This window comes from Motacilla alba, chromosome 4 (genome assembly GCF_015832195.1).
Source record: "Motacilla alba alba isolate MOTALB_02 chromosome 4, Motacilla_alba_V1.0_pri, whole genome shotgun sequence".
Lineage (NCBI taxonomy): Eukaryota > Metazoa > Chordata > Aves > Passeriformes > Motacillidae > Motacilla > Motacilla alba.
The window spans coordinates 7,455,029-7,527,117 of NC_052019.1; the positions used below are offsets into that span (position 1 = coordinate 7,455,029).

At 42.9% G+C, this 72,089-nt stretch overlaps 1 long non-coding RNA gene across 1 annotated transcript; it reads left to right on the plus strand.

Annotated features, from left to right (window-relative positions):
• The first annotated feature begins 10,598 nt into the window (after positions 1-10,598).
• On the plus strand, positions 10,599-23,970 carry LOC119700578. Its single transcript, XR_005256813.1, has 3 exons — positions 10,599-10,736; positions 22,198-22,271; positions 23,594-23,970. It is a non-coding gene; the product is annotated as an uncharacterized LOC119700578 (long non-coding RNA).
• Positions 23,971-72,089: the final 48,119 nt, after the last annotated feature.

The window sequence follows — 72,089 nt, forward strand, 5'->3', positions numbered from 1 at the left end:
TCAGCAGATGACAGGACTATCCAGCATCATAATAATAACATTTTACAGACTACATAAACAATGTCTATGGGAAAGGCATAAACTCTTATGTTTCAGGGCATAATGCTTGTGTGTCAGGAAGTAATTCTCTTTTAGGCCATTTGTTCTGTAACTGGTGGCTGCAACTGGAGCTGGACACCCTCAGAATGAGTAACCAATGGCAGAGTCACCTCTGATTGTGTGTTACTTCCATGTTTTGCAATTAATTCATTAGGATAAACAAGCTTTTGTTTTCTTCTTGCAGATTTGACCACCTCCCCACTCCTTGTATTCCCATACTTTATATTCTTCTTGGCACTAATTGCATGCTTTCAGTCAGCATGTTTTGGCTTTCCAAGACCCTAAGCCATGACTTGGGGGCCCAGTCACATTTACATCCCTTTGCAGATGGCCTGTTTCTAGCACTGTCAGGCCTTGGTTTTTATTTTTTGCTGTCTTTATGCTGAGGGACAGACACTGTTCAGTGGGTCTTTGTGATTCTAATCTTTTTCATACAGTTTGAGGAGCAATGAACTTGAAAAACAAGATCCTTTTTTTCCTGGGAGAGAAGGCACCTGAATTTAGGCCTGTCTTTACCACCCACTAAGGATGTGCGTGACAGTTTAGAGGGGGCTGAGAGCAGAGTGTTAGTGGTTGCTGTAATGCCCTTTGTTGTCTCCATATAACTCCCATTTCTGTGGGCACCATCTGTTTGTTGGGAAGGTTTTTTTTTTTTTGCCTCGTCACTGCAGGCTTCAGGAAATGCCATCTTGCCAGGTGGCACCTCTATTTGCTGCTGATACAGCAGCTCCAGAAGCAGGTGCAGCTTGTGGGATAATGTAGCTTTGTGCCAGCCCATTACAAGGCATGGCCCATTCAGGGACTTGGATGGGGCTATTGCTTTAGCTCAGCTCCATTTGAGACGTGGGCATTGCTTCTGAAGTGCCCCTGGCAGCTGACTTCTCACTTTGATTTATGCTAACCTTAGAGCTGCTGGTAATTACATGCATGTTCTTGTATTCAGGGAGTTTTTGCAGTCACCAAGGAGCAGGGACTTCTTCATGCAACACCAGGAGAATGAATTGTTCATTTTAATGGGCATCTCAGACACTTTGGGACACATGAAAAGGCCTGTCTGTGTGCTCCTTCTCGTCATGGAGGAAGGGCTGGTGGAAGGAGAATTGATAATAACACTGCAGCTCTGGTGTCTCAGCGTTTCAGTACTAATTTGCTGGTATTTTGTCAGCCAAAATACTGTGTGCAGAACAATGGGTTTGCATAGTGTGATTCTGTGGCTCATTAGCCTAGTTGGATGACTGGCTGGGATTTGTTGTCTTCTTGACATCCCTTACAAATAGTGCAAGGGGAAGAGTGGCCAACACACATTTTCCATGACACTCTATTTACCTGAACTGAATCCAAAGGGTCACATCAGAGAAATGGTCAAAAAACCTTTTCATACCGGTGTGTCCTCTGTGAGTGCCCTAAAGATATAATTTAGCTGGTGTTTTACACAGGAAGACTTGTTCTGATCCGGGCAGTGACCACTAACATTTCTCTCCTAAGCTACCAAGCATTTAATATTTTAGATAACATTTCCTCAAGTAGACTCTCATTGACTTTTTTCATTCTCATGCACTGCTGAAAAAGATGAAATGCAGTCAGATGACTGAAAGAGAAGGAGAAGCAGGAGGAGGAGGGTTTTTCTAGCCTAAGCAGCACAGGGAAGCCTGGAAAGCTTTGAATTAGATGCTTTATGAATTTTCATTTCTCCACAGTGTTTAGGTATACATTATTACACAGAATATGTATTAATTGGGCTGTAAGCAGAGTTGGTAATTCCACTAATAAAGGTCCAATAAAGATATTAACCTATATGAAAAGAAGGTTAATTCCCTCTGCCTACCTGTGTTCATTTTTTTTTAATCACTTGGCTAATTGCAAACCAATTTTGAGAGAAGAAAGAGGGAAGAACTCCAATATAATAAAGGTCCTGCAAGTTCTTTGAAACTTCATGGCTGAGCAGAGAATTGAGATGCATGTGTGTATTCTGAAAAAGGTGAGAAGAGGCCAAATTTTATCATGGCCAGTCTGTCCACAGGCAGGTGGCTCAGGACAACCATGGTGAGTTTTGCTCATTGTCCAGGGGGGCAGATCAGAGGACAGGGGGGAAGGAGGGGAATTGCTGGGGGGGTGAGTTACCAGCCCAGCCTGCGTGTTGAAGTGAAACCACATTTCCTCAGTCTCACTCTTTGTGAAACAGCTTCCTGAACGTGGGCAAAGGAATGTATTTTTCCCTTGTCTTGTGCACGAAATCTCCTGAAATGTTTTGTCTCAAATTGGCTCGAAACTTTTAGAGTGCAGCAGATATTCAGAGCATAACATTTCAGCCCACACAGTTCAATCTGGCAAAATAGGAAGTGATTGAAAGTAAGGCCTGTCCAGGATCACTCAGGAGGGGACTGAGCTGAAAGGGACAAACCCTGCTGCTTGTTTCACCCATGTCTGGTTACTTCTGCAAAATGTCACTGAATTTCTGGCTATTATGGCCATCCTCCACTCTGGGCAGGTAGGTCTTAGTTTAAGTAATAGAAGTTGTTTACCAAAGCAGAAGCTGTATGGAGGCCCTTCAGAAACCCAGATGTACTGCCTGTGGTGTTCCACTGGCAGCAGAAGACAAACCTGGAGTCAGGGTTTTGTTTTGGTTGAATTCTGGGTGTGTAAAAGCAAATGTGCCAGAAACACCAGAAAAGGAGAGAGGAGATAGTAACAGAAAGCCCCAAGCTACCAGAATCAGCTGTTCACATGGCCCCAGCTGACCACAAAGAGGATGTTTTGGGTGTAGACATGACCAGAAGAAGAGACCCAGAAGTCAGGGAGAGGCTCTTTACTTTTTGGTTCCCATTATGCCCAGGGAAAAATAAGAACATGACCTTACTCTGCTGATAAACAGGACTGAGTAAAAACCAGTCAACTTAATTGCCATCTTTCATAATGGAAACATTTCCCATGATCAGAACTAACAGCTCTCTACTGTGGGCAAATATTGCAGTGCAAATTGCACTGTGTTTACATACATGAAATACATATGTATATCAAATAAAGCCACTTTGCACTAAGCATCACTTCACAGGTTTTTGAAGGAATTCTACTTCAATTTTAGTTTATTCCCATTTTTCATGTTGGGTGAGATACATGGGATCAAAAGTAGATGCATGGACATAGATATTTTCATCAATGCCAGACTCTGGGGCTGTGTTTTCTGGTTTGTTTTTTTTTTTTTTTAATATCCAGGTTATAACTCTACTTATCTTAAAATAGAGCTTTAGAGTAGGTCAGACAAGTGTCACCTAAAGATTATTTATTGAAGAACCTGAGGGTGGCCAGCTCTACCTTGTAGGCATCTGAATTAGGTGAAATTAATTCCTTCCCCAGCTGATCACCAGGTACATGGCACATAACTCATGTGCTGGACTGGGTGGTCTGATCTTTCAGGCCCTAAGCTGAATGGCAGGGCTGTTTTCAAGTGGTTTCCATGAGCTCTCTGTAGTTTTATTTGCAGCCAAAAGTTAGTTTTTTATGCCTTAGATGGTGGTGGGATGCTCCAGCCATGACCACGTGCTTGTCTTTCTGCAGGAGATGTGTATGATGTGTCTCACTTCTGCATTTTAGCGATCCAGACGCTGACCCTGGGCACTGTTTTTCTCTCTGTGGGATGGCTGGTGCCACTGGTTTTGAAGTGTTGTCCCTTAACCCAGCTCTAGTAGGCTTGCAAAGGAAGGAGGGTGGTGTGGTGGTGAAAGTACCCCCACTGCGTGGCAGGAGATCTGAGCTTGACTCTTCACTCTGCCACAAAAAAATACCATTGTTGATCTTGGGTGCATTTCTTACACTCTCTGCTCCACCACAGTTCCCCCATCTGTAAAAATGTGAAACATTTTTACCTACCTGGCTGAAAACTGAGGACTTCATAACTGGAACTCGAGGAACCTAGAGGGAAACTCTGGTCTGGATTTGCTCATGACAAAGCATCTACTAACATATTTTCAGCCAGTGCCTGGCAGAGCAGCAGTGTTCAGGTTTCTGTTTAAATAAGCTCTTTCATCAGATGAAAGAACATACCAGGAACTGGTCAGCAATATTCTCTGCAGAGTGGCCCCTGGAAGGGGAGCTCAGATCAGGGAGTTAATGGCTTCCAGGTAAGGAAGGTGCAGAGCTGCAGTGAGATGGAGGTGGTAACAGAGGGCTGAGCCAGGGAGCTCCTCACCCCTGAGCAATCCCAGTTACCAGCTGCTGGTCACCTCTGCAGGGGGAGGACAAGGTGAATGCAGCCATTGCTCTTCACTCTGCTGCTGAATATTGAACAATAACCAGTGACTTTTTTTGACTTTAACTGGCATGAATCAAAGGCTTTGGTCAGATTGGCCTTGGAATTGTTTAGGATGAAATTGATTCCTTTCAGCCTTTGAGAGGGTCCAATTTAAGCTGTTTAGCTGAGCAATGTGGAAAATACAGCAGTTTAGCTATTATGTGGTCACACTGGAGAGCAGACAGCATTTACGGATATTGCTGGATCCATAACCTCACATCCTCTTGGAAACACCGTTCTTATTACACTTTCTATAGCTGTTGTTGTGGCCACCAGCGATGAAAATCCAGCCTGTTTTAGCCATCATGTTTCTTGGCTTCCATATTTCTTGTGTGTCTTATTCACCCCTCAGAACTTTTGGTGCACATGTTCATTGCAGGGCTTCCACTGCAAGCAGAAATGTGTGAGTGTTGAGACAGCAGGGCAGGAAATGCTTTTGGAAGGCGTCAATGGCCTTATAGTTTGTGAAGATTAATGTGGCTACAAAAGCTGTCCTGACAAAAATCCAAATTTCTGAGGGACTGATTGCTTGTGCTTTTAACCCTAGAGCTTTTTAGCCTGCATACAGTGGCATCTTGTTTTACTGCCGATGTGTAAAGATTATATGAATATATACAATAACTTGTTTTCTGCGCTGGAAAGTCTCTTTGCCCATCCTACCTGAGGGATGATTTCTTCCAGCAATACTGGAAATGACTGCTTTGTGAAGCCAGGAGAGTCTGAAAAAGGAGGTTCATTTTTTTCCTCAGCTGCATTTTACATCAATTCTCAGCTGCCATAAAATCATAGGGAATATGAATTTGTGAGCTTTATACTGGCTGAGAATCTGACCAAAATTTTGGACAATGCATTATATAGACAAAGGGAAATGTTAATTTGGACTGATTCCTGGGAGGAAAACATTTCTCACTTCACAGCTTGTACCTCTTGTGGAGGTACATGGAGGAGCAATGAGATAAAACTGAGAAAGGAAAATTTGGGCCAACTGCTAGTAGAGTGAGGTGTTACTCTTTCCCCATGAGGACATGATGATGACTTCTCAGCAACATGCAGAGGGAAAAGAAAAGAGATGGAAATGGTGAGTAATAGAAAAGGCATCTTGGTTCAATTGGCACTGATTTCATTTGGGTATAAAATGAAGAAGAAGGGGAGAAAACAAGTAAAACATGAGTCCTTTTCCAGAAGAAAATAACCATGTGATGTGATTCTGAGGCTGGACTGCCAGCATTAATTGCTGCCTCAAAGGCATAAAACCCCTGCTTTGAGCAACTGCCCTCCTTGACAGGATGAGGACTTCTCCTGCCTTACCAAAATGAGCAGGTTGGCTTCTTGGCAAGAAATTTTATGCCAGGACTGGACAGAGTGGAGAAGAAGCATAACCCTATCCTGGCAGACAAATGAGCCTGGGTGATCTTAGAGGCCATTTCCATCCCAATTTTCCCCATTTTTCTCCAGAGTGGTTAAACCTCAAAGCAGTCAGTATTTATCCAAACACTTCCATTCCGAAAAACTGAGCTTCTGGCAAGATTTCCTGCCCTCCCTTGTGCTGATGGCTGGAAGTGCTCTGAGGGCACCATTGTGTGTAATGTCTCCTTACTCCCACTTCTGGCACAACTCTTAGGAAGTGCGCAACCGTGCAAAGAAATGGAAATAAAAGGCCTTGCGGCTAGATACATCAGGTAAAGTCAACCTGAGAGTCTGCAGGAGGACCTAGTTGAAGTTTTTTATCCTTGATATTGAAGTGAGACCCTGTCCCTGGTATGGATGGTGCTGGTACAGTGCCCATGACTCTTACTCCTGGGGCAGACCATGCCCCTGGCTAAATATGGGTGGCACAAGGGACTTTGCCTTCTCCATGCCTTCTGCCCCTGCTGATGGAGGTGGGCTTTCCTCCACAGCCCAATACACTGTCCCTAAAGTCACAAGAAATACAAATGGATGTAGAATTTTCAAAACAATCACCTTATTTCCTGAAAATGAGTGCGAGGTTTTCTATTTAGACTGCTGGAGAATCTGGAAACAAGACATGTTTGACTATTAATTAGTATGGATGGGGTTAAAATTAGCAGCCTCTCCTGCAATAAAAACTCGGTTAAAATCATGAACATGATCACGTCCTCCCAACACTCATGTCTGTCTTTATTTATTACAGGGTTGGGAGACATCAACTTAATCTCTGGCTCTGCCAAAGCAGGTCTCCACTAGAGATTGATACTGCTACACTTCAGTTTGAATGAGCTGGGTGTGCCCATACCAGAGTCATCTCCAACCTGGCAAAGGCAACTTGTCTGTCCCAATCACAAATAGCTCTTTCTTCCAAGAATGATGGTTTGGTGCCATGGGGTGTTGTCTCCTCCTGCCCAAAAATGATGACTTGTGTGAACAGCAGCTGCTCATCCACGGCCAAGGACATGCTGTACCTAAATCTGGTTATGTGTCAACTGTATTAGAAGAGTTTTCACTTTATGAAATGGTTTATTTTATCAAAATGTAATTTAGGTGATGTTTAAAACAGCCACGCCTCCATCTTGGCTGGGACCTTTGATGTCAGTGGAGCACCATGACAATGACATGGTGCTCTGAGGGATGAAGCTGCTGACAAACAATGGCCACATTGGTTGGGCAGGTGCCAAGGAATGGCTGACAGGGATGATGTGCCATGGAAAAAGAGCAGGGATAGCCTAAACATGTGTATTTGTTTGGACAAAAAAAAAATCTGTGGAAGGAAAAATGGGTGTTATTGATAAAACATTGGCCAGGGACAAAGAGCTGGGTTAAACACCATTGCTGGCACAGGCTTTGGGTGTGCGCCCAGGAATAAGTCATGGCACCTCCTGCCCTGGTTCTCAGCCCAAAAAATGGAGATGTGGAAAGGATAATAACAGCCCCTCTCCTTTATCCTGGCTTTATGTGTCAAACCAGCAGTCCTGGGGGAAGGGGCTGCATCAGGCACAATAGAGGCTTGTTCCCTTTTCATCGTGGCTGTGCAGCAGACACAGGTTGTGCTATCCCATGGCTTCTTTCAAGATTGTTTTGTTGAGACCAGTATTTAACTCTAGGCTTTAGAAACAGAAAATGAAAAGACACAACTGTTCAAAAGGTCAAATTGTCCACCTGTTCTGGGCAGGCTGGGTTTGGGGTGTGCACTGTATGACTGTGACAATTTTGTCTGAGGTCTGAGATGTGAGTTCAATGGCAATTTGCAGAGTAAAGCAGTGATTGCAGCAAAGCTTGATCAGCAAATCTCAAAAAGTTTCAGCTCAGCAAAACCTAACCTTCCCTCTGGAACAGCATTTACTTTTAAGATTAGGTCATTTTTGTCCAGGACTTACTTTCATGAGAAATTCTCTCCCAATTGGGAAGATAACCTATACCTTGTAACATAATTAAAATGGAGAGGATGAGTTCTGATTCTTGATTTTGTATTTAATTTTGGTTTTGTGCAATAGGACGACTTAGGTAGAGACAAATACTGAGTTCACTCTTTTCTCCACCATACTTTTTTCAACAGGAAAAATATCTATTTTCTTTAGTCCTCAAATGGAAGCAGCTGCCACAGTGAGAAAGAGCATTGTCTTTAAATTTTGAAAGGGAAAATTTGCCAAGGAGGGTTTTCTTCTTATTATTTTTTTTCCTTTTCCTTAAAGAATGTTACATTTTTGAAATAAAGAGATGTCAAAAAAAAAAAAATCAGCAGTTTGTTGCAATACCTTTTCTCCTGCATTTGTGGGTTAGTCTATTGCATAGGTTACAGAATCATAAAGAGCATGAGCTGTTCTAAAATACCTCTGTAGAGTGACTGTACTCGTGTTTGGAAGAAAATCCATGAAAATGTAAAATGGTTCACTAACCCTTATTTAGAAATATTGATAATAGGCAAGACAAATGTTACACTCTCTTCACAACCTGAAGTAACCTTTCTAACAGGATAAAAAGATCATACAGAAGAAGAAAAAAAGAGTAACACGAGTAGAAAAATTGGAGAAAACTCCAAAAAAACTTTTTTTCAGTTAACCATGATCAATGCACAAAGTCTAAAAAAGCACTGCATATGGCTGATAAATTTCAATGTTATTTTGTTTCCATTTTGAAATATTATGGAGTTGCGCTAAGCAGAATTCCTGAGGCTGAAAGAAAACTCAGGTACTCCAAACAAATACCATTTGAAATGAATGTTTTTTGGCAAGGTGTTTCACAGTATGCATTGAAATATTCCATCCAAGATATTTTGATACCTTGTTTTAGGAAAAGAAAATGCTGAGGATTCAAAGTAAAATAAGACTGCGGGGGAAAGAAAATTAATCTGTTTCCTTGGAACTCCTCTCAGAATGTTACAAATCCTGCAGAAATTTATGGGTAGCCAGAAGCATCAACTGAAGGCCTCACCATTCACCAGCCTGTTACCAAAAGTGAACATGAGAGAACATTTCCATGTTGTGGAATATGTATGATGATTTTATGATCAAGAGAGGTCAAGCTCAGACTAGCTCCTTAGGAATGCTGCTCTCCAAACTTCCCCAAAAATCCTCAGCATCCGGCGGCACGTCGTGTTTTGTAATATCTACTCATTAATCATTACCTTACACTATTAATTAATCCTGGCAACACCTTTGTCAGATGGGGAAAGTTAAGGCAAGATGAAGTTAAATTCCAAAACACAAGGGGATACCTAGCTGGCTCTCGAGAAAACAACACAGAACTCACAGGCATTTCTAAACAATAGGTGAAGCTGGAATTCTAGAATATTTAGACACATACCACTAAAACCAGGAGATGATGAGGAGATGTTTCTATTTCTGCTGCAGTCAGCATTTTGAGAATTTTCTCTCTTCTGTGCCACAGAAAAGATTTATGCATTTGTGGCATATATTACAGAGCTGTAGGAAGCACTGAAGCCCACTCAACACTTGGAATGAGCATACTGAAAGTTGTCACACATTATCTGGGATTAGAGCTGAGTACTTCTAGCCAGACCCTCCCCTACTGAAAGTTAATTGGTGAAACTTGATTTTATAGGCTGGCAAGACGCCGGCGTACCTCAGCTGGAGGCCAGGAGTCCCATCCTGCTCCCTGGCTAGGCAGAGGCAGGGTGGGAGAATTTCAAGGCTGCTTCCATCCTTCATTTTGGGTGACAAGCTGTGATGGGTCTTTAGAGTTGGAGGTGAAAAAATTGAAAATAAAAGCACATTAGTTCTTCCAATTCCCTGATGTAGAGGAGTTTGTGCAAAGAGCTGTGGAAGCCTTAGATGATCAAGAGGACTGGCATGGCCAGGAGAATCTCCTCCCCTCCTCCAGATTTGAGCTGCATGCAAGGCTTGGCTTGTAAGAGGTACACGGTCATATCTGCATGCTTGTAGGATGTTTTAAATTTAATTTAAAAAAGAAACTCAAGTTAGTGGAAAGAAACTCAAATTAATAATTCCCAAAGGTGCCTATTTTGCTCCACTGACTTGAGTTCAATGGGATGAAACCCAGCCCATGTTCTTCATCAGGTTCTGCTTCAGGGGCTTGTTCCTCTGTGTGTTATTGACCTTCAATCAGCTCTGATGGTCCAGCCTTAGGGTGACTTGGCCTGAACCAGCAGCAAAAGCAGAAATCCAAGGTTTATTTCCCAGCTGTAGACAGCTTTTTCCTCAGCTTGTCTGCAAATAGGAACTGACAGGTCATAAGGCTCCTCCTTGGGGTCTTGTGAGACCACCGGGTATAGGAGCTTCCCTCAGCATTGTGCCACCCTGTGCCTGCAGGGATGGCATCGAACATGATGGGAATGCAGCTGCAGAAGAGGCATTTCTTGCCCAGACACCAGGTCCATGCAAATCCTCCCATTTCTGTGTCACACCAGGACCAGGAGAAGGCCTTGAAAAATGAAGCTGCCAGCATGAGAGCAGCAGGGGAAGGCTCATGAGGACCTTTCTGGAAAGCTGAAAACAGGAAATGTTTAATCAAGCTCTGAGGGGAAAAAAAATACTTAAAAAAAAAAAAAGAAGAAGAAAAGTCAGCCTCTTTCTGAGCAGCCAGGATGTTTGTGAAATCCCTGCTCCGTTTATTATGATGCTGAGTTTCAGCTGGCTGTTTTATTAAAGGCAGCTGGGACACATTACTTGCACATTAGCACTGAGCCAGCTTTCATTTTAAAACTTACCCGTTGCTGGGAGCTTTCCTTAATGCCTTCCTGCTGCTGCCAGCTCCATAATCCACACCAGCAGCCGCAGGGGAAGATCGCCTCGCCTCACCGTGATTCTTATTTCCGGGGAAAGGCCTCATAAAAGTCAGCCTGGCTGCTCAGGAGTGGGACTGTCACTCTCCTCGCCACGTCTCCGAGGCGGAGCAGAGCTCGCCGGAGCGAGAGGTCGGTGGTGCCTCTGCCAAGAGGACATCTGCTTGTGGAGCAAACCCCTTAGCACTCATGTGCAGCTCTCCCTTAATTGCTTTCCAGGGACGTATTAGAGCTTTTTGCAATGTAAACTGCGTTTCAGGACATCACAAACCACTGAGTGATGGCTCCAGTGGATCGGGTGGAGGCTGGCACGCCTGGTTGGGAAGGTGGTGGGGAAGGAGCTTCAGGGGTTTGTCTGTGCAGCGTGGCGAGAGGGGTGCTGGGGTTTGGCAACCACAGTCTCTGTCCCCCAGTCACACAGGGCCAAAATGTTCTTCTCAGGGATCTGAGAAGTTACTGAAGTCCCTCAGCCTAAAATTGTTCTGTTTAAAGAAACACTTATTGGCAAAAGGAAAGAGGGAATGTGTCTCTCTTGTGCCCCTGTGTCTCTCTTGTGCCCCCAGTACTGTGCTTGGGACATCAGAAGCTGTCTGGGCCCTGCCTGCCATCCTGGTCCTGGTCCTGAGCACAGCTCTGAATGCCCTCTGGGAAGCCAAGTGTGAAATGCTGCTGTCAATTTGGGTCACAGTTTTGGGAAGGGGTCATAGGAGTGATCACACCTCTTCACTCCCCTTCTTAGCTTGGTGTCAGAGCAAGACTGGTGCCATCACACAGCATGTTGGGTGGTGCACATGTGTGGCTTTTAGCAGGTTTGTTCCCTAACTACTTTGGAACTCACAAGCTGACTTCAACTAAACATAACTGAAAGGCAGAAATTTCAAAAGTATTGAGCCCTTACAAGTGTGAATAAGCCGTGGGCTGGAGAAAAGCAGTTCTGTTAATGCTCTTGCTGATAGGCTGCACTGGGACCTCAGGCTTCATTAGGCACTTGAGAACACAAACATTCTCTATTAGGTGGTTTAAGTGCAGAGGACAGCTCCATTCCTCATGCCTTTCTTGTTCACCCTTCTCCCATGCCCAGGATTCTTTTTCTCTTACATGGGACTAGCCTATGGAACAATCTGCCCTGACAGTGTGTTTCTTCCTGACATATCTTAGCTGGTACTTAGTTGATACCATTTCATTTCTCAGAATGCTAGATGCCTCCTCATGCCATAAAATATCAGAATCCTTTTTCCCCACCTCAAATCTCTTTGTGCCTAATTTGTAAAATCACACAACAGGTTTCTCAGGTTAGTAACATCCATACAGAAAAAGAAGGAGTTTCTTCCTGTAAAAGCCTTTGTTTTGTCTTATTCTCATGCATTTGCACTTCTAGAGAGGATAGCTTTCTGAACCATTCATTATTTTCTACCATATTTCTTTATGCTTTTTCTCCACAGAAAAAGGGTTTTAAGTTCAGTGCAGCAACATTCTACAGAGAGGCTAGATGCCAGGAAAAGCCAGAGGTACTAATCAGAGCCCTCCACAAGTTCTTCTTGGAAGGGAAACCACTGAACTACTGCAAAATATTTATTAGATTCATTAAATATTAGGCTTAGTAGTGTAGAGCTGTAAGCCAAAATGTGGCTGATATGCATACAGAGACTCAGAAGGAGATGTTTGTGTGTGTGTAGCTGTCTAATATTTCTGAAAACTTTCCTCACCAGGTCAAAAATCATGGATTGAGAATCCTTACAATTTTGGTTTCACTAGATTAGCACTGTTCAAAGGAAAACTAGCTCTGAGGAAAATTTTTGAGGGTCCCCAAAGACTTTGAGCATGGAGCAAGATGGAAGAGGAAGGAGGTATGTTCCCAACCCTTCCCAGAGAGGCAGCTCAGGATGTATGTGTTCCCTCTCAGAGGCCACTGGGGAGCTGACCTGAGCTTTAATGAAATGTCTCACCAGCTCTGGGAAATGCAGAGAGGTGAAGGAGCTACCCTGCAGAGTCTCTTTTTGGATAAAATTTCCCTTTGCTTTGGGTGCTGCTCAAGCAAAGGAGTAGGCTGTGCTATGATCATCAGCTTTCATACAGAGGGCTCTCTTTTGCAATACTCCTTCAATTCCACTGCCTTGAAACACCTTGTCTTCCTCAGCTCCTCCGTGACAATGTCATAATACTCATCTGAATGAATGTGAACTTTCTGTTGTACACCATGTCCCCCGTGTTAGCAGGGAATTAATTACTGGAGTCCAATACAGGAAGGAGCTCTGCACTTCATTCATTGCAGTTTGCTGTAATGAATTCAAGAGCAATTGTGTCAGGCCCTGAGCTCGAGTAAATCTACAGAACTGCACTAGACCAGGTGATGATCTGCCCTATTATTTTTCTTACAGTGCTGCAATTTGCCTGGGACACTTGGTTTAACATTTACATCCTGAGTCTTGCAAAAAGTGCCAGGGGAAATTTATAACCACGAGTTAATTAACCATGAATCAGTTAATATTTGGGCATGTGAAGTGCTATATACATGCAAGGGATTAAGCTGTCAGAGGGAATGTTGGTTTTAAATCTCTTAGGAAAGTTGTCACTTCTGGCAGCCTGCTGGTCTCCATGTTAATGCTGTGCAGGGCAACTGCAGGAGCGTTGATTCAGGGACAAAGTTCCTCTTGCTATTTTTTATATTTTCTGGGATTACTCTATGGGACTCCCATCCAAATAATTCTCCCCCTCTGACCTTGGGAACCTACTAAAGGCTTTGGTTAGGGGATAAACTGGTGCGCAATGGCTGGGTGAGATTCATGCTCTTGTGCTGTTCAGATCACAGTGTTCTGTCAGCTCTGGAAGACAGACAGACACACACCTGTAAGGTCTGCGCAGCCCCTGGTGTCTGCAGGGGTCTTGGCAGCAACTAAGAGACGAGCTGTGCATAGCAGCCAGGATTCAGTGATGAATTTAAGGACCCATCTGCTGTTGCTCCCCTTTCTGAATTTAAGGACTCATCTGCTATTGCTCCCCTTACTGGCCAGTTTTGCTGGAAGATTTATACTCTAATCAATCCCATATTTCATTTTTATCCTGAGCAGTGCTGTAAGGAGTTAGTGCAGTGATCCTCTGACACTGCCTCTCTCCCTGCTGGCATGCTCTGCCCTGCCCCAGAGATGCTCCATAGATGCAGGCAGAGGAAAGCATCTCCACATTAAAGCCAGTTCCTTACACCCCCTTGCTGCTGGGATCTTTGTGCTTCCACATGGGCTTTAAAGCAGCTGCTGAAGCAATTGGGCAGCTGGGTGGATGGGGAGGGACAGAGAGATGTTAGTTTTGTGTCTGGCTGGCAAACCTCACCTATATTTGGGCAGCACTAGCTATTAGGATAATATTAGTATGCTTTGTCATCAGGGCAAAGAAGATAAAGACTAGGAATAAAGTAGAAATGTTTTTTATAATCTTGTCCCTGGTGATAAAGTCTGGCTTAATGGTGCTGTTTGCAGAGCTCTGACTGTGGTCAATAAGCAGGAGGAGGAGAGACACATCAGGAGGAGTTGGTAATCAATAACAGAATCACAGAATTATTTGGGTCGGAAAGAACCTTCAAGATATCTAATTCCACCCCCCTGCCATGGGCAGGAATATGTTCCACTAGACCAGTGGTTGCTCAAAGCCCCACTCAGCCTGTCCTTGGGTCTTTGCAGGGACAGAGCATCCACAGCACTTCTGGGTAAATGCACACAGCAAACCTCAGCTGCCCTGAGTCTCTCACCCTCTCCCTGTGAAACCCACTGAAGCAGCCACTGCTGCTGAGAGCCATTTCAGCTCCTTGCTGGGACAGGGTCAGCCCCGCTGGCCCAGAGGCTGCAGGTGACCTGCTGGGGCCAGGAAGGGATTAGGGGCTGAGCAGAGCAGCACTGGTGGCTGTGCTCTGGTGGGGTTGGAGGAGGTGACATTGCCTCACGGTGGCCAGGAGCACCACTGGCACTGCAGGACCTCAGCACAGTGCTCCCCGGGCTTTGGCAGGCTCGGCTGAGCTTTAGGCTGTTGATGTGGCTGCTCCAAGCTCCCCGAGGTGGCAACAACTGTGTTTCACACAGCTTCAAAGAGCCAGGTTTGATACAACAAACTCATTTTTTTGCTGCCTACTTGAACCTGATGAACGTCCTGTACGAGCAGCAGCTGCTGACAAATAGTGACAGCTTGCATGAAGAAAATGAGCATGAATGGAGCATTAATAAAGCTCTGCTAGACTCATTTAAAGCAGGCATTTTCCCAGGGCTGAGAGCTGACTTTAAGTCACTGGAGTTGTGTAACCACCAAAGGAAGGGATGGAGAACTTCCCTGAATTTCCCTGTTTATGATAACTCTCTCTAAATACTTGGAGAAATAAAGTCTGCATAATGATGTGCCATTATTCAAGGGCTCTTGCCACCAGTTTTCTCTGCTCTGCAGGTCAAATTCAAAAGCCTTATAACATTTTTTATGGGCAGAAAAGCAGAATAATGTTAAGAAGGGTATCTTTTGGCTGGGGATGGTTTTACAGTTAACTATGGGTAGGCAAATGCCTTGGGTAATGTCATGACACTCACAATGTCCATTCACCAGTACAACTATTAACCATATTTCCTGAGTAACTCAGTCTTTTGGGGCCCAGTCAGGCTGGTTTTGCCGCAGAGAATAGCAATTAATGTTTCCTCCCAGGCTAAAGAGTAGATTTATCCCTGTTCTCCTCCAAGTAACTACATGAAGCATTAACATCTCAGAGACTACTTAAGGATGATCAAGTGTTATTTATAATGCAGCCGTTTTAACAGAAACTGCAGAGTTTTGGCTGTAGGAGGTTGATTTCTCAGTACTTCTGTTGTCTGGAAGCTTGAGCAATCACAATTACAAGCACAACTTGTAAAACAAAAGGCCAAATGTTGCCCTGTTTCTCTGCATGACTACTGCCACTGACATCTTGGGACTGCTCCCAGGGCAAGAGGCTGCTCCAAGAGCAGGGGTGGAAAGGCCCAGCTCTTGACCTGGCAGTTGTGAAAGAAACACAGAGATGGCAACTTCCTGAATCTTCTCCTGTATCTGTCTGCAAATCCAGACACAAAGCCTTGTGAGAAGAACAGGCTGCCATTTACTTTATTTTTCAAAACACTTTCTTGACTCCAGCACCTACCAGCCCATCCTATCCTGCACTAGATGGGAACGGATGAGCTGAGCTCTTGACATAACCACAGCATGAATGTTTTCATGCAAGCATAAGAACAGCACAAAGCGAAGGAGATGGATAGATGTCCAACAGGTTTTCCCCAAAACAAAACAGTTATTAATGATTCTGCAAATTTCCCTCAACGCTAATTTCCTGTTTCATGCAGTAGATGAAGAATGTCAGTACTTTGTGGACTTCAGGGCTCATTTTTTTGTTTTTTATTCCAAGTTGCTGATGGACCAGATACCTGTGATATCTTTGTGATTGGATACAACCCAAGATGTTTATTTCTTGTTCCAACACATCATTTCTAACATTTTGCCTCCCTTGATTCTAAATCTCTCAGGTGCCAAGAACCTGGAATTTCACCCAACCCATAGGTTTCACTCAACCAGCAGGAGCTGGTTTGGCATTCCCTCACCCCACACTTGTCAGGAGCAGCCTTCCTGGAAGAAAGAAAATTATATCAATATGAGATTAGGATCAGATCAGCTTGAGGCAATTCCCCTGGAAAAAACCCAAACAAACAAGCAAACAACAAAAAGAAAACATTATGAAGTTAGCTCTAGGATGAGCATAACACTTGATTGGCAGAAGTCTCTGGCTACAGAAGGGTTTGGGATATGGTGCCTTCATTAGTGTGACTGATGGAACTGCAGAGAATTCCCATACAGAGCCACGAGGCCCAAGCAGGCCATTAACACAATTCCACTGCATTTTTCTTAAACCCATTAGGCTGTACTGTTGTGGAGGCCCATTTTTTTCTCCAGTTTGTAGATTCATTTCACAGGGAGGGATTTTGAAGGAGCACCTTGTGATTTAGTTCAGTGTAACCCAAAGTCAGACTGAGGTCTCCTGAAGGAACACTTTAATTTCTCTTACAGTCTATCCCCTCATGCTCAGTCTGTTGGCAGCTCAGAGCATGCACATGCACATTTCTTATGAGATCCCTGATGACCACAGGGAAAAGGTCCTGGGAGATGCTGGAAATACATGTGCTGTACAGAAACTATATCTTACCCAGGTGCACAGCTCTTGAGAAGCCTGGGCCTCTGAGGAGCTGAAAATCTCTCTTTCCTGTGTGGGAGGAAAAGGTTTTGCAAAGATTGTCAAATGGGAACAGAAAGGCTTAAAACATAGACAAGAAATAGGTATAATTTGCCTATGATTCCTTAAGCTGTTGGGTTTTACAGGCACATTCATATAAAAAACAATTAAAATTCATCTTCCACAATAAAATGAAAGGGACAATTAAAAACTGCCCAAATAAACCCCAACCATGAGAAGCTATCTACACAGGAAATTTGCTTCATTAATGCAGCAGAGGCAAACCATGCCAAATAAAGTTTAGCCCCTGCTGTGCTGGGCACTGCACAGAGATTGACAGCCAAAACTTAGTACAAGTGGCATGTAATCTTCATAGTCAGAGCACCACACCACATATTTTCCAACAGATTTTCTCCCGTGAAAATTCCAACTGATTTTCTCCCATGAAAATTGTAGCCTCAAAATATTAAGCAACTCAGTGACACAAAACCAAAAGGCCATGCTAAAATCAGAAATTAAATACTGCTGTGCTGAATTCTGATCCAATGAAGGTGTGCAGTGGCTCAGGCACTTCACTGTGATCAACAGCTCCTATAGATGTGTTTCCAAATAAAAACATGACCCTGCACAGAGACCTCCCCTCTTCCCTGTGATAACTCCTCCACATAACCATACCTTCATCACAGGGAGGGTGGATGGATTGTTTAGTTTGTGCAATCAGGAGCTGCTTCATCTTCTCCCATGCACACACCTGCCTTCAATTCCTTTCTGGATGCAGCTCAGCTGTGTCTTCACTCAGGTGCACTCTGCTTGTTAGCAACAGCAGCTCCTCTGTCTGCTGCTGGCATCATCTTGCTGGTTCCCTCCAGAGCAGCAGCAGCTGTTTCCTCTGCATGTGTGAAAGTCTTTACACTACCCAAGAACTGCTAAATACCTCTAATTGCTCGTGTAATAATCTCGGAGTGAAGGACATGAGCTGGATAATTCCCATCTGTAGATGCAGACTCCCACCCCCTCCCCCGAGGAAGCACAGAGGTGGAAAAGAGGTTGTAACTTGTTGGGGGAGATGATCCTCTCCGGCTGGGAGTCTGTGTCTTACTGATCTGGGGAAGAGGAGCATATGAAAATGGCAGATGCAGTGTTGCTTGTCAAAAACAATGCCCTTCCTATCACTGATTTGGAGCTTAACTACAAATTACCTTTTGTATTTCATATCTCTGTGCTGCTTCTTCTTCCATGAATTTGCCGAGTGGCTTCTTTGAGCCCAGGCAAACGTCTGATATCCTGAGCACCCAGTGTCAAGGAGCTCCAAAGTTTAACAGAGAAGCCTTTTCTTATGTTAGAACCTGATATTTTTGTGTGGTCATTAATTATTCTTCTATCAGGAGGGGATCCTCTTATTGTGGACTCTCCATATATCACTCTTGAGCTCAGAAGTTTCCAGCACCTTCTGATTTGTCTCTTGTAACTCAGTAGCTGTGGAAACCAGGAAATGCTGAACTCAGCTGCCCCGCTTCTCTGAACTCCAGGAGGTTAGAACTAATACTGTTTATTTTTCTTGGTTTTATTATCATAAAATTATTATTTTTTAAAATGATTAACATCCTAATACTCAATTAAATGCTTAAAAATTTAGATAAGCCACTGTGTTATAACTTTTATAATCCTTTTCTACACTTTGCCTTCCTCTTCCAGACTCCTGAGGGTTTAGACTTGCAGTTTGAGAAACTACTGCACAGCATCTGAGACAGTAGGCAGTATCCTTAAATTGCCTTTTATAGGACGGAAACTTTTATTTATGATCAGTTTGTGGTTTGAAAAGGAACTGTACATCTCTTCAGCAGCTCTTTCACAGCTCATAGAGCAGCATATCAACATCAGTCGGCTGAAGTTTACCGAGTCTTAGGAGATCAGTGAGCCTTAGATGTGCTTCAAGCCTTGCCATCTCACTGAGATGTTGATGTTTCTGCATTGGAAAGAGCCAGGAAAAGCTCAGTTTCATGTTTTCCTTGTCCTTGATCTAATACTTATCCAGGTTTCAGAGATTTGGAAGCAGGTACAGAGACTTGGGCTGCATCAGAGGGTAAATCTTGGGCAGAAACTGAGCCGAGTCCTGCTGAGTTCTCCTTTTCCTTATGCTTTAAACCCAAGCTTGGACCTTTCTGAAGGTTGAGAAACAATTTGCAAATTGTTAACTGAGGAGTGTTGATTAATGTTTCATTTCACAGAGGAACTGGAAGCAAGGTTGTTTCCGTGCACAATTTAACAAGGAGGTGAAGGTGAAAGGAAACTGTACACCATCCATCTTGGATCCTAAAAGTCTTAATTGCTGAGGAAAGCAGAGGAATTTTGCAGTATCACAGGCCACATAGGATTTCTATTTTATACCTCATAACCTGGCATTTCTTTTCAGGAATAATGACACACCTAATACATGGCAGAAGGAATCCTTGTCAGGTAATCCAGCTTTGAAGCAGAACAAACAGTGAGAACAGCATCAGAAGCTTTGAATAGCAAAACACTCATCCCAAGGAATGTCAGTGGAAACACGCTCCTCCTGCAGGTCTGCTCACTGCTTTTTATTCAGCATAGGCTGTGATTAAGCAGTAGAAAACTAAATGGCATTAAACTTTGGTAATGACAGACAGCACAGATAGGATGTACAGGCTTGGATTCCCCCATAGCCACATGAAGCAGGAGTAATTAGAGCTGGCTGGACAACAGCCAGCAGCATGTTCTCATTGAGAAATAAAATCCTATTACAATGCAAGTACTAAATTAAGTTGCACAGAAATTTTGAAAGTTGTGTGCTGGAGAAAGGACCAAATTCTCAGCTTTTCAAAATGAACCTCAGACAGAATAACATGTTTTGTTTTGTTTTTGTTCACAAATGATGTTTTAGTTTGGAATTTAAATCTATGTACTTGAAAATGAAAAAATCCCAACCAACTGACACTGTGTAATCAATCCTAAATGCTATTTCCCATCAAAGATTTCTTCATTTACTGAGCAGTAGAAAGGGAGGGATTGTTTTAATGTGGCATGAAGAGAGATGTCAGCCTCTCAAAAAAGATCAATCTCTACTGTCAGTGGTACCCAGGCCAGGGAGCAACCTCTGGCTCCAGAGAAATTCAGTGTAGAGAGTTTTGCATCTGTAACATTTAGGGCAGCTTCTAGGAGCAAAATGTCTGAGTCCATGATGTGTGTCCAGGCACAGAATTGTTTGTTTGTATTGTGGAGGGAGGTGTCTGGCTGTACAGGGTGCAGCATTGGATGTGACCAGTGCCCTGTGGCCATCCATGATCAGCTGCTGCAGTTCAACACTCACAGAAAACTCTAATTCTCTCTTTAGATGGCAGATCTTGTTGCACGGGGAATGTGCCCTACAAGCTTTCTGTCTGCATCATCTCTGCTCAGATCTGAGCCCATTGCTTCTGAGCTAATTACAGATACACTGCTCAGTGGGAAAGACCTTTGGTTGTTCAGAATATTGATGGCCTCTTGAACTTATTTTCCTGCTGATCAAAAATTTCTGGAAAATACAACCAGCTGTCAGGCTTGTCTGTTAAAGGAAATGGATTTCAATCTTGCCTTTTTACCTAGTACTCTATTGCATGGAAGCACACAGCCAATAGCCATGAAAAGAAAGAGGCTGCATGCTGAGATGATTCTTCTATTCTGCAGGCAAACCAAAATACCAATATTCATTTAACTGACTTGATTGAAATTTTCATTTTGTTTACAAAAGAGATTGTGACAAAGCACTTGCCCTGGTTTACATGTAGTGTTATGGTTTAGGCTTTAAAATGTCTTAAAAATTATCTAAATGTAGCTACAGAGTGAGGATGATTTAATTTCTGTTAAATCTGTTTAAAGTGAGAATAATTTAATTTAACTTAATTACTTTGAAGACAAGCTCTTTTCATACTACATCTAAAGTTAGGCAGCTCCAGAGGATAAATCACCCCATCTGTTGCAAAGCATTGAAAGCAAAACTGTATAAAGGTTTACTTTGAAAGCATAAAAATAAAGTTTACCCCAATTTTTTAATAGCTTTGTGAAAGCAGCACATTGAAAAAAAAATTAGTCCCAAATTAGCCGGTTGATTGGAATCAGCACTTTTAATTAAAAAATGTTCAGTGGAAACCCTCTCCTTGTCAGCCATCCAGAGCTGTTTCCAGCAGCTGAAAAGTCAGGCATTGTGGACACTGAAGCTGCAGGAGCAGTGTGGAAGGTGTGTTTGTGCACACAAATGCAGCCTTGAATGCTGCCCCAGCGGGGCATTTCCTGCGACGATGCAGGTTTGTGCAGCAGCACTGCCTGCCACACCGCCCTCTGCCATGGGGTGAGCCCAGAAAACATGCCACTCTGCAGAAAACTGAACTTTGTGCCTGTGTCCCCGTGTTTGAGCCCTCTGGAGTTCCCATCAGGTCATGCTTGCAAGCTTTGATCTGCGAGCCTGGAGGCCAGAGATGCGGCTTTGGTGGAAGCCGAGATCCTCCCCTCATCGGCCGAGTCAAAGAGCTGATGTTTGGGAAGGATGCCAGTTGTGACAAAACATAATGAAATGATGAGAACTGGCACCACTGCGGTGCAGTGTGCTGCTTGTCCCTGACAGCAATCCTGAAAGTCATTTATACATGGAAAGTACACACAAAAGCCATAATTAGACCATATGGCTGAGTGGTTCCGCTGGTGCTGCTCAGCTGAGCTGTAGAACTTTGCTTTCCAGCAGAGGAGTGACTGGGAGGGTTACATCCAACCTGGAGGATTTCCACTTTTAAATTTTTTTTAAAAAAATTTCTCTTACATCTCTATGGAAACCCGCCATTCTTGGCTTTCTGGGGGAAAAAAAAAAGTCTATATCTTTGATCTTAACCACATCCCACATGGTCTATATAACCTGGAAAGCTGCAGTAGTGGGATTCAGTATCCCAGAACAGAGCAGCCATTCTTAATATGTCTTTATTTTTAACATCCTTGTCTTGGGCAAGGTACAACGCTCCAATGACTCAAATACAACTTGGTGCAGAGGAAAATACGGTTTATCCATATATATTTGCTTAACTGACTGTGAATAAAAACATAAACAACTCAGGGAGCTAAATGGGGTGGAAAGCTCATGTGTAAAGGGAAGGCCTGGGAGTGACCCCCCCCATGACATTCACTGTGTTACTCTAGGAGAAGGGCAAGTGCTGAAAAGGGAAACAGTGACAGCTGTTTGTTTCAGGTAAAATGTAGGACATTTCCAGTTCTCTCTGCTCTGGATGCAACTCTGGGAAATATTTCTGCAATCAGTGGGATTATATCAGCAGAGACATGGTGGAGGTGAAAGGAACTGCCACTTTGAATTTCGTATCTGTTTTGCAGACCTCTGAAAACAAATAAAGCCAATGAGAGAGCACACCAGACTTTGCTACACCAGAGTCAGAAAAAAAGAAAAGGTATTCTGTTTGCCAAAAAATCTTGAATTTTGTGCATGTTCTGGTTTCATGGCCATCATGATTGTCTCAACAGCCTAGGAAATGTTTATGTCTAAATTTTTCAGGTCCTGAGCATTTTATAATCAATAAATTATTTTATTCACAGAGCAATTCGGTAAGGGAAGGAGTCACAAAATATAATTCTAAAGGCTGCAAAGGATGTTGGTGAATGGATTATGGTGTCCCTCAGCTACCCAGTAAATTTTTAGTACAGTTGGTATTGACTCACATCTATTGGTTTCATTTCAATACCTGAATCATGAGAATGAACTTTATTTGCCTGTCTTTTTTTTTTTCCTGACTCTTTTTTACTCTTCATTGACCCACCCTTCTCACCATTATGCACAACAAAAATGATTCCTTTTCAGGCAGAGAAAAATCTATGGGTGTGACAGCTGGTTCCAGTATTTCCAATTTCCAAATATCGGCAACATTTATCACAAATTTTTAATTTCCTTCCCAGAAGACCCAAGAATCTATGCATTTTTTCACTGAATTCCTCCTCATTTTTGACCAGCCTAGTACGGGATGCGGTCGGGGTACAAGACAGAGGAATGTCAGTACCATTTCAAGTGAAATCTTTGACATCAGTCCACAAAAGGCAGGCAGATGGGGCTTCATACTTCTGTAAGAGCAAAGCTTGAAATTAATTAATTAATTAATATTTCTATAGTGTAGATCAAATTGAGGTGGCCAATGAGGTGGCCCTTTTTCAAAAGGTCTGTGCTAAACATGGGCTACCTCATGCCTTCAGCCCTTTGGACTCAACAGAGACAGTACCAACTCAGAAAGTGTGGTGGAAATGTCTCATTGGCATATTTAATTTCTTTCAGAATTTTACAGAATAGGCCACTGATTTTCAACCAGTGAGCAAGCATGGTTTGTCTGCCTGAGCACCAGAAAAATGAACGTCAGAGACACCAGAAGGCCCCAGTGTTTCTTGGTGTGGCTGGCATCTTGATTTCTTTTGATACCTCACATGTTTTTTATGGTGGTGGGTGGGGAGAGCGCCTCTCCTGCCTGGTGGGAAGTCCATCCCAAGGGAGGGAGGATGAGGAAAGCTGGATCATTCTGTGCTGTGCAAGCCACAGCTCTTGCGAGGCGCCAAAGCAGCCGTTGCTGCTCGTGAGAGACAGAAGCAGTGCTGGGTTCATCAAATCATGGCTCGGTACAGCTCTTCAAAGGCATCATTGTGGCACGTCACAGCAACACCATGATCAGTCATGATTTATGAGTGTCTGGCAGCTTCTCTGCCAGATGTGCCTGTCCTTTGTTTTCCACAGGAGCTGGAAGCCGTCCATCCCGAAGCCGACCCACGCAGAGGGAGTGTGCAGAAGAGACAAGTTCTTGGAAAGGGAAACCAGGCAGTTTGGAAATGGCAGAGCCCCTGGGCACTGCTCAGATGTCTCATCTGCCTGCATCAAGCTGCATCTGCTCTTTACAAGCTGCAGGTTTCACTGATGCGGAGACGGATGTTGTGAAAGGCAGTTGTGGCTGGGATTTGCTGGGGCTTGCAGGTGGTAGTAAAATTTTGGAGAGCTGACAGCAAGTGATGTTGTAGTTCAAAATCTTAGAGAAATAACATAATAATGGGGATATAAAACACTTAAGATCTGGTGGAAAAGTTCCTGTTTGTATCTTGGGGACAGAAATAAAATGGGATTCCGTGATTCCTGGTAATATTTTCTGGCTGGAAGAAGACACACATGTAATTAATTCTGCAGTCATTTGAAGTGCTGGTGGAGGAATCCAGTCCACCTGCCTAAGGCATGTTGAGGAATGATCCTCCTACACTGGGTGAAAATGTCAGTGAAGCCAGCATAGTTAGTGAAGACAGTTCCCTCTCGGCTGGGCAGACCCTCCCGTCCTAGAATTCCTAAGTACCTTCCTCTCTCTCCCCATAGGAGATGCAAAATCTATTGCTTTAGGAAGACTGGTTCACCTGACCCCTAAAATGTACAGCTGCTAAGGGAAGCAGAATCCATTTCCCCTGGATTTCCCCCATTCCTCTGGTTTGGGGCTACTTGGGTTCCAATGACTTCAGCTAAGTTTTATCAGCCAGTCATGGGAGTGACTCTGCTGAAGGCCAGCCTAAAGCAGTGCTGTGGGAATTTGGAATCAGAGATAGTGAAATCAGAGTGAAGAAGTTGTTGGAAGCAATCTGATCCTGAAAGGAGGTTTGCTGATATGACTTTGTAGCCTTCTGGATTCTTGTTTCTTTGGTTTGCTGAAAAGATGATATGAACAGAAGAAAAATGTAAATGGGAGTGTACGCTGGAAAAAGCATAGCCTGGGGAGGGTGTAGAGCAGGAGGGACATGATTCCTTGATGGGTATTTAAAACTCTTCAGCAGAAATCAGCAGAGAGGTGAGGAGAACCTTCCCTTCATGTTCCCAGGTGGGGAAGTGATGAGAGGCTGTCATCACAGATTCCTCCCTTGTTAAGGCCAGTGCCATCTCCAGGCACAAAGCCCCAGAGATCTGGGGTGTCCAGGCTCTGTGGGAGAGGCAATGCAGGGCTGACAGCTCATGCTTCTGTGGTGCTCAAGAGGGCTCAGTCTAAAGACACAACATAAGTGATTTTAGACAACAGTGGACTCTACCACACAGCTTGAAGGACTAACTGGAAATAAACAAGGTTGGAGGCAGACCAAATCCTATCAGTGGTTGGCTGTAAACCCCTTTCTAAATGCAATTTCTTGGACAGGTAAGCCATATGTGGGTCTTACCTGGAACAGCTCACCATTGCATCTGACTTTTCTTTATATGGCGGCAAGAAATCTGTCTGGAGATGATATAGAAATGATACAAATATATATATAAATGATATACAAATGATAGCTGGAGATGTAAACTCCCAGGAATAGCAAGTTTCATCCATTTCACACTCAAATCACTTTAAATCCAGATGGTGGCTAAATGACCTTCCTCGAGAAATTTGTCATCAGCAAATATAAAGGTGACAAAATCCACAAGCCCATCAATATTTATCATTGCTGAAGTGTGAAGAATTTGCAGAATCTATAAGGAGCATGCTGCTTACATCCCTTTCATTGGCCAAAGAGAACTCACCTAGCAAGGATATATATATATTATCTATTATCTTTTAAATATTTTAGATGCAGTCTGATTGTGGGAAGGGCTTTTGCCCTGGTTAATTTTACTGTCCTCTGTCCTCATGACTGGATTTTTATTCTGTGCACTTGTAATACTACTTAAATATAGACTGTGGGTACATAGATTTGGTGACTCAGATTAGACCTCTGGCATAAAATGCAGATAATTCAGAAATGAGAAGTATTTGTGGAAAATCTGAGCTGTGAAATCTGTGCCTCTAACTGTGGTTCTTGTTCCCATGTGTGAGGCACACAGAGGCCAATTCCAGCCCTCCTTTCTTCCTGGGTCCAAGTCTTAGAGGGATGAAGGTCAAAAGACTCAAAAAGTATTATTTTAAGGTGGTTCCCTCTCTTGCTTTATGATAGGCTATTGCTGGATACACAGAGACCACAACTTAGGGTGGATCTGTCCCTATAAATCCAAACACCTGAGATCCTGACAAAGGTAATGTGGATGCAGAGAGATACGAGGAAAAAGAATTTCATCCATTGGTCCTGGAGCAGTGTTAAACACTGGTCTGGTGGTTGCCCTGGGCAAACCTTCCAGCAGCAGCATGCACAGTATAGAAGATGAATGATAATGATGATGATGATGATGATCCCAGAGGACCCATCTGCTTTTGGAGAGAAATTTAGAAGTTGCAAACCTGGGACTGCAAGACCTCCCTCAGTATCTGTGTACCCGTGGGCAACTTTTGTCCTCATGTGAAAACGTGCACAGCTCATACTAAAATATAAATGCACCCACACAGCCACAGGGGAAACCTGCTGATCTGAGCACTGCCTGCTGGTGTCAGGGACCACTTCAGTGTCTGAATTGCCATTAGCAACCTCGGGGGCTTGTAAAGGAGCCAGGAGCCTTCCTCTGCCTTGCTGGCCATGCTGTGGCAGTGGCAGAGGTCCTGGCCAGCCCCAGCAGCTGCCACCAGCCCCTGGCCATGGTGCCCCTGCTCTTGCCACTGTGCAGGGCAGGGAAATACCCCAGCAGAGTTAATGCCAAACCATTCTTTTCCCCGGTCCAAGGGCTGCCAGGAGGGACTTTGGGGCTGATGGGCTGTGTGAAAGGTGCTCCTGTCTGCTCCACACAAAGCCACTTATCAGAGCCAGGAGGTGGGAAGGGGGAGAGTTACTGTACAAACAGGCATTCAAGATTAATTGCTTTTCATCTCTGGAGCTGGCCTTTCAGCCCTGGGATACAATAAGGGCCTGTTCTGATTGTATCTGTTCAGGGGCCGTGTACAGCCAAGGGGTGTTTGGCAGGGGCAGGCTGAAGCTTTTTGGGAGAAATGAATCGAGCTACCAAGTGCTTTGTCCTCCTGGGACTGGAAACTGTTACAGTGCTAATGGAAGTGATTACCACGTGTTTACAACCTCAAACAGGGTGTTTGCATCATATAATTTCTCTTCTCCTTGGAATTTGTGTTGTGAGCTGCTTTCACACCAAACTCCTGCTTGTGATGGTTTGTCACTGCTTGTTGTGCCCTGATCTTGTTGATAAATCCCAGTATTTGATAGGATGATTAATGTGTCTGAAATCAGTTTGCCAGTTCTGGTGCCTTTCTTATGAATCATGCAACATTCAGTGTTTCCTTTAAAACTTGAGGAATGGCAGGTAAACAATTACATCTCAACCTTTACTGAAAAAATAACTAAAAATTGCCCAGAGGTATAAGCCATAAAAGCTGATATTAAAAAAAAAAAAAATCACAGAATCATAGAATCCTAGAATGCTTTGGGTAGGAAGAGACCTTTAATATCATCTAGCTCCAGCTCCCCTGCCATGGGCAGGGACATTTTTCATCAAACCAGGTTGCTCAGAGCCCCATCTAACCTGGCCATGGACACTTTCAGATATGGGGCATCCACAGGTTCTTTGGGCACCATGTGCCAGGGCCTCACCATTCTCACAGTAAAGAATTTTTTCCATATATCCAATCTAAATCTACTTTTCCTTGAGTCACTAATATGGAACACCTGATGGTAAACATCCTGAGAGCTCCTTGCGATCCAGATTATGCCATAGGATCCGTGAGACCCAAATCATGGATTGCACTGCAGTGATGATGACTCTGGACCACAGGAGGACTTAGGGGGTCCAATGGGCCACTGCAGGCAGCTGTGCCACAGCTTTTGGAGTCACCACACATCCACTTCACACCAGTGCTCTTCCCACCAGCCACAAAATGCAAGCTTTTTGTTCAAATGCCAGCTGCCTCACTCAGTGTAAACTGCTCTCCTCCTCCTGTGCTGGGCTGTCTTCTCCCAGTGCTGATTTCAAAATGCCAACCACAACGCAGTCAGGTCCCTACCTGCAGTTCTGCCCCACCTCTCTGCAGAGGAAAGGGGCACCTTTGAAATGACAGTGTCCTTACCCTGTCATTTTGTGCTATGCTAGTAACTGATGCTAAGAAATGGGGAATATCTTCCTTCACTGGGCTGAATTATGACCACACTCTCCTAAAATAGTATCTCTGTTTGCAAATATGTCAGCAGGTAGTGAAGGAATTTGAAGGTGCTCCTGACATGAAGAATTTTAATTTGTTTTTGAAGTGGTTCCAGACTCTAACTCCATTGTTCTGATTTAACCATACCTTCCCCCAAATTTGCATTGCAGGATATAAAATCAAACCTTCAGTTACTTAATTCAAAGCATGTTACTGGCAACTTAAGTGAGTTGCCAGCATAAACCTGTACTGACTTGTGGTTGAGTTCAGTGCTCACCCATATTGACCAAAGAGGTAAATATAGACCAAGTTAAAAACCAAAGAAAATAGCGTCCTTCTGGGACAATATATCTTTATATTGGCCAGAAATCTCACATCAATTTTTCTTATACCCTCAGAAGGGAAAAACTAGAAAACAATAAATAGAAACAAGCACATTTTTAAAGATGGGAAAGATATAATTTTTAAGGCAACATAGTAATTTTTCTGATTTCAAAACCACTTGCCTCATTGATTTTTGATCCAAACCACATAAACTCCACATAAAAAATATAGCCTGTCCCTATAGGGCGTTTAAAAATATACACTCTTTAGCTCTTTTCCTTTGTCAATAGAGCATGTGTCAGTGTGGAAGAAAAACATCAGAAATAATAAAAATTCTAAGAGGGGATTATCTGCATTAGTCCAGGAGGTGCTGTGGAATCCCATAGCTGGGGAAGAATTGTGGTTTGAGGCAGATGATGGGGAAGTCAATAGGGTCTTTGTCCCTGGTTTCAGTGAGGTTTGCATTTGCTCTGCTTCTGCCAGGGATCATCACATGAAGCATGTTGCTAAAATTATGCTAATATACAAATGTTGTTTAGCTTGTACTCACAGAGTGTTAGGGAGACCAGAACCACTGAAGCTCAGGATGGGAAAGATGTGACACACTGTAACCAACAATTTTTTACCATACTGATCTCAGTCTTGTGCAGCTGAATTTCCCCATTTTAATCTAAGATTGAGACACTTCACCCAAACCCAGCTGAGAGCAGCAGCAGAATTCCTTATCCACAGCACTGGGCTTTAATTTGGGCCCATCACAAATTTACTGTCTCCTCATTTCAACTGCTTTCCCCGTGTCACTGTGCATTCCTAAGTAATTCTACCACTACAATAACATCTCAGCATCTTTTAATTTTGGTCATATCTGCTAACCTCACTTGATCTTTCCCCCTGCCCTGGGGTCACTGCTGGGGTTCCCTTCTGTCTCCTGTGTTGGAGGCAGAACTGATTGCATTCCTGCTGCAGATGGGCTGGATGAGCAATGAGAGTGTGGCAGCATCCTCCCCTCACAAAGATTCATTTTTGCACATGCAGCCAGGAGTTTTGGGTAGGGAGCATTGTATTCCCTTGAAGCAAGCTTACTGAGGAAAAGGGAGATCTTTGTGACTGAGCAAAGACACTTGCAAAGTGCTTCAAGGGATTTCTTCTCTGCAGCCTTTGCAGGACAGTGCAGAGGATGGCAGATGGACCAGATGAGCCCTCTGGCTCCTTTGGAGTCCTGTTTCCTGTGGATGCTATATATAGAGAGAGAGATATATATATATATATATATATAAATATATATATATATATATATATATGGATGTCCATCAGCCTTGGGGTCATCTTTGATCTCCAGTGTGCTTTTGTTTTCAATTTGCTTTACATCATAAAACTTTGCAGCACCCAACTGGCTGCTGACCTTGATGTTTTGGGAGCACACCGAGTCATTTGTTTAGGCTGTACCGTTAAACCAGATGGCTGCATTTGAAAGTCATTTATCTCAATCAGTTTGGGTGGACTGAAATTGCAATTGCATGACAGCTTCTTGGGAATCAAGATGATTTTCAATTTCCCCACCCTTGATACTCCTGTGTTGAAATTTCTCTGAGTTAACTTCCAGAGAATTAAGTAATTGCCATTGATAAATCTGTGCTGTGTATTCTCATGCATATTATGGAAAAAAGGCTTTACATTCTCTTACATCCTTTTGACTCCATGTAGAGGTGCACAGGATATGCAAGCATTTCTCCTGCTCTGGATAAAGGAATTCATGTGCCCAGCTTCACTCCACCTTTGAAAGTCTGCCTCTGAATTGCCAGGAGCTCAATACATGCTGCATCACATAACTTTCCTGCACGTTCCTAAAATACAAATCCAAAACGGGTTTGGGATTAAATGTTTTCCCTCAGGCGCTCTTTAATCATGTTAAAAAATGAAGCTGGGGAGGAGAGTGTTTTATAATTACTTATTTTCTTTTCCTTGCGATAAAACCTTGATCCAAAACTCATTAGAAACAATAAGAAAACACTCCTCCTTGCTCGGTGGTGAGAGTCCAACAAATCGTGTCCAGAGGCCCTGTGTGCAGTTTTACCTTCTTGCTGACTCACTTGGGCGCTCTCCTGACACACTGATGGAACGCCTGGAGATCCTTTTCAGCTCCATCCAGGGCTGTGGCAGGGCTGTCAATCCAGCCGGTGCTGCGGAGGCGTTCCTGAGGGAGCGCACCTGGCTCTGGGTAGGTGTGTTTGTCCAGGCAGTGCTGGGAAGCCTCGTCTCCTGACTGGAAGCCAAACGCCTCCCAGCCCGACGTGCTGCAGCGCCGAGATGTTTGCTCTGGGCTCACCACCCGCCGCGGGCCAGCCCTGCCCTGCCAAGGGATGCAGGTTGCCTCCAGAGGCTGCCAGCACCAAGGGATGTGCTTGTTATTGCTCCTTCCTTTGAGGCTCTTGGCATCTGCAAACACAAGGTTGTCTCCTCAATACAAAGGGGAGGAGAAATGCAGGGATTAGGGAGGAAGTGGTGACAAAAAGGCGCTGGCTGGAATTTTCGTGCTGGCAACAACAGGTTTCCCCATTTTTCTCTGCTCGTCTACCATGGCCTTGATGAAGTGGGGAAATATCTCTGGATGAAAATGAGAGATGAAGGTGGTGAAAAGACCACCACCAAGGGCAATGAGGCTGGTGAAGGGCTTGGAACACAAGCCCTCTGAGGAATGACTGAGGGAGCTGGGATTGTTTAGCCTGGAGAGAAGGAGACTCAAGGGTCTTATCACTCTCTACAGCTTCCTGAAATGTGGTTGTAGTCAGGTTGGGGTTGGTCCCCTTCTCCAAGCAGCAACTGACAGAACCAGAGGACACAGTCTCAAGCTGTGTCAAGGGAAATATAGGTTGGATATTAGAAAGAAGTTTTTCACAGCAAGAGTGATAAAGTTCTGGAATGGCCTGCCTAGGGAGGTGGTGGAGTCACTATCCCTGGGTGTGTTCAAAAAAAAATCGATGTGATACTCAGTGCCATGATTTAGTTGAGGTGTTGGGGCATGGGTTGGACTCAATCATCTTGAAGGTGTCTTCCAACCTAGTGATTCTGTGAATTCTCAGAACCTGATGATCTGATTCAGAACACTCCCTTCAGGGGTTGGGTCCTGCTCTTCTCCACCCAAAAGTTTCCTCTGCAAAGGATGGAGTAAAGGAGTAGCTCTTCCATGAGGTACAGCCCTACAGGGTCATCAGTGGGGCAGTAGTGATACAAGAGGAGCACCTTATATGTTATTTGAAGGACTTTTACCCAGAATTTTAGAGGCCTCAGCTGGGGTGCAATGTAACCAGGCACATGGAAATGCAAACTTCCCTGGAGAGCAAGGATGGATCAGCAGCCTTCCAGGTGGCACAAGACTTCAAAACCTCTCTAGACTCACTTTCAGACATTTTGGTGGTGCCTTGTTTAGGCTGTGGGACTCCTGGTAACCCAGAAGAGCTGAACTGCTCAGGTCATCTGAGTTTATGCTTGAGCTTACAGATGACAGCTGCTGAAAGAGGGGCCTGACAGCACATTGCTCAACCAGAGTAGAAGCTGGCTTTAGGGACACACATCCCATTTTCAGGCTGAGATTGTATATGAACAATAGGAAATTATTGCCCAATGAGCTCTGGGTTCGTCTGCTTCTAAGCCATAAGGTCACTGCAAAGACCTCATTCAAGATTGCTTAAATTTTCATGGAACTGTTTACTTTGAGAGAGGAACCAAAAAAGAAACAATGGACAGAATTCAAAGGAGGGAAATATTTGGAGTTGTAAGCTATTCTCAGTCTGTCTCTGCAGGTTATAGGCACAGCTGGGAACAGAGTGTATTAAAGCTTCCTTAGGTATGGGTGAAAAACCAAACCTACAGGTTTTTAATTTTGTATAGAATTAGGGTTGGTGGTCCAGGGAAAAGTTTTTTACTTGGTGTAAACTGAATTATCAAGTTATGTGACATTGGTGAAATTGGCCTAATTTGTAGAATTAAGTGTTGGTAAGGAAGAAATTTTTGGACCAGCTCCATTCAAACTGCCTCCAAAAATTAAATAAGGAGCTTAAATGAAAGATACAACATTATAATCCCCAACTGGAGAAGACCAAGTGTCAAATCCCAGGACTGACGCTGCAAATGACTTAGAAAACAACAGTCAGTCAGGTCAAGGATAACAAATAACCACGTCTGGAAATTGTCTTGGTGCCACTCATCTCAGTAGGAAATGACACAAAAGTGATGATGAAACAGAGCAGATTTCAAGTTCTCCCTGGGAGGTGGGAAGCCCATGGGAACAGGCTTAGACAACTTCACTAAAAACAACCAGATGACTTGTTTTTATTATACAGAATAATATATTACCTTGAAATTACCGTGCGTATTCACACTGGCCAGGTGGCTTACTGTAAGACCGAGAAGGCATGGAATTACCACAGGAAAAGAAATCCATCTATAAATAAAGGCATTCACCTTGGGTAATTGACAGATTGTGTCACAAAACATCCTGCAGCTTTCTTGACAGCTTGTGGGTTTTCCTCAGCAGTCAGCGTCGTGGTTTCGTGGTTGCCTGTCTGATCACTCTTCAGTGTTATCACATCGAGTCCTCGCCAAGTCGTGCAGCATTTCCTGTTTACAAAAACAGGAAATCGCTGGAGCAGAAAGGGCAGGTTGCAACAACTCATTTATTGCTGTTGATTTTCCCCCTACCCTTCACTAACTACCTTGAAACAAAAAGGAATGCTGGTGAGAGTGCCCTCGATATTCATACAGCACAGGAAAGGATGTGCTTCACTGCTTTTTGTGCTGGCATTAGGCTGGGCTGTCATTTTTCCTCGTGGAGCCACGTTTTTCTTTATTCACTGCCTTTACTTCTTGTAAAGGCAAACATATCTCCTGGATTATTTCTAATCAATGTGGAACTTAAAGCAATCCACGTATTGCTTACTTCACCATCTGAATGGTGTTTGCAGCTTTCCCAAAGTTCTGGCACATTCATTAATTTGACTATAAACCATTTTATGATTCTGTGCTAAGTGTATGCTCTTCATAAGACATCTCAGAGGCCTGAATACATTTTCTTGCCACCTGAGCCTTTTGAGGTGCTACCTTGGTTGGGCGGAGGGAAGCTGTTTGGTCTCTAATGTCCAAGGCTATGGATGGTTTAAATTCAAGCTCAGAGGTTATAGATGGAGCTGGGATGGTTTAAGGAGCTCAGCCTTAGCATCCTGCAACATTTGATCTCAGGTTTGGGAGAGTCTGGTCCCAGCAGGTGTTGCAATCTGGAACCTGAAGCAGGGAGACATCGTAGCACTTTCAGCTACCATTACTAAACTTGTCATTTAAATGCTGGTTGGGCCTAAGAAATAAAAAGTTAGGTTTTAACATTTAGAAGAAAGGTAGCAGAAGAGGCAAACCTTGAACCCCAGATCATTTTGCAGGTGGGGAGGGTGAGTTGTCCTTCTCCTCATTCAATTGCTCTGTTAACCAGGGTGCCAAGCATTGGGCTTCCATGGGTATCAGTGTAAACCACCTACTGTAATGAGGCAGGGAAGGTGTTAAATACAGGGGACATTTTCTGTGGGTCCTAACCTAGCAAGTCCTGCTGCTAATTTTGAGGGTGACAAGGGGACATCCTCTTGGTCTGGGGCAGGAGGAAGAATAAATTCTTTGTGTAAGGGCTGAGACATCACCCACCCCTGCCCACGCTCTGCTCATGGCTGGTCCTTGCCCCTGGGCCTTCTATGGGCAGTGGTGGCCCCCTCCAGCAGCCTGCTGGCACCCATGGGCTGAGCTCCCAGTTCTCCCAGGCTGTCTGCAGAAACTGTCTTGAGAAAGGGCCTTTTTCTCGGCGCCTTAAGGATTTTCAACAAAAGAGCTTGAAAGGGAAAACCGACAAGGGCTCTTTCCAAAGGAGGCTTGGCAGCACTGTTCCCAGCCTTGCAGCCCGTGTCACCCCACTGGCTTGAGAGGTGGCCTCAGGCAAGGCTGCCACAGCTCTGAGGCGGTGGTGAGCTGGGAATATTTTCCATGTGATTAAAAAAAAAAAAAAAAAAGAACAGAAAAAGGCCCTAATTCCAGAGAGAGTTATCTTCTCGGGGAGGATTTCATGCAGCCCCTCAGTCTGGGAGCAGCTGGGCTGCAGAGCTGGGGTGTGCAGGGCTGGGAAGCCAGCATGCTGCAAACACTGATGGTTTGTCACTGGGATCTTCTCCGAGGGGTTTTGGGTCTTGTGGACCTGGAGCTACTTGGTCTTGGGTGCTCTTTCATAATCAAAAAGCTCTTTGTGACTGAGTCATCTCCATCCCAGGGTGCCCCAGCCTCTGTCCATACTCTAGGGCTCCCATTATTTCAATGACTTTTTGTCCACAGTCCAGGAAATCCCATCATTTCCACAACTTGCCGGTGAATGCAATGGAGCTTAAACTGGTACTTGAAGAACACTAGGTTATGAGAGACCCCTCTCATCCCTTCCCTTCCTCAGACACTGTGGGACATTACAATGCCTGGATTTTTTTCTGGGAAGAGCATTTTCCCTCGAGCATCAGCCTGTGCTGCTGTTGGCAGAAGCATCTCAGTAGTGCTGACACCCCAAGCCAGCCCGCTCTGCTGTGCCTTCCCCGGGGCAGTGCTGGCTGTCCTCCCCTGCTGGCACAGCCCCTGCTCTCCCCGCCAGCCTGTTAGCATTACAATGGGGGAAAGCAGGGAAATACAGCTCTTCTGGTGTGAAACTGGAAGGAAAACCCCGGCGGAGAGCTGGAGGAAACGAGGCTAATACACAAAGGCAATGGGAACTGGGGCATTTCTGAGGATTTGGCCTTAAAACAGAGCACAGGGTCACAGTGGTGAAGCAGGGTTTGGACCTCCAGACCTTCCAGAGAACTTGGTTCACTTCCTCCACCCCAGGACTGTGAAAGGATGTGTACAGCAAAAGTTGTCACTTGCTCTTCCTTGGATTTAGGAGCTCTCCCATATGTGTCCTACCCCACATCCCTCAGCTGGGACTTCTCTTGACTGGAGACAGCAAGGCTGAGCAAACAGAGGCAGCTCTGCCTGTGAGCCTACAGCAAATACAGAACCCCTGACAAGAAAATTGCATGCTTTAACACGAGCAGGAGAGCCTGGTTTTGAGCTGCTGAAGCAACCTCTCCTGGCAGAGGTATCTCCAGCTGATAGATGCTGGCAACCAGCAGTGTTTGTGGAAGGGCAGCACATCCCAGCTCTCTGGGTAACTTTTATATAAGGATTTCCCTGTAAGATTTCCCTTTCTAGCTCGAGCCAGCCCTTCCTCTCACATAACTCCTCACATGCTAGAGAATCACAAGGAGAAGATACGTACATCATCCTAGAGACTCCATGGGAGCAGACACCTCCTGCTCTTCGGAGGGACCAGCATTCCCGTGGCAGATTGCTGTGAAATCCTCTGTCCTGGCTGTGACTGCAAGTGCCACACACCTGTCTCAGTGTTGCTGCCCAGAATTAGATGTGTCGTGTGGATTTTCCTTTCAGGATCCCTCCAGTGAGAGCTGGCCTATGAGACAGCCCTGTCCTGGGAAGGATACTGAGGCTGGTGGGGCTGGATCCACTTTGTTGGACTGTGTTTGGAGGTGCAGCAGGTAGGCAAGAGACAGAGGGAGGGAAAATACGCTCATGCCATTTCTAATCCAGGGAGAAAAAACAATCTTTGTGGATCTCAGTAAATCTAAATGCCCAAATAAATGTTCTTATTTAACTTAAAACCAGAAGTGGTGTTGTCTTTTAAGCAGAAGTGGCATTTTCTAAGTGTTTTTTTCTTTTTGGTTCTTGACTGGATTCCACCAACAGAATAAAGAGCAGGACACATTTTCCCACCAACACCACCAAAATGTGAGTGAAAGACATGGAGAAAAGAATGAAATTGTTTTGAAATGTTCTTGAGACCCTTCTGATTTATTTGCAAAATGTAAAGAGAAATGTGATTTCACATGGATTGAGAACAATATGAAATGCTTTGTTTGGACTCTTACTGGATCTAAGATAAATGCTTCCATTTTTATATGGTGAGGAGGAAAGGGGTAAAACACCGAGAAATAAAGAAATCAAAACCAAAATGGAAACTATCTGTATCAGCAGGAACTTCTTTTTTAATAAAATGAAAAGATTTCACAACTTCATTTTCTGAAGGAAGCTAAGCAGAATTTGATCAAATTATAGTCAGGTTAAAATAAAATTTAAGTAACAGTGTTTCAGCAATTTATTAAATGAGATCCCCAGCATCCTGCGCTGATGTGTTAAGAGATGATATATGTAAGAACAGCATTAGGAAGCTCTGAAGCACAGAACCTTTTAGAAATGAGCTCCTGCCCCCCCCAAATCCTCACAAGTAATAAAGTGAAATATCTGGAGTTAAATGAGCTTAACTAAGAGATGATGGATGTATCTAGGGCTTAGCTCGACCTGTTCTCAGATGTTTCATTTTACTGACAAAATTCTAAGCAGGTTTGTGGTAATTTTAAAGGGCAGGACAGCAACTTCTCCTTTAAGTTTGGAAGCAAATAATTTTTCTCCATTCTTCTCTTCCTCAGCCTTTACTTTATCTTCACTGTTCTGAGAACTTGCTCTATTAGAAATGATGTGCAGGCTTCCCTGTTAATAGTTGTGGATCTTGAATATATTTCCTGATTTTTTATTGATTTTTTCCTGATTTTGACTGATTTTTATCTATGAGAAAAAAAAAAAAAAAAAAAGAAGAGAGGGATGTGTTCCCATAGCTGATGGAAATAACGCCAATGGATGCTGTTTGGGGGAAAGGCTCTATATGCTGCATAATTCCAATTACAAGTTAACAGTTGCTTGTGGATTTTTATCATTGGATATGAAGTCTTTTTTATCATAGAAAATAATCATTATTACATGTGCTTAGAACATCCCAAGGCAATTTCTTTACTCAGCAAATCTACACAAAAGGGCCTTTTTCCAGCTGGGCACTATGTCCAGATTCCCTATGGAAAATGGTTACAAGCTTTTAGCTCCAACCTTGGCTCAGTTTGCATCCCACAGAAAGCCTGGCTTTGCTTTTGGAGCCCTGGAGAGGCTGAGAGAGGCATTTCACACGAATTTGGAAGTGTGCACCTTGACTGGGTGACGGATGCCGTGCCTGCAGGGCCGGCAGCTCACTGGTGTGTGGGAAGAAGAGCTTATTGCCAGCCAAAATACAGGTGCACAGCGCTGCTCCTGCAGCCTGCGTATCACAGGCATCCAAGAAACAAAGGAAATACACCGTGGGCTGGGAGTGGGCCCAGAGGGCTGATACTTCTTGCCTTTTTTCTAAAGGTTCTTATGTTTTATCGAGTCATGTTATCTCTTTTCAGAGCAATCTCGCTCAGGGTCACTGGGTAGCAGGGCCAGGCCAAGCACAATAAAATAACTGGGCTGCTAATTCAAAGCAGATTGCTCCAGCTCTGCGGGTGCACATGGCAGGACACGGCGCTTCCAAACCCGACACAGGCTCCCAGGCCCAGCCAGAATAAACTGGGCTGCAGTCATACCTCAGAATAAACTCCAGTAAGTTTAATAAATATTATATTTAAATGTGTGCGGCTCTGTGTGTAAACCACTGTGACCAAACTGCAGCAAACTGGAGCTTGTGTTACAAGCACTGTGGAAATATCAGCATTTGGCTTTTTTAATAGCCCACTGTTTGTACTACCGAGCAACAAGAGCTCCAAATAAGAAGCCATAGCAGACCTCACCTCCTCCTGACGCCTACTGTCTAATGGAGACCAGATGCAGAAGGATATCTTGCCTGCAGTGAGTCAAAAAGTTGGGATGCATCCAAACACGGTGGTACCAGGACCTGGTAATGCAAGGGACAGCCACTTGCCTCTTTTGTCTGGGTTAATTTAGTCAGTCTGCCTTCTCTGACTTGCCTGATTAGATATATTCTGGTTTGGGAAGTGTTTTTTGGTTTTTTCTTCCCATTTCTGTCAAAATCTTTTTGACTGGAAGTTCTCCAGTAATTCCCCGTGTTATTTTCATGGTGGCATTGGTGTTCATGCTCAGGTGTAGTCATTTTATTGAAAATGAACAATAGCAGCTGCTTGTGGTCAATGGCTGTTCAGGTTAAAGAAGTGATCCCCTTTGATCAGAAGACAAGAGGGGTTTTGGGTGAGGAAGGGCAGTGTGTCTGGCACATGCCAGAATACACCATTCTCACTGGGAGCCCAGGGGAAGAGAGGCTACATGAAAATATCCATCACTGGGCAAACATGGACTGGAAGTATTTACTCAGAAAACAAGTAATAAAAACGGCTTGCCCTTAAATTGGAGGATGCACTAAGTGGCCTCCTGAGGCCACAGAATATAAGGACATATTTTAATGGTGATAGAAGACCAAGATTAGCTAGGCTTGGAAAAAAAATTTAGTATTTTCTATGGAGGACAGTGTTGGCATTCAAAATGATTTTAAAAATTAGAGACAGAGACTCTAAGAAAAAGTAAGGGAGCTGAAAAAGGAAGGGAGCAAATCAGGAAGGACAAGACACCCCACTTGGGCATAGGTAATTGATTACACAGAAAAGTATCTAGGGCTGCAGTGAGACACAACCTGATCAGAGTCTGAAATGTCACACTGTACTAAAGACATGGATGTCATGGAAGTGTACAGAAGTATGAAACTTCTGTGAAGGAATGTTTGCAGCCTGCTTAACATTGGCAAAACCTCTGACTGTGCTTCAGTGCATGGAATGTTGCTAGAAAGGAAAAGGCTGTAAACAGCTTTTTATTCCTGATGTCCATCATGCATAGAGCAAGATGTTATCTGTTCATGACCATTTTTCTTTTCAATTCTCTGTGTGAGCACTGAAATTTGTTTTTTATTCTTATGTATGTTTGGTTAGAAACACAGATTTTTTGGATAGGTGTGGCTACAGATGTGTGTAGGCTTTATATAAAATGATCTGCAAAAGCAGCTGTGTGAGACTATGAATGCAGGTCCCCATTAATGAACACATGGACAATTAAGCACACTCATCACTGGAGTGCAGAGTATCAGTTGCACATTCCTAGCAGCAAATGTGAAATTAAACCCATTTTGGTTGCAACTTTAGCAATAAGCCAAAAGTATCGATTTTCAGCTCTGCCAATGCACAGCCTGATGTGTTGCAGCCTGATGTGCTGATCCACCTCCCCTTTCATGCACACACAGCCCCAGTGCAGCCCTGGAGCCTCCCCTTGCCTCTGTGTGCACCAGCAGGAGCCCCACTGGCATCAAGGTGGGAGGTGAAGGCATACCACAGGAAAAGAAAATCAGACACATCCTGTGGGTTTTCCTGAAATGTTGTAAGCGCATAAATCCTATTGATTTCCATGATATTTTAGAAAAATGCCACTTCAATTTGTGGAGAGAAAGGGGGTGTACTTAGGAAGGGTTCACAATGGATAATTGAATGCTTTCTTGCACCTACACAGCATCCCTGTGACCACTGACATTATCTCACTGAGCTGAGTGGTGGGAGAAACAAAACACTTAGAAGGAGATAAATGGGCTATGTTTGAGCACTGTATGCCTGATAAATTGGCTGTTCACCCAGGCTGCCTTTCATCTCTGTAGGAAGGAAGGGTGTTCCAGAGCGCTGTGATCTCCCAGCCAGGGAGAAGCTATCCCTGCCCTGCCAGAGGCAGCCAGTCCATTAGCAGCCCCTTGGGCTATCAGGGCACTTAAACAAAACCAGCTCACAATTAGCACCTTGCTGTGTCCTCACCACTGCCTCTAATTTGGGGATGTCAGAGGGTTGCTTCAATGTTGGTTCATGCCCTTTATGTTGCTGCTCACGATTCTCAGCTGTTGCCTTCAACAACTGGTATGGAGGGACCAGTTATCTAAATGTTCCTTAAGCAGTGCATCCTTTTTTAAAGGGAGAGATCTCTTTCAATGAAGGGAAATCCAGTCTGTAAAATGAAATCTCTCAAGTTCTGTATGAGATTTTAAGGGTTCCCAAAACAGCCTTCATATGAATTACCATCAAGGTTGCAGAAGTTGGGATTGATGTACTGAAAACCTCATATATATAGATCAAGAGATCAGGATGATAATGGCACAAGCTGATTTTACAAAAATACCATCATTTTGACCCTCTCAGGAGTCAAGTGATTTTTTTTGTGCTTTTGTGATTTTCTTCAGCCTTTAGGTCAGAGCCAGAAGGCAAGTTGTCAGGCCAGTTTGCACAAACCCTGCATTGAGGCATTTGAAGTTTGAGTCTCTGAAAGTTAAGCAGGGGTTCACCCTGGTTTAATTCCTTTACAGCCCAGCCATGTGCTGAGGCTCTCCAGACCAGCTGAGACAGTGTTGGAGCTTCAGAACTCAGGCTGAGGAAATTTTACATTCAGTGGCATCAAAAAATTCAGTTTGCTTGGAAGCATAAATCCAAATTCCAATGGCAAATTTTGCTGTCACAGGAGAAAAATGTCCTCCTTCAACAGGCAAAGCATGGCGTGGCAAGATAAGGAAATAAAGATTTTCTTTTCATGCAGAAAAATCTCTGGAAAAGTTCATATGAGGAGAATCAAAGTAGATTCTTCTCTAGAAGGTCAAGGTCTTGAATTACATTTACTTTTTCCTCCTAGACATGACTCAAATGAATGTTGTTTTAGTAGATAGATTAAAGGTACTTACCTCAATTTCACTGATGGACAATGGAATTTCAAATGGCATTTATAGAGGTCTCCTTTGAAAATGTTGGGTTTTTTTCTTGTAAGGTGTTAGAAAATAATTTATGATTCAGCTTCAGGGCAATCTAGTCCTAATTGTTTCTTGTTTAAAGGTGTAATGATTATAACCAGATTATAGAAGAAGCAAAGCACATCCCTATGGAATTTATGTAATTTCATGCAAAATATTAAATGTATATTATTCTTGTTATTCTAAAAAGGCAACTAAGCCTCTCAAGTAAAAAGAGAAATGTGCCTTTTCCATTAACCTAAGGAATACCCTTCACTGATTTTTCTGCTTTGTTTTTTTGATTCTAGCTAACAGCAACTCCAAGAATGAAAGCACAGTCTTGATTCGTGGCATGTACTTCCCCAGTTCTCCTTTGAGTGCCTTGGCACCATCTCCCAATTAGTGCTGCTTGGTTAATTGGTGTATCTCCACTTTAGACTCTGGAGAGCTTGAATTAAGCTTCATGAATTTGACTTCCAAGGACAAGGGCTCTTAGAGGAGCAAGAGCAGCAGAGGGACAGCATTGATCAACAGCTCACACAATTCAGATACAAAAAGTGCTGTGCATGGGAATGTCTCAGTGTTTCCTAACACCAGGGAAAACAAGAGTTTTCAAGCTTCAGGAGAGGGTGGTCTTTGCTTGAGACAAGGACCAAAGGGATGAACAATCACAGGTTAAAACTGTCAAAATATTTATTTCTTGGTTTTGACCCCAGTAAGTAATTAGGAAATATATTTTTTTCTTGTGAACACCCATTTGATATGCTATGCAGAGCTGGGAGGTGGCCAGAAGAGGACTCTTTTCTGCTGCCTTTTCCTGGCTGACCCTAATAACCAGAGATGGAAAATAGCCCTACATTGGTTCAATGACCAAGCTGAAGGACTTTGAATCTTTAGTTTTTTCATTTTTACCATGTGATCCTCCTGCCTCTGCTGCTGTGCCCTGTGCTGGTCTGACCTGAGCCCCTGAATCATCCCTGGGAAGTGGCTGCTCTGAGCAGACTAGAAAGAAGTGTGAGGCTCTCTGGTGGTTGCTGTGGTTTCTTCTCTCTGTTTTGCAGGGCTCAGCTCTTTTCTGGTGTTCAGTAAATGACAAATATGTCCATTTCGTGTGGTTGTGTAGGGAGGTGTGAACTGTGTCTGCTGGTACCTGCTTGTTGGTTTAGCCTTTTCAGTAACTCAAACTCATTTCCACCAAATCTGATGGAGGGATGGGACTATCAAACACATCAACAGTTCCTCTACAGATTTCAACAAAACCAACATGTGAGAAGGAAAGAGAAATCAGAATTTGTGTCTCCTAGGGACATGGTTTAGTGATGGACGTGGCAGTGCTGGCTGAGCAGTTGGACTTGCTGATCTTAGAGGTCTTTTCCAACCTAAACAATTCTATAAGATCCAGTCTCTGGTTTCTTTGACAGCATCCAGCTGATGTGCCTGATGCCCACCCCTGGCCAAGCTGCACGTGGGTGATTCCAGTGCTGCCATAGGACCTGCTTTGTCCTTGGGCTTATCTCAGGGAATGTGGGGCAGAGCTGGGCTCTGTGAGTGTGATTCAGAAGGACACAGAACAAACAATTCCTTTGACATGTATTTTTCCCAGAAATTAGATTGGGATGCAGCTCAGCGTGAAAAGAAAAAGGAAATTAAATATTGGTTCTGTTGAAGCCAATAGCAAGATTACTAATCTTGAATTTTGGCCACTCTCTGTAATAGTGTGGCCAAAGAAGAAGTTCTTAAGAATAAAAAATTGTGGATGCAGCCCTTGCCATAGATAACACCCCAATAATGTGGTAGGTGATTCAATCCAGTCTCTCTTTGGTAGCTACAGCTTGTAAATGCAAAGTTTGGAATTTTGTCTGTCTTCCCTTGAGACTCCGTTGCCAACACAAACCTAAGAATTTGTCCTCCTAAACTCCTTGTTTTGCCTCAGATGAGTTAAGCTACTTCTTATTTTGGACCTGAATGAGGGATGAGTGTTGGATGGGACACAGGGCCCTGTGCTGCCAAAGGACAGGGGAAACACCCACCTGCCTTGGACACTCATCTCGGGGCTCCTGAATCTCCTTCTGGAGCTACTCATCCCTTCCTGGGACTGTGAAGGAAGCCCTGGTGCTGGCTGGCTCCCTCACTTTTAGACAGCTGGGGGGGGGATGATCTGTTCACCCTGGAGAATTCTGGAGAGATTCAGTCTTGCATAAAAAAGCTTTAGAAATCTGCACAGGGAACATTTTCTGGTGGAAAGTGGAGAGCAGTAACCTTCGCCTGACTTTTTCTGAGGTTCATCATCAGTATTTACAAAGCAGTAAAGCTCAGCACCATTCTGTGTTATGCACAGGCAAGACAGCAAACTCACTTGGTTTTGGAAATGTGAGACATCCTGAGATGTTTAAAAAGAAGTTTTCAAATGAGCTTGGTCTTTTCCAGCATTTAGGAGCAACCATCTGCCATTAGCTGTCCCTCCAACTTTTGATGCAGATGATCAAATACTTGAAGGCATTTCTGGAGTGCTCAGAACTATTTCAGTGAAAGAGGTAATTACAGAAATGATGCTGCTTCCAGCCAGCAACTCCCCACAAGATGAGAGCACCAGACAGCCCCTGGCCACAAGTACCAGAAATTTGAAAGAAAATAAAGGGTTCATTTAAAAAAAGAGAAAGATCATAACTTTATAATAACACTATTATTCAAAGAAAAATACTTCCTTATGAATTTGCAAAACCACTTTAGGCTTCAGGATTTTTTTTTTCCATCCCCCAATTGCAATTAATTCTAAACCATGAAATAGAGCATACAATAACATCAACTGGTTCCCCAAAGGCTGTCACTTTGCCCTGGTCTACCAACTGGTTTTCAGGATTACTACAGACTTTGAAGGTGCCTGAGAGAAAACAGGTTAAATGCTGCCTCCTGGATTTTGCCTCTGCTGAAAAAGAAACTTTATTTATTGTCAAATCACTACTTGTTCATTATTTCAAGGGAGAAGAACTTTTTGTCCATTTCTTTTCTTTCAGTTCCTCTCAAATAGTGCATATATTTGTTTCAAATTTAAAAACTGCTGAAGATTTGACTGGTTTAGTGAGTACTAATTCCACTATTCTGCTCATTTTATCTGTGTGAAATACTCTTGGTTTTGTGTGTGCAGTGAAAAGCCACCCTCCTGCTGAAAGCTGTCCTGGAGTCTTTCTCTGCAGCAACCTCTCCCTTTTGTACACAAGGGTGAAACACCTTTGTTCCAAACAGAGTTTAAAGGTGGAAAAACTATCTCATGGCTGGTATTTTAGGTTTCTGCTGCAGAGAAATAGAAGATCTGCAGTTCAGCTGATCTTAAGGACAGTCTTGATTTCCTAAGAGTTTCAGATATATTTAAATTTCCATGTGCTCTTCATCTGGACAGACTCTGGCTTGTAATTGTACACAATTTTGTCAGCAATGCATCAGAGCTGATATAGTCCTTGTTAGACTAATTTGGTTTGAAAAAAATCTATGTATCTCAAAGTTTATGGCAGTGAAAAATAAATTGTCTCTGAAAACTGGAGTTACTTGTTGGGGTTTTTTTGTTGTTGTTGGGTTTTTTGGTTTTGTTTTTTTTTTTTTTCTTTTCTGTTCTGTTCATTTGTTTTTTGCTTTTTGTTTCTTTTAAGAAGAGGCAGGCCAGAAGAGGCTTTACATAAACCTTGTGTCTCCCAAATTCCTGACTGGATAAACTTGCTTTCTGGCATGAGGCTGAGATCTGTCTCGAAGCTATAAAGTATTTCCTTCTACATGTGGCACACAGGGAAGCTTCTTCATGTCTAGCACTGAGACTGGAAAGATGCCATAATCAACCCCTTCCTGAGGAAGAAAGAATGTTAAGAATACCCCTCAAACAGCTCTGGAGTGTAATTTGCTTCATTTACCCTAATATTAGGCAATCTCTCTAAAAGATATTAAAAATAACTGTCTATTGTTATTATTATTATTATTATTATTATTATTATTATTATTATTATTATTATTATTATTATTATTATATTTCTCACTAGAACAGGTTTTTCCATTGGCTCCCCTGGAAAATTTGCCATATTATCTGGCGTATTTGCCATATTATTTGGGTTTTTTTTCCCCCATGCAGAACAGAAGAAGAAATAACTTTCTACATCGAATTTGCACTTTATTACTAGTAAGAAGCTTATTTTCAGGCATGGGTTAGAGGGTGGAAGGAGTTCACAGTGGAAAGAATGACACTTGGGTTCTTTTCTGATAAAAGAATGTTCTGTACAGTGTGACAGAGCTGTCTGTACCAAAAGGCTCCTTGAGCTTGGCAAGGGAAAAAAGGCACAGCTAATTTGTGGGAATAGTAATGGCCCCTATTACCAGCCTGTTTAGAACAGACCAATGGGTTGGGCAATTGCTTTTGCTCCTGAAGTCCAAATCTGGATGCAGAGGGACACTGGCACCATTCTAAGCCCAATATTCCAGAGTGAAGGAATCTCAGCCCTTGCCTGTAACCCATTGAGGCAGAGATCCTCAATTACCCCCAGGAAATAACACTGTCAGGAATGCACCTTAAACATCTGTTCTGTAGGGTTTATGCCCGAGTCCAGGATCCTGAGAAGATTCTATCTGTCCTCTGGAAGATACAGCCTTGAATCCTCCCCCAAAGGATCTTCTATGTCCTTTCTTTCAAGAACTAAGGAGAGACTCATCCTTTCTCTCAGAACATCATGGGACAGGGTGGCATTCACTTCAGAGTCCTCCTCATGGTGTATGAACCCTCTCCATAGCACTGAGGTTGTAACTTTTTCAGGAGGGAAAAGAGATGAATGTTTAACTTGAGTTATTGGAAGTTATTGGAAGAAGCAAAAGATTTATGAGACCAGAGAGAACATGGAAGAGCCTGACTCTGACCAGTGGGGTGAGTGTTCCAAGACTCACTTGATGTTGTGCTCAAGTATTTTGCATTACATTCCACAAAACACAGAAATGATCTTTTGAGCAATGTCAGCATCACAGTCTTGCTCTCCCACATAGAGCCCTTAGGTTGTAATGTCATGTTTATTCATTCCCACATGTTCACAGAAATCTTTCATTTTTGTACATAATGGCAGAGCTCCTGCTGGATAAAAGGATGCTGCTCCCCATTCAAGTTAGCTTGAAGCTGGCAATTAGGGCACTGTTCAGAGGAGGAAGGAATTTGAGGCAAGGACAAGAACAGAATCTTGGTTTCCAGACTGTGTCCTCACACCATTCAAGTATTGGGAGGGTGACCAGGGTTTGGTCAGGGATTTTATGGCTGCATATGTTTTCATGTATGGGACAGAGACACAATTAATAGCACATATCTCTGTCCCATATCTGCTGGGCTTTTTCAGATATCTTGAATGCCCTAGGGCATCTTTCACAGGTTGTTTATCATCCAGACTTTCTTTCACAGAGTGGGTACAGTCCAACTTCCAGCTCACACTCTGTCTAAAGTCCTTGCCAGGGAGCAGTTGGATGGAAAATCCACTTCTGTCTTCCCCTGGCCATTGACCACCCCACAATCTCAGCCTGGCTGTTCCCAGGCAGGAGGAGGGACTTTACCGTAAAACCAGAGCCAGCAGATTTCACTCCAGACAGCAAGAGCTGGATACACTTCTGATTTCTGTATTCAGCTGAAGAACACAAAAACCATGATAATACAAGCAGGTATTTTTTGTTCCTGATTGTGGTTTTATTCGGCATAATGTCCAATTTTCTTTGAATATTCCAAATATCTGGGCACACATGTTGCTGTAACAGTTCCCTGTAAGGCAGATGTCAGTGGCTCACAGTTTCTGGCTTGGCATCTTCATCACTGTACAGATATATTGATTTTGTCTCTCTCCTCAATAGCTCTACATGAATGAGGCTTAACATGTCAGTGAGGAGAATGATAACACAGGGCTGACACCATATCAAATTACCCTTTACAAAGCTGGAACATATGTCCAATAGCTGAGTCTGTGTAAGCCCTAAAACATGATACTCTGCTAAGACATGTCCAAGATATAAAGGGGAGCTCTTGTGTTTGGATACAGCACAAGTTGAAGGTCTCTTTTTCCTTTTTCTCTCCCTGCTGCTATCACTGACAAAGAAATCAGACTGACATCTCTGCTACTAGTGTGTTTGAACAAAGTAATTTGCCTAATACATACATTGTTTCTGAGTGCAAATAGAAAATTATTCCAAATTATTTGCTCATCGGGAGCTGGTTGGAGTTTGCGAACCTAATCTGGCCTGACTAGGGAGGGGTTTTTGTGAGTTAATGTCCAGAAATATTCTTCATAGTTAACAAAGATAAAGAATCTCTTAGAAGGTGTGATTCACATTATCCTGAAATGTTCAATAGTGGCTATATGAACCACACCCTAAAAATGCCTCTCTGTCCACTGACTACACAGACAGCTTGCACAGGGTCCAGCTCAGTTGTTGATATCTACCACAAAGGCACCCAAAGCTGATGAGATGGGGGATTCATCCCACCTTGGCAGTCTGAGTGGCTGCATATGAAGTGTCTGCTGCTATGAAAAATCTTTGGAAGCAGCCAACCAAGTTAACCTTTCCTGCTACTACAGTGGAGTAGCCTTGAATCAGGGAAGAGCTCACACTACAGACTCCATCTCCTCAGCCCCTATTTCCATCTCAAAAATCTGCACCAACCCAAAGAAAGAAGATGGAGCTCTGGTGCTTGGCTGAGGCTCCTAAGTGCTGCAGAAACAGCAAATGCTGTTTGTAGAAAACAGCACAGTAGAACAGCAAAGACTGTCCCATCTCTAAGCTTTTTAGTGTTGTGCCAGAGAGGTGCTTACAAAAAGAGGCAAACAGGTTATGTTAAAGTCATTTATTTGCTATTTGTCAAGACTACTTCTTGCAAATGCCAAGGAAAGGTGGAGAGCTAGGATTATTCATGAAACAGATTAAGGAAAATCCATGTCAGTGTGAGTAGAGACCCAAAATCAATATTTGTAGAGGATGGCACCCACAGTCATGTATGGCATGGAAAATAGGAGGAGGCAGTGATGCTGGAAAATAACCCAGCCTCCACATGGCACTAGGGAGTGCTACATTTCCATCCCAGCCTGGAAGAGAAATTCATCCAGCTCTGCTGTGTGCTCTTTCAAAATCTTCCTTGAACACTGGAACAGGTGCAGAGAAAAATACCCAATTCAAACCAACCAACCAACCAACAAACAAAAACCCAAAACCTAAATGATTTGATGATTGCAGGAAATGCTGTGCAGTGAGCCCCTCAGTGAACTCAAGTTCCTTATTTCAATTTATCAGGAAAGTTGAAAGAGGATTTCACTGTAGTGTGTAATTATTTGTTTTTCTTCAGGAAGAATGTGCTGCCTGTTTGGGGCAGGAAGCTAGAACAAGGCAATTCCAAACTGGAAATAAGGCTCATTCTAACTGCGAGGTTGATTAACCATTCCAATGAACCATGGAAAGATTGATAGATCCTTTCATTTCTCAATGTCTTAAATTAAAGCTGGATGGCTTTCTGAAAGAGTTGTTTTAGCCAAACAAAACTTGTTGGAAAATTTAAAGGCTGCATAGTACAGGAGTTGCTGAGGACTTTTCCACAGGGAGGGGAGATTTATATGCTCACTCTGTAGTTTATTATTTCTGTTTATGTTCTGTAGAAGAGCTCAAATACAAGAGAGATGCTTGAGATAAGTACAGAAACAAACAAGCCAAGACTAGGCTATCTCCTGAAGATAAATGTAAGCTGAAGTTGATGTGGCTAATTCAGATATGGGGTTTATCTCAATGAATCTACAATGTGAAATGTCTTTTTTATTTAGACACCCTTATAGATCTTATTTGACTACTTAAAAGAAAAAGAAACCAAAAAAACAACTTCAAAAGTTCAGAGCTGCCGTAACCAATAACTAACGAATTTGTCTCCTTTCTCTCTGATTTATAAGTTCCCTTAATCATAAACATTCCTCCAGTTTTGCTAGGTGACCCAAATCAAAAGGACAAGTCAAAGATCATTGTTGCACATTTTAAAATGCAAGACTGTCTCCTTCTCAATAAAACATGATGGATTCATGGTCCAGCACAGAATTCTCAATCATAAAGGCGGGTGATAGAGGTTAACCACCACATTGCAAATACCAGGACTTCGATTCATAAATTGAAGAATAAAACATACTTAAAGAAAAAACATCATTTGCGATATTGTAAACTATTGACCTCCCTCAAAGCTGGACCTGCCTTTATGCTGCTTGGGAAGAACCTGCTTCCAAAATGAAACAAGGACTAAATTGCCTGGACTCTGTATGAGGGTGCCACAGTCAAGAAGTCAGATCCAGTTGCTTTTAATTTTTTTTCTCTAGACATTACTGTGCACATCAAAGCAGACAGGTCTCTTGATCTATTTAGCAACAGATCTACATAGTGCTTCAGAGATCTTGAAGACTCACATTTGTGACCAAAAAAATACCCCAAACAAGCTAACAAACAAACAAAAGCCAGCTCACGACTCCAAAAGAAATGTTTTCTGTGTGCACATTTTTTAGAGAAATATTTATTTTAACTTTATAATTGTCATGATGAGGTGGGAAATTCCCCCTGTTCCCTTTTTTGAAAAGTTGGACAATTTAAAACCAAATGATGTGCTGAAAAGAGCAGTTGTCATCTCACTAGTGTTTCTGCTGTAGGAATTTCCTCTGTATTACAATATTTATTTTCTTTTTTGAACCTTTCTTTCTGTAGGATAAACCAGTATGAAGTATCTTGGAAGGAAATGGCAGAAGATCCACTGGCTGCAGGCAGTAACCTGCAAAGAACCTGTAATGGAGCTGTTTCTGCTTTTGTTTCTCTTACTCTGCTTCTGCAACACAGAATAATAATATTTACCCTAATTATATTTTTATCCTTCCTCCTTTTTAAAAGAGATTTCTAGTACTTTCTCAGAGAAACTGTTTATGGCTGGCCTCTGCCATCTGCAGAGTCCTGAGGGGCAGACTGGGACCATTAACTTAATTTTGAACGAGTGTGTGTACAAGGTAAACATATCAAAAAAAGCAGCGTGGATGCAAGGATCCCATGCATGCACACACTGCAATTTCCCGTAGCTTAAATGAGGATTCTTTTTATTAAAATAAGAAGTTAATTAATACACGTGGGTATTTGAGGATCAGATTCTACGTACCATTCATATGGACTTGATTTAAAGATCCTGAAATTAATTAAAAGTACTGGTAAAGGAATCTGTTTCTGGTGGGAACAATGCAGTGATAACTTTTGTAGATAGAGTATGGAGAAAGTTATGACTGGATTATCATAGATCAAAAATTAAAACAAAAAAAGGATGATTCATGTCTTGTGGAGAGTTTGCTTCCATCTAACCTGACTCCCTGGTGTTGGGCTTGCAGTCCCAAACCCAAACCTGAAGGGAGGAAGGGATGTTCCAGGCCCACATTGCATGTGAGGAGGATGGTGAGATTTCCACTGGCTGAAAACAGCTCAGTTTTGTCACCTTTCTATCCCAGGGTGAACCCATCTCATCTTGTTTGTGCCAAGGAGCAAAGCAGCTTTGGAGCTGTGTAAAACCTGGGTAGGTGACCACATGGAAAACTCAGCCATTGTGGGAATAGATCAAGGACTCAAGGGCAAGCCCTTGGTAAACGCTAGACCACAAGCACTGGGTGTTTTTGTCTTCAATATTGTTTGAGGGCTTCCTGGAAGTTCATTTCAAGGCCAGATTTGCTGTCCTTAGGGACAGTACCAAGGTCACAAGCTATGCAAGGAGGTGGGTGAGTGTTGGGGCATTTCAGAGGAGATACCTGAAGAAGATGAAACCTTTGTCTGCAGTTATCCAGCTTTGATGCCTCTGAAACCTTTTGAATGCAGAAGGGAGAGGAGCCAAGAGCATTCCCTACAGGCTATGTAGAACTGTGACTGATTTGTCCTGTCAAAAGCTCAGCTGTCAGAATAAAGAGAAGAAGAATGTTTTCTATGGCCCAGCTTTTGCAGCAGGTATAACGCACTGCGGGATGTTGGTAGGCACCGTGGGTGAGAGGACATCTCATGGTGAGGATCACTCTGTATGCACTCATGACTCAGGATTCTTTCATTGCAACCTCATCTCAAGAGGCTAAGTCAGCTCAAAGTCCCCAAAACTGACCCAGACTGTTCCCAACAAAACACAGCTTTAGACCAGTGTGTTTAGTGAAATATCTGAGGAGGCAGCTGGGGGGCAGATCCCATTCAGTTCTTGACTTCAGCCTTCAGGGTGACAAAGGAGATGTGTCCTTGAGCCAGCTACAGCAGCTGGTGCTTGTTGGTGACTTGGAAACAAGTGATGGAGTCAGGCACCCCAAGAATTCTGGTGGGACATCTGGGTTAACAAAACAAATATCCAATGGAAAATAAATGAAATAGGTCTTCTAAATAAGATCCCAGTTCAGCTTCCAACAATGTTCTTCATAGAGACAATTAAAAAATGAAATATCCAATGTGATGCCTATACAGGATACAAATCAATTTTGCTTTAAGTAGAACTTTGGACTTGTTTGGACCTTTCCTGCACTGGATATTTTCACGTGTTTTGCCATAAGCAAAGCAAAAAGAAGTACTGACTCTCCTAAAGAAAATAGTTCAGATGCAAATTCACTGACCTGTGTTTGTCAGATGAAAGCAAAGTAAATGTGTGTGTCTGTGGGGAAACTCACTGCTGTTGTGCTTGGCCTCCAAATAAAGAAAATCTTTTTTTCAAGTGTTGAATGAGTTTCGGTGCTGCCCACGAGGCTGGCACTTTACACCGGTGTGCGCAGCCCTCTCCTGTTTCAAATTCACCATATTTTGGATATGGTAAAAAGATTTGGGTTTTTTCTCTCAAATATTTTGCTTCCTCTGGGCCTAGGAAAAATAATTAACAAAGGAATTCTCTCTGTCACTCATGCTTTGCAAAGGCATGGTAAGTTTTCAACTCTCTCATAACTAAGTGTGCTAATTTTTTGGAAAGATTTCCCTTATTCTTCTTGTAAGTGTGCTGGTAGCCAAAACAAACACAGAAAGAAGCCAAGGAGAGAATAAGATATATCTATTTGTATGAATGGTCCAATAAGGGAAATCTCCAAAAACTACTGTAAATGTTATAAGATTTCAGATGGCAAACTCATCCAAAATTAATGGTTAACAAAACATTCAGCTCTTAAACGCCAATAGGATAAAAAGAACAGCTTCTAATAGTAAAAAATAATCCTTCTTTTAGTGTGGAAGGATTATCTTGTGGTTAATGCACTGGCCTTGGAGACTGAGGTTTAGCACTTCTCTCTCCAGAGTGGCCCTGTGAGAGTCAACTGACCCTCTTGTATCTTTGTTCTTTATCAGAGGAAGTTCCTGGTGCTTCTTTCTTATCTATTTACTTCTCTTGGAGTACCACCTTCTTGCATCACAAGGTTTCTGCTATCATATCTACATGGTGTCTTAAATAAGAGGCCTAATCTTCTTTGAGTTTTCAGTGTGGGTATTTTTTCCAATTGCACACAGTTGTTTTTTGTTTTTTGTTTTTCAGAAGTAATCTTTACTGAAAGTTTTTGTGTAGGACCCCAAAATCACATATTTTGTAAAAAGACAGAATGCTGGGAGACAGCTTCCATATTTAAAAGCATCTCAAAATCTCAGGATCTAGTTAAATTCCTGGTTCCTCACACATGCAGCCTTGCACAGGAAAGGAGCAGGATTGCCATAACAATCTATATCTATTTTGAAAATTGTGATGTGTTAAATGGTAGCCTTTGGAAAAGTGGTTATTAAAATATTCAGGATTAGGCAACCATCACAGGGTAATAAATTCTTCCCATGCAGATGAGATCTATAAAAATGACCATTTTGCTCTTCTCAGTGTCATTGGTATTTGCAGAGAAGAAAAGAAACAGTAAAAGCAGCATGACCTGTACTGCTATTTTTGCATGCAAGGGACCAAAGAATACCCTGTTACATGTGAACCATTTGGTTTGAATAAACAATCTATTGACCAATCCAGTGACCACACACACGCAGAACAGGGACTATGTATTGTTGCATGACAATGTTTCTGAAAGGAAGCAAAGCCTGCATAAACTCTGGCCATTCATAAAGGACTGAAAACGAGATGGCATTTCAACAGGAAGATGTGAGCAAGGTTTTGTGACACAGCCCAAGCTGAGCAGTGCCTTGGTGGGGGAATGGTGTGTGCTGACATTTCCCTTTAACAGTTCACCAGCTGCTGAAATCAGAAAATTTCTGAATGAAATCAGAAATTGTCCACAGAGCCACTCCAAGAAAGTTACCTGGGATGGAGCTGCCCTTTCACAGCAAGTACAGCCAGCAGCCCTGCTGCCCTGCCTCTATTTCCCCTCAGCTGTCAGTCTGATGCTTAGGAAAATCTGCTGGGCAGTGCAGATTTTATAAACTACTTTGTAAAACAGCCATAGCGCTCTTTTGCCCTTGACATATTTCTTATTATTTAAATATATTACAACTTCCATTCACAAGCCTTGGCTGCTGTTCTTGGATGCCCTGAACAAATGGCTGCTAAGAGGAAGATATGAAATGTAAATAAACTTCTTACAAGGACATTGGGTAATGGTTTTAAACTGAAGGAGGGTTGATCTAGATTAGATAAAAGGAAGAATTTTTTTTACAATAAGGGTGTAAAACACTGGAAGACGTTACCCAGAGAAGCTGTGGATGCCTCATTCCTGAAAGTGTTCAAGGTGAGGTTGGATGGCACTTGGAGCAAATTGGTCTAGTGGGAGGTGTCCCAGCCCATGGCAGTGTGGTTGGACTAGATGAATTTTAAAAGACCCTTTCCAAGTCAAATTGTTCTATATTTCTGTAATTCCTGGATGGGATGGATGGGAGAGTAGAGGAGTTACTCACCTTTTTGTCTTGAATCTGGATGTGGAGCAGTCAGGATCCCAAAAGGCATTTGCTGCAAGGGCAGTGGTCACAGATAAATCACATCTCAAAGACCCTCTGTCATGGCACAACCCTGCAACTGGCCCACACGTTTTTCTTGTCCTCAGTCTCTGTTTTATGCACCTTCATGCAGACATGCAGCTGCTGGCAGAGTCAGGAGATGCCCTGTCTCAGCTGGAGCCAGAGCAGCCCATCAGCCAAAGGCAGGCTCAGGAGGGGCTCCAGGGCTGCCAGGCCAGGCAGTGGGAGGGCACCAGGAAACCTGTCTGCCCTCTGCTCACCTGATCCACCTTTCTCCACCATGGCTGACCTGCTTGACCTCCCTGCAGTTACCACAAACTTGGACTTGGCTATATCACTGCATTTAATTTTTTTTTCTTTAAAGTGCAGCATTTTTTGTTTTTTAAATGGGGACTGATGAAAGCTGTTGCTGTTCTTATTTTTCCTTTCTATGAACTGAAGTGATGACAACAGAGTTTCTAGTAAATTATAACATAGGCAGTCAGTTCCAGATTAGTTTTGAAGTCGGACTTTTTTTTTTTTTTTTTTTTTTTTGGAAGGGTACAAAATACAGCCAGACAAGATTTAATTAAATACTTGCATTTCATAACTGTAATTTATCTAGCTCAGTATGTCCTTTCCCATGGGTTTGTTTGGACACAGGGAATTTTTAGCTTTCAGGCTGCCAGATGTGGAGAGCTCTGTGTGTCCACAGGACAGGTAGAAAACAGGCAGTAGCAATGCTGGCCTGCCCACACTGCCCTCTCCATGGTCTTCACCCCAGGCAGCCACCTCTGAGGATGAGAGTTAGCTTAGAATCTGGTCTCTTGGTGAACCAGCCAAGACTGTTATGTCTACCAACTAAAACAAGCCAACATATTTTCATTATATCTCTTACTACTGTGACTCAGAAATAATCCCATATGGCTGCAGTTTTGCTGCAGCTCTTTATGGGCTGGATCTGGAGCTTGTTGATGCCAGTGGAGAGGGTCCCAGTGATTTCAGGGAGTTTTGGAGCAGGCCTGTATTCATGTATGAGGCCTGTAAAAAGATGTATGGGATGTGTTATCTCTGACCCTGATAGCAAAGATGTCACTGCTTACCACACTTACAGCCCAGCTCTTTGCTCCTCCCCTCCTGCAGTCCTGTGGTGGTGCTGAGATCTCCTAAGAGCACATGGCCACAGGTATGACTGATGTTCAGTCCTTGTGCCTTCCTACACCTGTGTTTGCTGTTTCCCAAGACCTGAGCTAAGTGCTGGATCCAGCTCTTCCCATGGAGAAATCACATTCATACCCAGGGCCTCTGCCCATGCCTTTACTGCAGAGATGTTGAAGTGAGAAACTTATCTCTTTCAAAGCTCTCTTCCACACTTTCCTAGCAACTTATTATTATTTTTCCTAGCAATTTAACACCCACAGATTGCTCTGTAATGACTTCATGAGCAACTCTTGCATTTCTCCAGATCAGCTGAAGAACACTGCAGTTTTTCTGCCAACTGTCCCAGAAATGAATAAGAAGAGAGTTATATTTCCATACACACTCTAATGCCTAAATACTTGGTGTATGGAACTCATTCTAAGAACGCATTTGTCTTATAGCCTGGAAAATGCCAGTTGTTCTGTGTGTAATGAGAATAAAGGAAGAGTTAGTTCTTGTGATTCCTGTTGACAGGTCAGCATAGAAAGGATTTGCTAATGCTTGTTGGGTACCTCATGGGCTGGTACATTCAATTCTTCATTTCCCAGAGGGAAGAGCTGGCAGGGCAGGGAGTCACACAACTCTTCTGTAGAAGTGATTCCTATGGGAAAAGGTTGGAACCTGTGGCCTGATTGTTGGGGGGGAAATCTTGCCCTGTTACAGGGGGTAAATAAAGGATTTTGGTCCTTCATGACCTTTCATGACTTTCATTACTTTTTACCTGTTTCATCACCTTTTACCTCTTCAACTTCTGAAAAATTAATTGCCTGGAAAAGACACAAGACAGGATGGAGATCCTCAAAGGGACTCTCCTCTCAGTCCCTGTGAGATCTTCTGACTGAACACATTCTGTCCTCTCTCCTTCCTGGCTCCCAAATATCAACTTTCCTCCTCAACAGATTTTGATTGTATTTTCACAAAATTTCTTAGCCTCATACTTGTGACTGATGGATGCCCCATGAATAGAAACAGAGTGAATGATGTTCCCCATAATAGATGATAGTGAATGTCACCAGGAAAAGGGAAAAAAAAAAGGTAAGAGGCTTCAGCAGACACAATCAAAGTATGGCTGCAATTTGCAAGGGGAAAATGATAAACAGACCTTTGGCTGTGCTGAGATTTTCTCCTTTTGGTTATCCAAGAAAACTTTTAGTATCAGGAGCTGTAGATATCACACATAGCTGGGATGGGACATCTATTCCAGATGTCGGACCCTGGTCTTGCACGTTGCAGAAAGCACCAAATGCCTTCAAATTCTATTGAAATTACTGAAAACCATGGGAACTCAGCACCTTGAGGGGCTGTGCATTAATGAATTGTTCAGGGAAAGGTATCAGTGTCTCAAAGTTACACATCACAATACTTTAGCCTAATGTGCTTTGGTCTGGGAAGGTTTTACATGGAATAGCTCAGGACAAAATGCTACAGAAATTTGGGAATCATAATTAGAAGCTACATCACTTCCCAGGCTGCTGGACTTCCCAAGCTGCCTCATTGGCAGGTTTGCCTGTTGATGCCCATGTATCACATTCCTGGCCTGTACCACATTCCTGGATTTTAATCAGAATGCAAGATACCCCATCCATCAGCCTGTAGCACACAGAATTGCTTCCCAGGGAAAGATACTGGCAATAAAATATTAATTTTATTACTGGAGTGTACTGGAAGCCAACATTGCTGGTTAACTGCTGTGGAGGAGAAGACATCCCAGTGAGGTGGGTGGAGGGTGTCACACTCCCTGTGGCAAACAGCTGTGGAGGTCCCTGGCAGAAAGAGTCTGTCAGGACAGGAAAGTAGGGAAAGGCAAGGAGAGAAAAGAAGAGAAGAGAGTAACTTATGTCTGTGTCCACTTAATTTTTAAAGCTGCTCTTTCCTGTGAGTCTGGGGTTGATCAAAGGGTGGGAGACCCGAGGGACAAGGAATGTCACGGCTGGATTTGTGAAATAACTGGGTGTTATACAAGCGTGTTGCTTTGTTGGACTTGCTTTTCAGAGGAGCTGTGAGCTCCTTACTCCTGCTGGAGGTGAACAACTGCTGTCTAAAGCCAAGGTCCTTGAATGTTGAAAAAAATCCTGACTAATTTTCCCCCTTTCTTCAGAGAAATATGTAGACTCTGAAGCTATCAAAGTTTTGTTCCAATTTGTGTACGGGATTAAGAAAAATTTCCTTGATCAGTATTGCAAATAGTGACTCCACTTTTTGCATTGTGTGACTGACAGTGGGCTAGCAACTGTGCAACAAGGCTGCAAGTTTTGAAGGTAGATTACATCTTTTTTGGTTCCTCTTTCTAAGGATTTACTGCAGCTTTAGTGAAATAACAGCAAAAACTTTGCTTGGAATCTGCCGCAGAGCAATTTATAGCTGCTTATAACTGTAATTCATGGAAGTTTATTATATGACCTGCTCTATGAAAGTTCACTATTAGTTCAGCATTTAGTGCTCACAGACTTGGCAGAGTTTCCTGCAAGCTGGATGCTGAACATCCGGTGAACTTTGTTTATGAACACAGTTTATTGTGGTTAGGAGGCTTTGGAGCCACAGGTCACCACCCAGTTGTGTGCAAGCTTAGAGCCCACTTGCCAGGGGGAATGGAGGTAAATGATTATTATTTCTAAATGCTGTGCAAGAATTTAGAAGAAATAATAATAATAGTAATAATAACAACAACAATAATAATAATCCCACCACCCATGTAATTTTATTATTATTATTATTATTATTGTTGTTGTTGTTGTTGTTGTTGTTGTTGTTGTTGTTGTTGTTGTTGTTGTTGTTACCCCAATGTGCTTGGACACAGATAAATGAAGAAAAAAATGGAGAATTTGCTGAGGAAAAAAGGTGAGGACAGTGTTCTCACACTGGTAATAAAATACTAATTTTATTCTTGGAATGTACTGGAAGCCAGCGTTGCTGGTAAACTGCTGTGGAGGAAGACATCCCAGTAAGGTGGACGGTGACTGAACCTATGTCACTACCTCCATGTAGGAATTCCTCAAAGGTGCTTCTAGGGGCTTGTGAGCAGAAGAGAAAATCACGGCTGGCTGATTCCAAGGCAAAGAAACTGCTAGAAAACGGAGGAGAATTTGAAAGAAAACTCTTGTGCTGTTTAGTCTTCCTCTTTTGTTTGACTGTGGTTTATGGCACAGTGATTGACTACAGGCTCTTTCCCAAGCTGTTTATTTTGGAATGGTGCTGTCACTGCCGTGTCTCAATTACTTTGTGTATCTTGTTTTCATCTTAAAGAAGCCCAAAACAAACTGAAAACTTCACAGACCTATAGTTCATATATTCAGCTGTGGATGCACAGAGAGAGCCCCAAACCACTAAGTTTATGTGTAGAATGGACCATTTGCACAAACATTCCTGCTGGGAAAATTGTGTCTGTTCTGCATAAATAAGTGGTAGGGAGTAGAGTCTGCTCTGCCCCTGCTCTGTGGTGCAGTGCAAGGGTTTGGGGCCCCTGTACCAGATCTGTGTAATACCTCAGAGACAGATCCTTCACTGCATGATGGCAGTCTGTGTGTCTGAAAGGTGTCAGCAAGCTGATCACCTTCTGCATGTGTCCTCCTACCCCTGGAAAGTACTGCTGAACTTGGACAGCCCAAATTAAGAGGTTTATTTATATCCTGATAGGAAGAAATCACTGAGAAGCTGAGCTTAGGAGAACTTGGCTGCTGAGCCACCAGAGATGGGCATCATGTGCAGGCCATCCCAGTGAAAGAGTTTCTGTACTGAACCATCAGTTGAAAGCATTTATGCTATCTGTGGTGCTTTACTTCTAAATAGAGACTTGGTTCCCTGCTTTCATCTTGCTAAGCAGAAGAACCCAGAGTGTCCAGCAGTAGTTTGTTTAAAATCACTCAAGAGAAGGAGGCATGTTTCATTCAGCCCGTTTTAGGGAGGCAGTTCATCCAGTACTGAAGACAGTAACATGGATCTCACAAATAAGGGAGAGGACATTTGAGAGACTGATGAAATGGCATCCTGAATGTAGGTGGGACAGCCTGGGGTGATGAGGGAGAGCGCTGTGTTCAGACAGTAGCAATGTGCTCAATCCCTTGCCAGTTGGAATAAATTAATGAACTCCAACTGCCTTGACTGTGCAGCCAAATCTGCATTTGAATTAGCATTAAAGAGCCAGATACATTTTCTGCAGAGTGTATGGTTCTCCCAAGAGAGTCAGCATTCCATTGAGCAATGCTGTTGTGAGAAGCCACCAGGTGAAGGTCGTTTCTCACAGCATCTCAGAGAATTAGTGCTTGTGACACTGTACCATCAGACTGTCTGGGGTTATTATGACATCTACTATTACTAGGACTTCTAGAAAACTAATTTAATATACTATTAAATCCCTGTGATTGAATTCCTTCTCCTGATGTCCCAATGCAAGTTAAAATAATGAGCAAGGCACAAACACGTTGTCATATAACTAATGCTGGTAATTTTTATAAGGTCAAAACACTTTTCTGGCAAGGCCACCAAAGAGAGCATCTCTCAGTGAAGTTTGAAAATAGATGATGAAGGCCACAACATCCCCTGTGGGATGTGCAGACTACCTCCTTAAGGCATAAAAGGCATAGTCTGATGAAAAATGAATGCTTTAACAAGTGGGAATTCAGAGCCCTCAGATAAGCTTTGCCTTGAATTATCTTCCTACTATTTCCCTTAAATATAAAGGGCCTTCTAAAAGTAGACATTTAATTAGGCAAATAATTTTTCTCTTATCCCCTGCATTCAGTCTTGAAAACAAAATATTTCTAATGGATTCTTAAGGAGTGAAAATGTTAATTTAAAGATACTGCTAATTTACAGGATTGGCTGGAAGGTTCTACTCCAACTTGCACCACAGTTAGCCATCAAGAGGGACCATCATTTCTTCTCTAAAGCATCACCACTGGCTCACACCTTCAGTGATGTGACCTTGGACACAGCTCTCAGCCAAACTGTCCAGGTGGTGGACCCAGATGAACTTCAGAGTACTTGGTAGCTGAGAGGACACTTGTTTTTTTATATGGATTATTTCCTTTCCATTCTTAGCCCAGTTGATGAGTAGAAAAAGAGCCATCTCCTGGTAAACAAGATACCAAGACAGAATTGTAAAGCACCACAAAACCATTATGTTGTTTGAACAGAACAAAACAATCCCTCAAATACTTATTTATGAGCTTATTTTAGACTCTTGTGGCATTGAATTATGAAAGGGAGGTGGTTGTTAATCTATTTTCTACTTTTTTGTTTTGATTTGTTTTTCTGAGTAGTTGGCAATGATGATGACCTTGTTTGTATCAGAACTGGAAAGGGGATAGAAGAGTGAGGTGAGGTTGCTTGGACACATTGAGATGGTTTCAGTCATTTCAGCAGAGAAGCAAACTTTAGTGATTGTTAACACTTACATGTGCCCAGATGTTACACACACACACAGACACAAAAGCTATTAATAAAATTATTTCTTGAAGTTACCAAATAGCTCATGTGGTAAAAACTTGGCTGGCTTCCAGTTTTCCATAACTAAGGTAGTCTGAGCTAATTGGGATAAAATTAAAACTATCCTCAAGCTACTGTCAAAAATGTTGAGATTTAAAAAAAAAAAAAATCTGTTCAACATTTGTCCCTCCTTATTTTTCATCTTCTCTTGCCTCTGGATACTGGGCACAACTTAAATATATATTCCTATCGAGACTATACAGTTATACTTAATGATAAAAAGGATTTTGTGAAAGTTCTTACACCTAGAGCTGCAGAACTTACTGTACCCTTTTAAAATGTTAAAAATTAGACTTCTGTGGGTTATTCTTCCTTCTGTCTTCAGCACAACTTTAGGTCTTTCAAGCACTCAGAGCTGAGTTAGAGGTAGAGTACTAAACTGCATGGATGCTGGCCCAGTAGGCTCTTGTTTCTAAGCAAAAATAATGAACAAGTGAAAAGCAGCAACATTCATCTACCTCAGGTCCTGGTGCACCAGGATCAGGAAGGAGTAGATCTGGTGCAAGTTGCTGGATCTGCTGTGTGCATGCCATGGATGTGTGTTCCTTGCATAAGCTTGGGTTGGGCTCAGGCACATGTGACAGTGTATTGATAAGCATGTGGAGAGTAACCACTTCTCCCAACAGCTGGTATCTGGGGTCTTTGGCTTGCTAGAAGATCTACAGACAACTTGTATTCCACTTAAATCCTGTTTAGGCTTAAGCGTCAGCCGAGATGTAGTAACTGTCAGGATGTGTGCTCCCACTGCATGGCTAATGTGAAAGAATGTAATTTATCTGAAACTCCTTCCACTGTGGGTTAAGCTGGATGGCAATAATTCACATTTGCTGGGTGAGGATAGCCTGCCTCAGCTACCATAACTAAGTCGATTTGCTCCTGAATCAGAGGAACGTGCTTCTGTGCCTGTGCCTGCAGTAACAGCAGCATCCTCTGGGCCTAATCTTGTGCTTCAAATGGGAACACAGTCCTGTTGACCTTGAGGAGAACCACAATCTCTTCAGTGCCTGCCATAATCAGTGCTCTCATAATTTTTGAAGATCTCATGAGTCCTTTCTGGTGCTTTGAGATGAGGCAGGTCTGCATGGAATGGTGCTGTCACTTTGTAGCACGTAGCTACAAAGACCAGAATGGCTTTTACTGTAAATTATTTAATCTCTTTACTTCCCCAGCAGGTCAGTGCTCCATGACTCACACCAGCCCTGAGAAGCCCATCTATCTGGCTGAACGTCTGCAGATTACTCTGAATCCTCTCCAGACATTTTGGGCAAATATACAGCACCCTAACGAGTTGTATCTGCACCAGTGCTTCCCTACAACACAACTTCCTGTGCTCAACCAAGATAAACAGTGGAAGAGCACCCTGTTGTGCCACGAGGAGAAGAGGCTTCAGTTCTTGTATTTGTTTTAAAATGTTTAGATTTAGCAAATCTCTACAGAAAATAGGAAATGCCTGACTTACCCAAGCAGCCTCTGCAATCCCGTGCTCGCCAGCAGCCTGGGGCTCAGTCCCTTGATGTCCTTGCAGGCTGTGCAAAGAGGCCACAGGCCTTGGGGTCCCTGGTGAGCAAAGACAACACTGGGACTTGGGCAGGAGAGCAAGCCTTGGCTCACTGTGTGAGTCTGCCTGCCAGGCACAGTTGTTTGTGTTTAATAAGCCATTTAGGAAGCTCTGTGTTTCTTCGATTGCCTTGCTCCGCGCTGCGCAATCTCACGAACCCTACAATTCATCACGTTAGTGAACATGGGTTTATGTTAGTGCAGCCCTGGAGAACACTGAGAAACTCTTATTCAGTGACATCCTTAAGAAACTGGACAACAAATATCCCAGGAAGAAAGCCCAAATCATGGTTCTCTGAGGAGGTTTGGGCCTCAATGAAGGCCACAGCAGAGTGCACTCAGGAGTCCCCTTGATGGGAACAGCTTGCTGACTGTTCTACACTCAGCCACACCAAGTTAAGCAATTAGAAGACAATGGCATGAGAAATCCCACAGCAAAACCTGAATTTTGAGGTCTCCAGGTCAGTTGTGACATTCTAATTTAGTGGCTGAGGACATTATATTGGATAAAAACTAAAACGTCAGTTCCAATTCTTGTTGCCCATCTGGAGGGATCTGCACAGAAAGATGAAGGAGCAAAGCAGGAATTCATGCATGTCTGTCCTTCCGAGTGAGTGGGGAAAAACCCCAGTATTTGACTTCCTCTATGAAGAAGAAAGAAAAGACACATGTTTCAGGAAAATGTGGTATAAAAAACATAGGTGAAAACTCCTTTTAACCACAATATGACTGTGCAGGGTTGGGCACAGCTGTGATCCACTACAGTGACAATATTGCATCCTGCTGGTGCCGCAGTGTGTGCACATGTTAAATTTGTGCCCCTCAGCCCCTGTAATCAAATGTTTGCATCTCTAGATAGACAGTCAGACTATGGTCTGCCTGTGCTTATCCTTGGCTTTCCTGTGGCAATCAGGCTATTGCAACACAGAAAAACCTTTGATAGCAAGTCCCTTCCTTAGTAAAGAAAGAAAAGATAGACAATACGGCAAGACACAAGCACAGAAACCAGAGATTTTCCAGACTGGTAGCGAAAGGATCATCCCACTTCCATCAGAGCAGTCTGTGATCTTTGAACAATGAAAAAAAAAAATTCAACTCCCAACATTACCATGGAGTAATGATTACCAATGTCATATTAATTATACTTGACACTTTAGAGCCAAATGAAATGACTATCTAATTAAAAGCACAGCATCACCTTAATGAAACAGCCCTCACTTGTCACATCACAGGAGGCTTTATAGCTTTCCTCCCCGCCCTCTATTCTTTGAATCCAAGTTCAAATTCAAGGGAAAGTTTGCTTATGGATTGGGTCCAGATGTGTCTGATGTTTTAACATTTATTTTCAGCAGTTCCCTCTGCACGATAGATTTGAGCTTTTTCTGAACATACTCTTGTTTCCTCTGACATGATACTGGGCTATGCTGTCAGCCTGAAATTGGAAAGTGGTGGTGGTGTCACTTCCAGATCCTACTGATCTGGAGCATATAAAAAGATTTTGTCCAGACAAATATTAATTCTCTTGTCTGTGGAATTAAAATTTGAACTCTTTATGCCTGTAACTAAACTTGACAAGATGCTTTGACTAAGGAAAATTAGCTTAGCTCCTTGGGTTTGCTCTGGATTTAGGCCAGCTGATCCAAGACACAACTCTACAAAATAGATCAGATCAGAATGGTATCCCAAATGGTATTTAGGCCACTAGAGAGCCCCCATGGGCATCCTAGAATGCTCAGTTTTTCTAGCCATGAGGACAGGAGTCCCAGCTATGACAACTCAGCTTTTATGGGAAGCAGCAGTGGTTCCTTATTTCATGGTTGGTTCATGAACCTGTGTGTGGATGGACACAATTGCATCTCCTTGGAGCAATGGACAAATATCTTTCAAGTTGTCTCTTAAATTTCATCTCTAGAATCCTTCTAGAGTCCCCTCAGCATGTCATTCAGCACATGTGCCACTGGTGCTGAAGTATCCTGGGGTTCTCTGTTTGTCACTTTCTAGTCAACATTTCCTGAGGAACTCTTCTATAATCACACATCCAACACACACCCTTTTCTTTCCTTTCATCCAGAAGAACCTCAAAAACCCGCAAAGATAATTTTCCTAAATTATTATTTGCGTCACGTTGCCATTGGTTTCCATAATTTTACAGCATAACCCACTTCTGGGCTTATGTTTGCTGTGTCAGTTGTAAATTGTTTGGGGAGATGGCTGTCTTTGAACCCCTTGTTTGTACTGCACCAACACTGCAGGTATTCTGGTGCTGGGCACTGCATGGACAGTGACACCATAGTAGTAATCCAACTGCAATATGATAAGCAGTACATCTATTCATTAAAAAAAAGCTTGTTGATATGTGTTTCCAGTTATCTTCTCAAACACTCTATGACCATTCTATTCCATTACTACAACACTAGCACTATCACATTGTGTTTAAATGTGATAGTTGCAAAGCAGGTTGTGATGAAATTGTCTTCACTACTACAGTGCTCTTGTAACTTTGCGTTGAATATAATGTCAAAGCACCAAAGCTTTTTATCTTCTGACACCCTGGAACAAGCAAAGCAAGAAATGTGGAGCTGTGGTTGAAATGGATCTGTCTGAAAACAAGAGGAGAAAACTGGAGACAGGTTTCTGAGGGGTAGAGGTTCCCTTACACAGGCCCTTAGCTCCTTATTCCAGGGAACAAGGAGCTCCTTTTTCCAGGGATATTTACTATCAGTGTTTTCCATTGAATATTTATGATAACACAATGACAGCGGGAAACTTGAGCCCTGTCTGAGGCTGGGAGTGGGGAAGAACCTTCACAGCAGGTAGCTGTAAACTGCAAACTGATGTGCATAGATTTAGAGTCTGGTTTCCTTGTTTTCCTTCAGAGCCAGTGGCAGGATACTGTGCCAAAGGACAGTTCAAAGAGATGGTGCAGCAGGAAGAGAGAAGTTGTGTCATGCACAATTATCAGAGCCTGGAGCTTACATGGCTTTGGGTAACTTCACTGGAAAGAAGTGGGATGCATCCTCCAGTAAATTTGGTCCATGGGAACACAGCTTATAGGACTGGAAGTGCTCCAGCAGAGTTCAGCTCCAGCTGACAAAGACAGCAGCCTTATATAATGTTAGCTGTAAATGTATCAAATCCCTGTAAATGTTCTGTTGTTTTTGGTTTTTCCCGGTTACTCCTTGTAGGAGCTCCATTTAGGGATTCTATTTTAAGTTGTAGCCTCAATTAGCTCATACATGAAACATCATTCACCACTTCCTGCTTCACTGCCATGTTTTATTAAATAGTTAGTGTCGGCTTTTCCTCCACTCACTCAATGCTTTCTGCTTTGAGTTACAGCTGAGACATGCCTGCAAATGCAGGAAAGGTTTAGGAGCTGTGGTTTACTCTAGTGTAGGAGCTTTTCTTCTTGTATTGAAAACATTTTTGGAAGCACCAGCTGTATTCATTGATGGTAGGTTGTGACTTACTGCAGTGTTGTTTTTAATATGGACTGCTTTTGGCATTCTGTAGAATTTTCCTGGCCTACCAAGATTTACAGAACTCAGTGAGTTCTGTAAGGGTATCTCCTTAATCAAATGCATGTAAAAACAGGATACTGTTGTGTTCATTGTTTTCCCCACGAGCTCAGAAATGTCTGATTTTCCTCTAGTGGTCTGGATGAGCTTTTGTCTGGCAGTACTCATGTTTTAACTTCTTTAAATTTTTGACCTAAAAGTCATGTCACTGTGGCACAACTGCAATTACAATTCCTCATTTTGATGGAAGGAAGTGAGTCATTAACAGGCAGCTTTCAAAAGTTTTCTAGAGTTTGACCCAAGTCAGCAACAGACACTGTCCTCTCCTCAGTAGTCTGTATCTCAAGAGATACTAATATAATTAGTAAACATCCTGGAATTTAGCATTTGGGTCACACTATCTCAGTATTTATTGTTTTGGTTTGTTTTTACTGGCCTTTTAGAAGAAAACAAAGGCATTGATAACTAGCCCAGAGACCTCAACAAGAGTGAAATTAGATGTCTGGAAACGCCTACAGAAATTTGAATTTGGTGGGAATATGAGGAAAATCATGATAGGCAGTGCAGTGCCCTGATGTTGCTATGGAATTGTGAACACCAAATGAACTTCAGGCAGGGTTCTGCCTTAGCCCCCTGGATCTCTGATGGCACACTAACTGCCTCCTGAGATGGTGCTGACCCTGCTAGAGCTGCCTAATTTCACCCCTGGTCACCAGAGGACACTTTGCAATATGGCAATGATAATCCTTGCATTGCTGAGAGGTCCAGGACAGTGATTGTGAGGTGTGAGGCCTCATCATAAAGGTCAAGGAAAAGCCTAGCAAAGCAACCTACAACTGTGGGAACCAAACCTCTTTTTTTGAAATTAATGTCCTACAACACTTGAGGTATACAGGCATATAATATTTTTTTTTTTAATATGAATACAGGTGCCTTTGAAACACATTGTAAGGCGAGCTTACCTGGATCCAGGTTACTGGAAAAGCACATTTTTAGCTTGGGATGGTGAAACCTTGGTGTAGAACTAGCTGGTTAAATTTTCTCTGTATACGAGCAAGACCTCCTGTGCTACAGACTGCATTATAAAATTCTTGGATTCAAAGATTGTGTGTTGAAACTGAAGATCAATTTGCTGTTCAATCTGTGATGCAGGCTTGGCTCTGCATCCATGACTGGAAGTTGAATTGTTGAGTATGTGAGAGTTAACTACATACAGGTGTGATCCCTTTAATTTCATCAAAACCTGTCTCAAAGGAAGTATCATTACACCTTTAATGCTTAACTTTGAAGCAGAAAAGCTAAATGAAAAATACATTCACATTCACAGCTGGTAGCCAGCTTTTCTTCTCAAGCATGACAGATTCTATTTTTGTGGTGTTAAAGACAACTTTCCCACTAGGTCTCTGGGGGGAGATGTAAAAGATGTACAAAAGATGTACAAAACTAAAAGATGTACAAAACTGACTGAAGAAAGATCTCTTACAACCCTCTAAAGTATTGACAAATAGACTTTTGGCCTGAATTAGAAGGGGAGAGCACCAAAAAATTTCAATAGTTTAAATGTTTTCTGCACCTAGAGTGGAGCCCAGTGATCTTCTCTGCTTATCTTTGCTCTTCCATCCACTTATAACAATTAGAGCTCCACCTGGCCCACTAAATGCACAGGTATCTTCATGTGCCCAGATAACATTCTTGTTAATGCCACAGCAGTGCTGACCAGAGTGCAAAACCTGTGCCAAGAATCCTATTTGACAGCAGTAATTATCAAAAACCAGTATGCTGTGATTTTATTTTACACAGCTGACTTTTCCCTCATAATGCTCACACACCTAGAAACTCCTTAGATTTTTTGAATATTTCAGTTTTTTATCTAATAAATTAAATATTCTTCTAGTTATAAAAAACCAAATAAACCACATTGCCCAAGCAAACTGCAATTTCCTTTGTGTTCACTAGCAGGCTGTAAAGGGGCATTCAGCATGAGCACTGGAGTGAGTGAGGGATCAGTAAAATCATTAAGTTTCCCTCAAAAAGTTTTTCTTGTAAGCAGAGACACTATGTTTGAAAACTGTTCAGTACTTTGTTGTGGAGGTGCACAAAACACTGCATGATAGCTAAAAAAAAAAAAAAAAAGGGAATTTCTGTCAGAGACTGTTAGGTCAGAATGAGGCAGCCATGAACCCTGGAACTCAGAAAAAAACTGAAATTTTGTGGCTGCTCTGTCACTCTAGCTGTGGTAGGACAGCAATCTAATCTCCATCCTAGAAAGTTTCCCAGGTAGCCTGAGCTGAGCTCCTGCTGTCATTGCCCTGTCCCACAAAGCCACTTCTCCTTGAGCTCAGCATGGCCTAATGCTCCTCTGTCATTAAGGGTATTTTCAATGGAATGGAATTGTTCACGTTAATCCTCCAGGCTCCCCACAGCTCCTGCTCACTGTATTTATCATACTTGGCTCATATCCTCAGATATGAGGCTCTTCATAACAGCCTTCTGAGGGCAGGCTGGGGAGCCCATCCTGCAGGACAGAGCCCTGTGGCAAAGGCCTCCTCAGTGTAGCATCTGCACAGCTAAATTTGTGATTTACCAGCACATTGGTCTGCCTCATAACCCACAGATACCTTCTGTGGCTGGTGAAGACTTTGTAGGATGGGAATTCCCTGGGCAAAGATTCCTGGTGGTGATGAGTTTATCTATGGGTGCTGGTGGCACATTTTTCTCTTCAAACAGATCTGAGGGGAGACAGCTGGTCAAAAACCTGGCTGATCTAAACCTGTTGGGAAGAATTGCACAGGGCTGAGCACCTGGCCAGCAGTGGAGAGGGACCAGAGGTGACAGCAGCTCACCCTAGACAGACTTTTATGCCACAAAGCAAATGGTGACAGCTCATTTCAAAGAAGACACTGTAGGGAATGCACTGCTGTTCTTAAGTATTTTGAATAAAGTAGTATTAAAAGGTAAAGTTCCTTACATGGGAAACACAGGAAAGACTAAAAAAAAAAAATTAAATCACAGTAAAATATCTGTGGGGGATGGATTCCCCCAGCCTCTCTCTGTGCTCTCTCAGGAAAGTCAGCCTCCTGATTCCTCAAATACTTTGTTTCTTCAATTCAGAAAATATGTATGTACCAGCAAATCATTCTAATCAGCATGAATTTACATAATTCCATATTGCCAACTGCTGTGGCATTCAGAACAAAAACCCCACAGTTCTCGTTTCTGGAATTTAGGGCCTGCTTCCCATTTGTAATGAGGATGCTTCCTATCATCTGGCAGTGTAAGAGCATTGACAAGGAATGGATGTAATTCACAACATCAGGCTGCAAAATATCACCTGGGAGGAGGGAGCAAGCCTTCTCCTCAGTGCTTTTTTTGTTTATAACCTGCACTGGCCCAGTTTCCATAAACCCATGGCCTTCATGGGGCTGTGGCTGAAATCGGTGCTGTGAAAATAAAGCACATTGGAGGTGAAGCCCAGAATCCTGTTCCTTTCTCTCTTACACCAGGGCATGGGGGTGTGTCACCCTTGGCTTTCAGCAGACACTCTCTGAATTTTTTCATTTCCTTCTCCACTTACCTAAAGCGGCTCACGGAGATAGTTTTCCGTGTCAGCAGCTAATCTGATCTGAGATCATGTTACTAAACTTTCTACACAAATCTGCCTTTTTTTTTCCACAGCCTTCTTTAATGACCTCAAACCCACTGGCTGTTACCAATGCCTACACCTGAAAGATGCAATTCATTATTGCCCAACATTTTATACCAGGAGCCACAGATCTGCTTCTTTGAGCCTTGTTTTCTGTCCAGGGGCATAATGAAGCTGTGAGCCCTCTTTACCTCCTGGTTACATAAAGGATTAAATCATTATATTTAGCAGACAGAGGCTCCTCTCTGGTGCTGAACACCCCGGGTCTAATCTCATTTAGCATTTGTGTGTTGAAAGAACTTGAATAATTTCAGAACAACTGGTCTTGAGTTAAATTGGTCAAGCTGGAAACGGTGTCAGGCCCCTGTTGATTTATTTATTCCCTGTGTCAGTAGTCATCTCAGATCTTGACTCAGCCAAACTAAATACTGCCTGATCTGCACAGCCAAAAAATAGTTACAGAGTGAAAGGATTTTTGCATTCAGATGTTACCTGACCTAATTTACGGTCCCATTTTTTCTTTCTACTTGTTAGACACAAGGATACTGCTGTTCCCTCAAACCTAGACCTTGCAGATAAATTATCCTTAATCTCATCTGATTTCTTTCTGTGCTGCAGTGCAGACATCCCTTCAGACAGCAAATCCTTCCTGATCTACCAAGTCTTCTCCACTGAGTTCAGTAATTCACATTCTTCTTTATCCAACAGCAACTTGAACTTTCACTTAAATTAATGGTACTATGAAAAGCCCTTGCTTTCTCTAAAATGTTTACATTAAAAATTATTTTAAAAACATTTAGCACATTTTAGCACATTTTTATTATTTTTAAGCATGTAGCATATTATAATATCTGTATGAATATTAATACCAATTAATAATTTAATTTTAATACTTTAAAGTGAAAAATAATACTGAAAATTAATACTTGCAGGTTTGGGGTTTTTTTAACTGATATCTCTCTGAAAAACATTTATTTTGCTCAATATTTTCTCAAGAATATCTCCTGCTTCACATTTCACATGCAATGTCAAAGTGAAGCAAAGCCTTTGTTATGAAACCTCCTGAACTCTGAAGTTTCAGCCAAAGTCTAGGTCACAGTTTTATAATTTGACCCTCAACTCTGCAAATATAACTCTCATTACGGGGATTTTAACTGTTTGTTTTAGTTTGTAGGTGCCTTGAGATGGGCTGTCCATGGGCTTAAACTGGAATAGGTTTTTTGCCTTATTTTGTTGCAGTTAATGGTTTGCCTCTACCATGGCAATGGGTTTGTTCCCCAAAAGAAAAGCATAATTTAGCTGTACTCTTATTTCCATGGGAAAACTATGATACCATGTCCTAGTTCTACCATGCCTGCTACTGGATTGTATCCTTCTATACCAGAGCAATGTCAGGATTCACAGCCTCAAAGATCACCATTCAAATATGGTGCAATACCCCAACAAACCCATCCCTTTAAGCTCTGTGCCTGTTTTTTTCATTTTTGACACTAGGGATCTGGAATCCTGAGCTGCTAATGGTAGCCACCTCTCTTTTAGCAGGATGAGCATCCATCGCCTCTGTACAGGGCTGGTCTGCAGACTCAAGGAAGCCCAGAACTTCTGCTCACAGATAAGCACATTTTTCACCTCTGCAGTGCTTTATGACTCCCAGTGTGTCAGCAATAGGCGATAAATATGTAACACCCAGGCTGGGTCAGCAGCTGTTTCTCCACACTCCACACCAGGTCTTGCTCTGTCCTGATTTTGTTTGGCCTTATGAATGTTTGTTTGGTTCTGTGATCGTTCAGCAAACCTGCCTTTCCCTCATGGTCCTGCCATTAAACTTCTGCATAGGTTTGTACACAGCCTTGTCAGATAGTTTATGGCTTAATGTTGTCATGCAGAGATATTTTGCCAGTGTAACTTGGTAATTTCAGGACAAAAGGCAGTGAAAATCACATCCTAAGTCCTGTCCTCTCCTTAGGGGCCCTTTGGCCTCATCCCTGAGGCCATGTTTTTTGCAGTTTGAAAGATTTTTTGGGACATTTTGGTTTTGAGGAAGATGATGAAAGGTTAAAAAACCCAAACCCAAATGTTGCATTCACTCAGATAAACAGAAATAAAGAAAAATCTTCACCACATACACACATTAAAAAAAAAAAATCTTCACCCCTCTTTCTCCATCATGCCCAGCCTATTTTGAGAACTCCTCTTGGGTGTCTAACAGAGAGACTACTCTGCTCAGTGCCTACCTCACTCCTGGTGAGGTCTGTTGTCTCACTGAGAAATTGTTCCTGGTTTTCTGTTATCCCACTGGGATGTTGTTCCTGGTTTCTCTAGCTGAAGCTGCTTTTCCATTCTTTAACATCTGAATATGCAAAGAGAGGCAGACACAGCTGATTGCTCATGCACTTTCAGGTAGATGAAGTTGCTACTACACTAGCTGTCAGCCTTTCTCCAGAACAAATATTTTATTTATTTGTTTATCACAGTGAATGATCTTCAAAGCCTGGAGCCTCATGCACTTGGGCTGGGAAGCATATCATGCTGAAATGTGCAGTGAGCTGGACCAATACTAAAGTACCCTCTAATTCCTACACCCATCCATAAGAAAGTTTCTACCCCAAGACTTCTGAGTCCTGCTTAGCTCCTGGAAGAGCAGGAGTGTAGTCACTTTGCTGGCTTGGTCAGCAAAAGTTTCTTGGCTCCCTGCTGACAGACTTGAGCAGGTAAGTCCCCTCCAGATGCTGGGAAGATTGCCAGCTCAGGAAATAAAGCACGGAGGAGGCTTGGGGGAGTTGTTTCTGCCTGGACAGAAAGCAAAACTGCTGCTGGTGCATCACACTGTTGGTTGTAGGATGGAGAATGCCTTTTTTTTCTTTCCCAGTGAGAGACACCCTGGCATCCCT